Source organism: Haemaphysalis longicornis, unplaced genomic scaffold, assembly GCF_048455015.1.
Source record: "Haemaphysalis longicornis isolate Haplotype H1 unplaced genomic scaffold, Haemaphysalis longicornis Haplotype H1 scaffold_9, whole genome shotgun sequence".
Lineage (NCBI taxonomy): Eukaryota > Metazoa > Arthropoda > Arachnida > Ixodida > Ixodidae > Haemaphysalis > Haemaphysalis longicornis.
Window position 1 is genome coordinate 140,098,126 of NW_027526460.1, and position 72,089 is coordinate 140,170,214.

The 72,089-nt window shown below is 46.7% G+C and overlaps 1 protein-coding gene across 1 annotated transcript; it reads left to right on the forward strand.

Moving 5' to 3' along the window:
- Positions 1–9,947: 9,947 nt before the first annotated feature.
- Positions 9,948–48,513, forward strand: LOC144152815 (lanC-like protein 3). Its single transcript, XM_077684285.1, has 5 exons — positions 9,948–10,721; positions 16,101–16,227; positions 19,542–19,665; positions 20,880–21,095; positions 36,090–48,513. Exons 1-5 carry the CDS (start codon positions 10,300–10,302, stop codon positions 36,449–36,451), a joined length of 1,251 nt encoding a protein of 416 aa, XP_077540411.1. The 5' UTR covers positions 9,948–10,299; the 3' UTR covers positions 36,452–48,513.
- The last annotated feature ends 23,576 nt before the right edge of the window (positions 48,514–72,089 follow it).

Consider the following 72,089-nt stretch of genomic DNA (forward strand, 5'->3'; position numbering starts at 1 on the left):
CTTCCTCCATGTAAGTACCTGTCGTGGGTGCAAATAACAAACGTGAGCTCTCTGTATAATTTTACTGGATTCCAAATGTCAGAAAGCAGCGAGCGGCAGCTCAGGCGGGAACGGAAGCGCCACGTCGATGCATTTTACGCGTTAGTTGGCAGCGCGCAAATCGACTTTGTGCCCAAGCCGTCGACATCGCAACAACGTGGACTTTGTTTAGAAGCAACTTAATTAGATGCTAGCACCCGCTCGAGTTGTAGGCGTAATCCCAGTCTGAGCAACCACCAGCAGCAAAGTTCGTGACATACTGCTGTGTCTGTAATAAACCGCCGCCACATCGAGAGTCGCGTTGCGTTGCCCCTGTCCAGCGGAGATCACGAGTTGTCAGACCAGTTTTGTTAACGAAGACGATGGAGACACCACGTTGGCGTTTCGGCACAAACTGCAGGAGAGGGCGGTAAATTCTAAATCGACCCTTGCCGCAGTTACATCACTGCTTGGTGTGTTGCGCAGCCACACGTGTTTTTCATCACTGCCATCGTCTGGAAGAGCCCTGCTGCACACACCAAGGTCCAATGGTACTTCGCAACGTTCAGGGGGAAAGTACACTCGAAAGCTTTATACCGGGTGTTGCAACGATAATTGGAACACTTTAAAAATTTTTCTTGAGCGAACCGTCACTCGGTTCGCTCTCGAACTTCACACGAAGGTCGCATTTTGTGGTCTATTTTGTTTGACACCGTGAACAACGACGGTACTTACCTGTTTATCCTGAAAATAAATAAAAACGATTTTCACCTGTAAAAAAATGGCGCTGATTTGGACGTGCGAGCCCGAAAACAGGGTTTTCTGATCGTCTCCTAGTTCATTCCTAGTTGCATTTTCTGATCGTCTGCTGCTCCATTTGGCTCCTTCCTACCTTGAATCCCAAACGTGCGTTTCGCTCTGCATGCCCCCGGTGGTTCCGTCGTTCCAACATCAACTTGCGCTGGCTCGCACGTCCAAATCAGCCGCCAGTTTGCCGTAGGCTAAAATTGTTTTTATTTATTTTCAGAATACAAAGGTAAGTACCGTCGTTGTTCCCGGTATAATACAAAATAGACCACAAAATGCGACCTTCGTGGCAAGTTTCAGTGCGAACAGAGCGGTGGTTACCTCAGGAAAATTTTTTAAAGTGTTCCAATCATCGTCGCAACACCCTGTACAGTAAACACGGGAGCGTGTGTCGCTCAGTACATGCAGAGAGGTCTAGTGATGGGATGGCGAACTGTCGCAGCTCGTACATTTGGCGGATCCACCCCCTGGCAACGGTTGATTGCGCTGCTGCAGTAGCTACGTTAGATACCTGGGCATGATTCCAGAGAATACATGTGCCGATGAAGGGCTTTTTATCAAGCGCGAAACGGCGCGAATGGATTAAAACGTTTTCTTTTCGCTTCCTAATTGGGTGTTAAAAAATGTCATCCTCCGTGACTAACTGATGCAGCAGGCAGGCATGCGATAAGGCGTTTCAGGGAGTGCATCCGCCAATCGCGCAAACTGTGAGAGCACGCCATCCTCTCACCAGAGCGCTCTGCATGTATTGAGCGGCATTCGCTTCCGTGTTTACTGTAATAAAGCTTTCAACTGTACCAGCACTTCAGTGTAAAAGCAGGACTGTGCAAAATACTTCAGGATTGTCCAGAGCTCCCTGCAGAACTCAGCCTTTCCTTCAATATAGACGGCCTAGAAATATGTAAAAGCACGATAACGTATACCTTTTGGGTCACTCTTGGCCATGTGAACAATGTTGAGAAGGAGCTATTTGATGTGAGTGCTTCTTAGGCCATAGCAAGCCCAGTGACGCAAATGATTCGCTGTCAGGTTTTGTTGATGAAATGAAAGTGTTGTTTGGTGATGGCATAACTGTTAGATCACAAACCCCTTTTTATGATGCTGCATGCATTAGTATGTGATGCTCCTGCTAAAGCATTTGTTTTGTGCACAAAAGGCCATCCAGACTTCTTCTGCTGCTCAAAGTGCATTGTGAAAGGCAAACATGAGAACAGGGGATATCAGACAGGAATTACGCACAGATCAGAGCTTTCGTGACAAGGCACAGGAAGAACAGCACGCGGGTATACCTATAGACCTTATTGAGAACGTTCCCCTTGATTACATGCAACATGTTTGTCTTGGTGTTATGCGCAAACTACTTGCTCTGTGGTTTCAGGAGCCACGACAAAACCTGTGGACACTTGTAACCAATGAGGTTTCAGAAGGAAACTTTGAATTAGCCAAATTTGTTCCGTGTGACTTCAATAGGAGGCTACAAAGTCTTCCAGAACTGGATCACTCGAAAGCTGCTGAACTACGCTTTGTTTGCTGTACGAAGGGCCTGTAGTCCTTTCCACAGCATTACCTGAAAACTTGTACCAGAACTTTCTCACTTTCCATGTGGTTATCCTAATCCTTACAACATCTTGTATGCCGGCATGCGATGTGCTGTATGCAAATAGACTTTTGAGGTATTTTGTTAAGGGCTTTGCTGCTGCCTATGGTGAGCACAATGTCACGCACAGTGGGCATGGATTGTGCAATTTGGCATCTGATGTTGAGCATTTGGGCCCCTTGGACGCATGGAGTGCGTTTCCATTTGAGAACCATGTCGACACTAAAGAGGGTGGTGCGTAAGCCCCAGTATCCCCTAGTGCAACTGTGCTGTAGGTTGGCGGAAAAGGATATAAATCTGAAAAACCTCAAAAGCCTACAAGGTGCCCTTGTTTGTCCATTGCACATGATTCTGGACCACTTGTTGCTCCCTATCAGGACCCACAGTTTAAGAAAGTGATGGGTCCCGGAATTGTGGTTTTTGGAGTTGTTGCAAGGAACAGCTGCTGCCTGCTCAGTGATGGGTTTTCATGCTACCGGTTTTCAATGTGTTTCATGCTACCTGAAGCTTCTAAAATGTTATTGTAATACACTTCACGGTCAGTATCGACTTTTTGCTTAACAGGTTCAGGAATAGCGATCCACTTAAATTTAAATTTAGCCCACCTGTGATTTGCGAGTATGTTGATAAATCTAACTGGCATGGAGGATGGTGTGAGGGAAAGGGCACTGTCAATACCTTGGGAAGAAAATAGCTTAAAATTTCAGAGAAACATTTGGAGCGTGGTCTATGCATTCTGCATTCTAAGCTAATTGGGTAAAGGTAATTAAATAATGGCTACTACTCATTCAGCACATCTTGGAAGGCACTGCACCATGAACGGCAATACTTCTCCTTTAGAACTTTGAAAATATAGCCGTGCAGCTGGGTGAGCAAATTTTTTAGCATTTTAGTCAGGTTGTCAAAGTCTGTAATAATGCAACGAAGTTGCAATGGTCTCATTTTTTTATAGACAAGAATTTTGCCGGGTTAGCCATTTTCTGGCGACCGATGCACCACCTGGCGAGCATTTCTTGGGGACTGCGGGGCCAACAGACGACGCCGCAGTCACACACACTGTTGGGCCGTACTGTGCGTGGTTATCAGACGTCCCAGCAGCATGGAAAATCAGTAAGTGTCACTTATTCGGTTTGTTAGCAGCGTGAAGTTTAACAGTGCCTAAAGGGGGACGTTTGAAGCGTTGGACAGATATCAGCTTTGCCCATTAATTACGTTCTCAACCCACTAAGCTAGCGTGCCCCCCTACGCGCGCTTTGTCCTGATGGGGGTTGCCTGTGAGGCTACATTTCGCCGCACCAGCAGGTCGTACACCCGACCTTTTATCACCAATTGATATTTATTTTTTCTTCATTCAGGGCAGGTTGCAGTCATTGCCTTTACTTGGAAATGTACAGAAGCTATCCGTCTGAGCGTCATTATGCCATTGTTGGCTGCACCAACAATCCGCGTAAGCGCAAAGTGCTCATACAAGAAACGTGTGAATTGCACCACAGCAAAGAAAGTGTCGGCGTGTGGGGAGTCTATTTGCTGCACAAATTTCCTGCACCCCTCGAGTCCCGCCACGAATGGGTCGTTGTGCTGAAGCGGAAGGACTTCAAAAGTAGCAAATTTGTGAGAGTAAATACCGTCGTACTCTACTTTGGGAGCACTGTTTATTCACCCTCATGCTAAACACTTCTTGCACGTTTAAAGAGGTTTTGCGTTTTAGCGATTTATTGAAACGACCGGGCATGCTTCGCCACCGCGACACTCCTAATTCGGTTTCAGCTCGCGGTTTTCGCGTACCCTAGCTGCAGCAAAGGTGTAGGGTTGATTTTTACCACTTTCCCGTGGATGAAATGAACAGAGAATACCTCCAGAGCACAGACACATGCGATAAGGATTTAGCATGACAGTAAATAAACAGTGCTTACAAAGCAGCGTAGGACCGTACCTTCTCTCACAAATTTGCTAGGTTCGAACACTTTCCGATTCAGCACGGCGGCTCTCGAGGGATGCAGGAAATTTGTGAAATGAATAGACTCCACACATGCAGACACTTCTTTTGTCGTGATGCACTTAACACGTTTCTTGTGTGAGCACTTTGCGCTTATGCCGATAGTTTGTTCAGCGAACAACGGCGTAATGACGCCCGGACGGGTGGCTGCTGTGCATTGCCAAGTTAAGTCAATGACGGAAACCTGCCCACAATGAAGAAAGTAAACGTCAATTGGTGATAAAACGTTGGGCATTCGTCCTGCTGGCACAGCAAAACATATCCTCACAGGCAACCCCCATCACGACAGCACACGTAGGGTGCACGCTTGCCACCTTAGCGGGTTGAGAACGGAATTAATGGGCAAAGCTGGCTGCTCCCCGTCGCTTTAAACGTTCCCCTTAAGCACTGTTAAAGTTCACGCTGTTGACATACGGGTCATTCCACGCGAAACGTCCCAGCCCAAAAATCGACCATCGCCAATTTCATTGAAAAAATTTGTGCTAGGTGCCGATGAAGTGTAGAAGGTCGGCACGGAGTATTTCCCTTGAAAAAAAATTTTCGGTCGCGGGAGCGCTCCTTGAAATTTCTGCAAACACGCGAAATGTGGTTGGAGATAATAAATTTTAAATAAATAGTGAAACTATGTGTAATGACAAATATTAACTTGGATCATTCCCCTTGCATTGTTTTTTGATGTGGGACTGTGTCTGAAGCTGTGTAAGTATTTTTGGCGTTGTATTGGCTAAGTAAAAACACAAAAAATGGCACGTTTTTAGGAATTTTTTGCAAAGGCACCGTGAAAGTGTCACCCAAAATATTTCTATCGTGCATTGATGTGGCCTTTGAGTGTCGCGCAAAAATAATTTAAGCCGATTACAGAGCGTACTGTTCAAGCGAATTGCTTACAAAGATGTAAGAAAATGAGTTTTTGCCGAACTTCACACCTAAAAAAAGCCCCAAGGCCCTCGAGGTAAAATTACATGAGATGGCTCATTATACGCACCAGCACCTTGCCTTTTAATTTAGAAAATTTGATTCGGGTAAATTTTGTTTGAGGCGAGAAAAAAATTTTTAAAGTTCACAATCAGCTGCACTTGTGTCCACTATGCAACTGCGCCCCCAACTCGGAACGCGTTCGTGCCGCCACCCCTTTTTGTGGCAGGCATGTGCACACGTGGCTCGATACTGAATGAACATTGGTTGTGTCGCTTGACAACACAAAAAATACACCGTAAACAACATACTCCACTCTGCCACTTTTGTGGCGGGAGCTACACTACACTATCTCGGCAAGTCTTCGCGGGATGACCAGTTTTGACATTGAGCGCTAGAGGTCAATCCTCTTCCGCAAGTGCCCGGCACGGAGCAGCGGCCTTAGGGTAGGGACAGATAGACGGCAGGGGAGAGATAGGCGAGGAGGGAACGGGAATGTGCAAGCAAGCCGCCGCCGCCGCAGTGATAAGCGCGCAGCACGAATGGAGGCCAGGAGGCCACGTGCGGCGCAGAGCCGTGTGCGATGAAGGAAGATGAATATCCAGCTGTGGTCACTCATAAACTGGTGAGGCTTAAACGACGCCGTGAGGTGGAAAAGAGGAAACAGCTGCTGTTGCGTACAGCTTCGCTACTTTCAAGTCTTGCGTGTTAGTGTGAGCTTCCGTCATTTTTATTTTTGGGTATTCGTACAGTGAACACAGCAAGTGAGTGTTTTGTAGTGGCAGTTATCAGCGAGCTGGACCTAATCTGTCTGATGCGGAGGAAGAACGATCGCAGAGTCATTTTGCCTGCGCAACACACTTCACATAGCCCCAGAAAATTCAACGCACAATATTTTTCACTGCAAACATACCATTTCTTTCCACTTGTTTCTTTTGCCTACGGTTTTTTTTTGTTGTTTACAGATATTCAACGCTTCACCAGGTGAATAATCACCGTCAACGAAGTCTGCCTTGTTCTTCTTTTTTTACCTTAATTTCTTTCTAGCTTGATTAGAATGCAATGGTAAAAAAAAGTGTTGAAAGAGTAGGTGGTCTGAAGTGATGAAATTGTCGCGCTCCTTTGACTGGGATTGCATTGGCGAATGTTGAACCAAGTTGTGCCCTTGTGTCTTGTATTTTAGAACTTGGAACCATTACTCCTTTTATATTGTTTTAGCCCAGGCATACAGGTCCTTTCGGGTCTCAATCTGATCTTGAGAAGGTGTCTGGAGAAATGCGCTTTCCGTCAGACGTTTAAGTGCGCCGCCAACGCCGTGACGTCCACTTTTGCCGTGTAAAGTGGCAAAGAAATTCTATTATTCCGACAGTTTATGGCCATCCTTGTGTAGAAGAGACTCACGAAGTTAGTTTTTTTTCTTGTATTGCGAAGAAGCTCCGTCAAAGAAATAATGAATTTCTTCTTTTAGTTGAGGCTGATTTTGTTTCTGTATTCCGAGCACTGCGCTCTTAAATATGTAAACTGCAATGATGGGAAGTGACTGGGCAAAGACTTTAAAATAAAAAAGTGGCAGAGTGGAGTATGTTGTTTACGGTGTATTTTTTGTGTTGTCAAGCGACACAACCAATGTTCATTCAGTATCGAGCCACGTGTGCACATGCCTGCCACAAAAAGGGGTGGCGGCACGAACGCGTTCTGATTTGGGGGCGCAGTTAGTTGCATAGTGGACACAAGTGCAGCTGATTGTGAACTTTAAAAATTTTTTTCTCGCCTCAAACAAAATTTACCCGAATCAAATTTTCTAAATTAAAAGGCAAGGTGCTGGTTCGTATAATGAGCCATCTCATGTAATTTTACCTCGAGGGCCTTGGGGCTTTTTTTAGGTGTGAAGTTCGGCAAAAACTCATTTTCTTGCATCTTTGTAAGCAATTTGCTTGAAAAGTACGCTCTGTAATCGGCTTAAATTATTTTTGCGCGACACTCAAAGGCCACATCAATGCACGATAGAAATATTTTGGGTGACACTTTCACGGTGCCTTTGCAAAAAATTCCTAAAAACGTGCCATTTTTTGTGTTTTTACTTAGCCAATACAACGCCAAAAATACTTACACAGCTTCAGACACAGTCCCACATCAAAGAACAATGCAAGGGGAATGATTCAAGTCAATATTTGGCATTACACATAGTTTCACTATTTATTTAAAATTTATTATCTCCAACCACATTTTGCGTGTTTGCAGAAATTTCAAGGAGCGCTCCCGCGACCGAAAAATTTTTTTCAAGGGAAATACTCCGTGCCGACCTTCTACACTTCATCAGCACCTAGCACAAATTTTTTCAATGAAATTGGCGATGGTCGATTTTTTGGCTGGGACGTTTCGCTTGGAATGACCCATACCGAATAAGTGACACCGAGTTTCGATGCCGCTGGGATGTCTGATAACCAAGGACGCCACAGCGCAACAGGGTGTGATTGCGCTATCGTCTGCTCGCCCCATAGTCCCCAAGAAATGCCCAGAAGCTGGATCATCATTAATTACAAAATGGTGGGGTCCAGTTCAGAGAAAATTCTTGTGTATATGCTTTGCTAATTTGTTCTGCTTGTATCATTTTTCTAGGGTCGTTGGGGCAGTTGGACTCCAGTGACTACTAGGCTCTCCAGTGGATTCCGGTGACGATTCACAGCATGTGTCGCCTCACATTGCACTACGATGCATTTGCTTGTGCAATAAATCATTATCTCCAGCATATTTTGCATACTTGTGTCATAACGAGGAGGCTTGGGCAGTACTGGTTTTAGATTAATGCTACACATAAAGGATGTACCCAGTGGAGATTCCAGGGGTACACAAAATGACATACCTTGGCAAAGAGTCAATTGCACAAATACCTCGGGGATGGCAGTATCAAGCCCAGGCCCCTCCTTTCTCGAACACCCTGTGCATAACACCTAGCAAAAAAAGCATGACTAGAAAGTAGTCCTCAAAATGTCCTGACGTCATACAGTAGTCCTGCGAATGTACTGTAATCATCCTTGGCTGCATCTTGAGGATGTTCTGAGGATGTGCTGAGGCCGGACAATAGGACCTTTTCAGTACCAATTGAGTATCAGAAGAGGACATACTGAGGACATCATGATGTCCTCAATAGAACGTCCTCGGGATGTGCTCAGGATGTGTTTGTGTTGTCTGGGCACGCTCATTGAATGAACGAAAAAAATGCACGAGTTTTATGGTGAATTAGGCTACAAAACTTTTTTTTTTTAAATTCGCTAATAATTCAGTTCTGAACGGGTTCGGGAGCCGGTTCGAGCTTGCGAACCGGAATTTTTTTCTGTTCGACACACACACACAGAACAAATATATATAACGATATATACATATATATATATTGAGAGGCAATGCTAGGAGACTTGGAGAACGACGTTTATTCGACGAGCTGTACCCTGGCCAGAACAGGGTCAACCACGATGGCGATGATGATGGCGCGTCCGAGAAAGACGACGAACGATGAGATGATGATGGACGCACCCAATGCAGCGACGACGACGAAACACGAAGGCGGTATTGGCCAGTCATAATACTGAGATATGGCCTGATGACGGGACATTTAAGATTCGCGCTTACAATATATATATTATAAGGGGGATTATAGCTGGTGACCAGCAAGACGCTTGGAAAGAGGCAGAGACCAGAGACGGGCAAGGAAGCGCAGACCGATGTCTCGGTGCGTTCTCTTACAGCGAGCCACTCGCGATGCTGACCGTCCCTCTTCTTCTCTCGCCCAGCGCCTTGCGCCTGCCACCATCATGCGGCACATAGCAGTCCTTCCTCCGCCACATACCCCGTCGGTTGCACAGTGGAGCCAGTATATATATATATATATATATATATATATATATATATATATATATATATATATATATATATAGCAAAGTCATGTAACTTTATTCTGATGAAGGCAAGTCCCGTTGCCGCTACGTAAGTAAACATTGTTTGTTATTGTTCTTGCTGTGTATCCGACTCTTTACTTATACTATTTCTGCGCGCTTTGTGAGTTTATCTTTCTTTCTCTCTCTCTCTCTCTCTATATATATATATATATATATATATATATATATTATATATATATATATATATAATGATAGTGAGGCGGCCCTGTCCTGCAGCTGGCGGTGCATGATCGAGAAGTGGGATTTGCAGAAATGCGTGGGCGGGGTGTGCGCCGCACGGCTCGCCTGAACACTGCAGTGATGTTTAACCAAGTAAAGTGTCCGCAAGAAACAACAGCGCTCGGAACACGGCGGTACTCAAGTAGCTTCGTTGTAAAATCGTCACCGTCACGTCAAAATATGTTCCTAGTTCAAAAACACCCTGATCGGCGGAATGGCATTTGCAGGAATATATGTGTGCGTGTGATATACAGCAGACAAATACGTCTCGGTTTTCTCGGCGCGCCGACTTCACGCCTCCAGGCAGACGTAACGCGCATGTGCCCCGGCACTGCCGTTTCGGTTTCGTATTTCATACCAATCGATAGACGCAGATCGGCGCCGAGCGAGCTTCCGAGCCAAGCCAAGTCGGAGCGCTCAGAGCGAGAAGCGAAAGCAGGTGGCGAAAGCGCAGTCGGCGCTGATTGCTGTTCGCGCAGTGGGAGACAGCGGGTGTCGAGGAGCAAAGAGGCCTTAGCGAACACGGTATTCGGTCGCTTGTCGAGCTCGCTCGGCGCAGGGCCGGTAACGAGAAAGTTGATCGTCACGACCATAGCGGCGCGCGGCGACTCTCAGTCGGGCGAAAAGTGGCCGCGGTCCTGCCGCGACTGCTGCGCGGTCCCTTGTTGCGCGTCTCGAGTGGGACAGCAGCGGATCGCCGGCGCTGGCCGTGCGTGGCCGCAGGTCTGGGTAACCTCCTGGTGAGCGGCCGCTGGCAGAGCGACGACGGAGGCGGCGGAGAAGACGACGAGACCATGTCGTCCAAGTCTAAGCGCTACTTCGTCAACACGCTGCCCGACTACGACGGCTCGCCGATCCCGCTGGAGCGCGAGCTGTGGATCGAGCGCTGCCGCGACACGGTGCAGCGCGTCTTCACGCACCAGGGCACCAGCTTCAGCGACTGCGATGGCGGCCTGTACGTCGGCGTCGCGGGGGTCGCCTTCATGGCCCACCGCGTGGCCCAGAGCCCGCACTTCGGCGCCGACCGCGCGCGGCTGCTGACCAAGGCGCAGACGTACCTGGGGCACGCGCTCAGCTACGCCGACCAACCGCAGGTGCGCGCCGACCGGGCCATGCAGTCCGCTTTCCTGCTCGGCAGCGCGGGCGTCTGGGCGCTCGCCGCCGTGGTCGCCGCCGAGGTCGGACGACACGACGACTGCGACAACTTCCTGGCCAGGTGCGTGAGGGAAGACTCCCTATTGCCGTTCCTCGCCCCTTTGCCTCCTTCACGTTCTCCTCCCTGTTGACTGCAGGCCGCGGCTGCGACGTGACTCGCGTGTAGCAGCGCCGAAACAGCGGCGGTGCGCGATTGAGGTTGTTTATGCGGTATAATTAATCGCGCTCGCTCGTTCTCGCAGTCTGTAAACAAGATAAAAGCGACGCGGCGACTCGAAGGCGTACGACTGATAGGCAGCCTGAATAGCGACAAAACACTGCTCTTGCGCGTATTCCTTTCCCTGCTTTGTCCGTCGTCTTGTGCTTGCGAGCGATTTATCACTTCGCGCGAAGTTGCGTGAAAAAAAAAAAAAAAAAGCATACGAAGTGAAACCGCTTTCAAGTGTGAATGAAGACAGCACGTAGCTCTCAGTGAGAACCTTTTTTAGCTGGAACGGAGTTTAGCTCCTCCAGTGCTGGAAAACAGAACAGTAACCTGTAGATAGTGCAAGCGGTTGCATGGCAGCAGCAGAATGGGGTAGGCAAGTTGGGTAGTTGTGCTTTTTCATTGCAGAAAGTGTTTCGTCAACGTTTTTCTTCACATTGGCATTGATACCTGCAGTTAGGTCTCAGAGACCTGGTTAACGCGAACGACATTTCTCCAGCTTTGCCGTCATGTGCTCCACAAATTAATGTTACTGTCTTGTTTAAAACATTTTTGGCTGCTTGCTGCATATACTTCGTATATTGATCACTTAGACATAATAAAAGAAAAACTGTTTAGCTTATAATTTGTACTGTCGTCAGTTGCCCGATACATAACTATAAAATTCTTCCCGGTTGCCATAACTGTGCAGTTGCAGAAAAATTACATGCTTGAAGTATTGATCTTGAAATTTTGAGGTGAGTCAAGCCAGAAGGAGGAAACATGGCCATCGATTTGTGAGTTTCTCTGTAGACATGGGTTTTTAGCATTTTCTCTCCACCATTTGTGATTGTTACTCGCGTAATGAATGCACTTTTCTTCGAAAAAATTGATTCAAATTTAGGGGTGCATTCATTACGCGCGGGCAAATTTATCACGAAAAATTTTTGAGCACAAAAAATGCAACTAAGTTGTGGGTCCAAATTTTTACGGTAGGTCTCACGAACATAATTCAAGTAACAAATAAAAACATAATGAAAATTGCAAAGTGACGAAAATGCGGTGTTTTCATGAATTGCGGAACACGCCGGAACGAGTTTGCTGCGAGGTGACAACAGTTCGACTAAGAAGTTGCTGCCACTCTCACAGTGCAGAACAGACATGGCTCCCTACGCAGCGACCCGAGCGCGTTTTTTTCTTTGTCTTGTGAGTACATTATGTGCATTTAGTGAGTTTATTCCTCATTAATATTGAACATGTGCTTGTTGATATCGCTAATATCGGCAAGTCTGCCGCAATAACGTAGCCATGTCCTCTTTGACAGGGAAGGAAAACGGGTGCGCACGACCATTATCAGCCAGACTTGGCACCCATACGACATATTGCTGCACCTAGTTCAGGGGGTGCTCATGGCGCGGGAAAATAAATAAAATTCAACTTTGACGACAAACTTCAGGGGTGCGATTATTATGCGAGTAAATACGGTATTTCAACAGGACGTTTTTTTTTTTTCTTTTTTAAACCCGAGTGGAAACGTGAAATAACCTGTGCCAATTTTACTTTTCATTCGTGGCTCAGCATTATTCACCGACAGTGCATTATATTCGCATGCCTCGTGGCTGTCAAATGTTGCCTGGTGGTGTGTGTAACGTAAATAGAACAAATAAATATAAAACTTGCTATGTAAAAACAGCTCAAAAGTTGCTGCAGTTTCATGTGAACAAACAATGGCTCGAGTTGCAAAATGCCTTGCCTAGAGGTTCATGATGGCCAGCACAGACGAAAGACAAGAAGAGAAAGGACGACACAAGTGCTGTCTAGCCGCTGAACTTGTATTAGAAAAACGCGTGCTATATGAGCAAAAAAAAACTGGGATGAAAAAAAAACACGCAAAAATCAAAACGGCTCAAAAATTTTGCAACCAGTTTACGCACCCGACTTGTCTTGGAAGACTACCTCATCATCTGTTAGCGAAATTGAAAGTTGGCTCATGCACATGTCTCCGCTTTTGAAAATCTCATAAGCTTCGGCAATTTCCCTCGTGTGCTGGCTCTTGTTCCCATCATCACGACTGTCCGATTGAACTGCGGAGCACAGCTACATTCCTTGTCGGCACAAAATATACATTCCTGATCACACCGACGTAAAAATCTTGTTGAGTGCTGACCGTCATGAACGTAGTCAAACTCACCCAATTCACTACGTTACTGCCTAGAGGTGTTTACATTGTAGCTTGGGTGAGACATAATTGACAGAGGTTGTCTTGGACGTGAACTGTGGGCGCGGAAAAACGTGAGATTCAGTGTCCAAGAACATCTGCTAGCTCATCTCTTCTGTTTATCCTTTATAATTTATTGCCGTACGGCACTTGGCAGTTTATTCTGCTTCTGTCCATGCTACCTGTTTGGCTCACCCTTGCTTTCTTTGTTTTTTCTTCTAAATTTATTTCCACTTTATTGGTGACTTCGGGACGGTTTGTTTTGCGATGAGATCAATAGCCAGCGCCTTTAAATCTCATTCCTAATTAGCTTAAAGTTGAACAACTGTATTTCATGTTAAAGCTTCGTAAATTCTTGCTGGGGCTCAAACAGCTGCCCAAGCAGCAACTGGAAGTCTTTGATGACAGGTTTGTAAGCAACGAAGTTGTATTCGTTGGAGTGATGGCTTTAGAAATGTTTCAAAATATATAAAAAGTGTGGGATCATTTATTCTTAAACACAGCCTCATTTGTATTTGTTCCTGCCATTTTAGGACTCTAAATGAACAAATGTTGCACGTCTTCCTAGCGGTCAGTCTTGAAAGGTTTTGTTTAATGGTAAACGCCTTGCAAAGCAGTGTGCAGTAAAGACATATCGTTTGGCCTTCTTTTGCAAGTCAGCTGTGGACTCCTTTGTGGCGCCGTGTTGTCATATTTTGTCCTCTCCCTTCACGTCTTAAGTGATGAAAAAAGCCTTGCTGCAGTATGCATGTAGGCGCCCTGTGTTTGTGTGCTTACCATAGGCATAGCTTTTGTGGCTGCACACCAAATGGGAAGAAGCAGACCGTTTCTCAGTAGCATAGCTGTCTTGTAGCCATTGCTGGTACCATGATGGCTAGTACCATGAATCCCCACCGTTTCCGTCTTAAGAGTGGCTTGCTGATCAAGTCATGCGTATGCAGCGTAAAAAGGTCTGCTATACTACGCAGACTTTTGAATTATGAAGTGGGGGGGACGTGGCAAGTAAAACTATTCTTGTTGTTTATTGACCAAATAAACATCAGTTTCACCAATATCAGTTTCACCAAGCATCAGTTTCACCAATAAGAAAGCTCCTTTACATTTTCAGTATAAAATTCAGGATACTGAAGTGGTCAAGGTTGGCCAGGTAAAGTATTTAGGTGTCACCTTTTCTAGTAATTTATCCTGAGAAAGCCATATTGACAACATATGTAGTAAAGCACTAGGCAAGCTAAACTTCTTAAGAAGGCGCCTATGCCAGGCACCCTTAAATCCAAGGCACCCTTAATGCCTATAAATCTCTGATTAAGCCAACTCTAGAGTGCGCCGACATTATATGGAGCCCCCACCAAAAATAGTTAGTATACAAACCTGAACACGTCCAAAGAAAGATACTATATATTTCATACAATGGCAAGGGCTGCTTACATAGGTGAAGTTGCTGCTTCATACTTTGAAGCAACAGTTTTCAAAAAACAACAGTAGGACCATAGGGGTGCTACACCTAGGCAATGATTGCACGCTTCATTCAGTCTTGACAGACAAGAACAGATCTCAACAGAAAAATGGCTGCATATCTGCTCCTTCTGTTGCAAATGTCGACGGAAGACGATAGTCGACTGGCGCCCCAACGAAATAAATGCCTCCCTTCTCTTTTTGCTCACCTCTCATGCTGTTCCTCCCAAGGTAACATGGTAGAGTTTCCTCAATTCAGTTTAAATTTACCGCGTTCTACTGCTCCAAGTCAGGTGCCTCGATGCCAGCACTGCTGTACGGCGGAGACGCGCGTGAATTGAGGCACCCTACTAGAACGTTTATAGAACCATGTTGCCCTACTCTACGGACGTTTCAAGCAGAATGTGGAACCTATTCAGTGGAACCTTTCGCTGCTGTTGCCATTTGATTTCTTAAATGCCGCCAGGAGCTATGGTAGCACGGGTAACAGCAGGTGACGCTTTTCTGCTCTTGATGTAGTATTTCACTTGCTGTCGCAAATACCAGGCATCCATCAATTTTTTCATAAAGGAACACTGCAAATATCACTCACGTATTGATTTTCTGCCTTATATTTGTATAATGTCCTGTTTTGGTATAAACACTGACACCAGACTTGCACATTTAGATTTAGCTGTAGGTCTATAAGGCTATTGCACAGCTTCTGTTTTGCTTTGGCTGGGTGGTTGAATCGAGTCACAGACAGACAGACAGACCAAAATTTCTACGTCTAAGTAGCCTGAGAAAGACTATCGTCCTTAAAACTGGGCTTAAGCCAGGCTATTGGCCATATGTTTATGCTTTTGTCTGCTTCACTTCACTCTTCTCGCAATTCTTATTCATTACTGCACCTTGGTATGCATGTAAAGAAAAGGATGATGCTGGTTCCCTTTCTCCCTCTCCCTTGCACTGTGCACTGCACAGATAGTGCTTCATTTGCAGTGGCTTCAGCTTACTGCAGCCTACATCAGGCGGTTATTGCAATTGTGTATTATTTCGGTCTAGCAGGTCGGGCCTGCAGCAGAGGTTGAGAGAGTATCGAACTGCTTTGAATATTGACAACACTTCAACGTTCAGTGTTTTGAATTCGTGCATTCAAATGTACTTGGAATTTTGTGGAGTCATTGTCGGAGACTCGAGTGTTCACAGGTCCCCACTTAAAATGCATCAGCGCTTGGGGTGTGGCTACCAATCTGCAGCCTCTGGCAACAGGAAGGAAACGGCATGGTTAGGGCTGCAGGCCAGCTTGACCATGCATGGAGAAATGTTCCTTGTTTGACCGCGAGAAAGGAAACTGCTGTGTTTTCAGTCCTCTTTTTCGAGCATTGTCAGCTGGGACTCCAGTAGCACAGCTTGTGCTTTGGGGAACGTGCTCCACTTTCGATACCGGTGAAGCGTTTGTGTGTTTTTCAAAATTGCTGTTGCCGACAGTGGGGTGTAGACTTGGGCACGCGAAACTGTCGAAGCAACTTGCTGTCTGCCTTTGGTGTCATCCTTCTTGGGATCGCCAAAGCTAGCTGAGACCCACCGCTGGTGTCTTGCAGGTATGCGGCGGTGGCTGATGTCTGCACGCCCGTCAAGTTCCTGGACTGCGGCAGTGATGAGCTGTTTGTGGGTCGAGCAGGGTATCTCACTGGCCTTCTCTACCTACGCTCAAGACTGGGCAGAGAGGTGAGCACTGTGATGGGGGGCTTCAAACAGCATGGATGCCGGAAACTTTACCCTCTTCCTGCCTGTTAGTTGGCTGGGGAGGCAATTCAAGCATCATTCATTTACGAAGCAAAGAGCTCATTCTTGTTCCATGTCATCCGTGGTCATATTTTGTTCAAGGGCAGCTGAAAGAAGTTACCGCACACGGTTATCCTGGTCAGTGTTGTTTATAGGCTTAACAGTGCACATAGGCAAGGCACTGCTTTTGTCACGCTGCATGCACAACTAAGCAGGAAATTTTAACAGGGCACACGCGTGGAGCCACGTGTGGAATATATGTTACATGTTTTTAAGGCTGTGCGTCGATAAATCTTTAATTTATTACCAGATTTTAATCAAGTAAATAATTGAATAAGGCTCACTGGTCCAGCTATTAGTATCAAGCTTACTTGGCTAGACATTACTAAAGATCTGCTACATGTGGTTGTGGGATAAGAGGGCTTTACACTTAAACCGGCCATGAAGATAAAACACAAGTTTGGTTCATTTGAAAGATTGCCTCGTTAGAATCATACTGACAACATTTCTAATGCAAACTTCACTCAAATAAGCTACATAATTCGGAAAAAAGGGAATGGCCATGCAACCCACTAGCTCATTTCCCGGAACAGAACCTATGATGTCATAAGGCCTGCTGTGCAATCGGCTGAGACCGGCAAAAGCAAACGCAAATTAGGCAGGGCTTACAAGCTTGCCATATGAGCTATTTGCGCTTAAATGTAGGGCACATTCTTTTGATGGCAGTAAGAATTGTGGGGTGCACAATTAAAGTTACGAATGCACACGTAAACACCGAAGCAGTTAGTGCGGCATTGTGCTGGCTGACCGCTAACACAGCCGTCGGACGCGCTGGACTTGTCTGAAACAATACTGACCAACGTACACAAGCGGCACGGTCGCTTACGTGACCATGTTTGTCGAGTCATAGCTTGAGTTTTAGGAATAGATGAGTATGAACTGCAATGAAAATACGGCAGGTGTAGAAGTCCGGCCAGAAGGAAAGTGCAAACACTGGCACTTCAGCAGTATTGCAGCGCCGTCTATGAAAGTGGGTGATAAACAAGATAATTAATCGGGTGCCTCGGTGATGGGAGCAGCCCTGGTGAGCAGGCTATATTTAGTTTCAAGGCCCTGCTCTTAATACATCATTGTTGACGACACGAAAACACACGATTTAGCGGGAAAATTGAAATTTTGGGCTAAATTGTTTAATTTTTCAGTGAAAAAGCAACTTCCATTGGTTGCCCCACCATTCTTACTGCTATAAAATGAATATGCATTACATTTAGGCGAAAATGGCTCATTCTGCAAGCTTATAAGCCCTGCCTAACTTGCGTTTGCTTTTTCCAGCCTCAGCCAATAATATGTCATAGGTTTTAGTGTCGGAAAGGAGCTTGTGGGTTGCATGGCTATTCTGTTTTTAACTAATTATATAAGTTATTTGAGTGAATTTTGAGGGCCAATGTTATTCTAATGAGGTAATATTTCAAATAAGCGAAACCTGCATTTTGTCTTCATGGCCTCTTTAAAGGAGCCATGAAGACAAAATACAAGTTGGGTTTATTAGAAAGACTGCTTAGTCCCGATAACAATGATACTAATATCATCGCAATCTTCGAACAAATAACGGAAATATTAAAGAAAACGTGTGAAGCAGTCGCGACCCCCTAGCCGATTTCCCGCAACTTTTCTATGACGTCACGGAACCTTGTTTGTGCGATTGGCGGCTGCCTAACTGACCTTTCGCGACGATACATGACTGGACGCCTGTAATGGGGCCTCTAGTTCCATTTGACCGCATCACTTGAATGCTAACGTGCAGTTAACGCACTAAAAATTATGTTTTATTGTTGGCCCGTGTGACGTCATTCTTGCTCATAACACGTCACTGTGGTGCAAAATTTGAAAGTGTTTAAATACTTCTTGCTTTTTTTTTCGTTAAAAAAAGCATCTTTTGTGGCTGTAATGGAGCTAAGTAAGATACTGAATCCTAGTTCTTTCAAATTAAACGAAGTTGTACGTATTTTCTCTTCATGGCTCCTTTAAGCAGCTGTCTGAGTACAAAGCTTATGCTTTTGCTGCTTATTCTGAAGGAAAGAAAAACAGGTTGCAAAAATGCAAAAACCTTTGTCAGAAGGGCAGTTGGATTGCTTGAAAGGCTGTGAGGAAAAATGCCTAGAAGTACAGCATTACCCACAACCATAATTCTAAATGTACAGTCATGAAAGGGGAAAAAAAATACCTTTGAGCTAGATATTTTTAATTTGTGTAAAATTTATAGGTTAAAACATTGTGAGCCCCAAATGCTTTTTTTTTTTCTGTCTCACAGAAATTGTTTTACACGCATGGGAGTCTGGAATGGGGATTACTGGTTTTGTCTAAATATTGCTACTAGGCTGCTTCGGTGCTTTTTTTTTAGCAAGTAAAGAAAGTGGGTAATCCGGATGTGCATTTTCACTGATTGTTTAAGAGACTTGACTGCTAACCATTGTATTAATGAAATGATAGCTAGATTGTTAGCCAATCAATTTCACAGCATTTGTATTGAACTGTTTTACTGGGAGTAGATTGCTCAAAAGCCTTCTTTTGATTGGCAGCTTCGAAATATTTGGCCTCAAGTTTTATGCTGAAGAACACTAAATAAAAAATGGTGGCAGCATTATCCCTGAGAATTTGCAATTTATTTAGCATTCTCTGCAGACCAGGCAGTGCGCGACTACAGTCGAACACGGATATATCAAACTCCAAAGGGATCACGAAATAGTTCGATATATGAAAAATTCGATATAAAAAACATGGGCTGTGAGACCTCACCTGTGGCGGAGGACTACTTACCGATCGGCGCGTTCAAGAATGACAACTAATTCCGCACTAACGACGCAACAGGATGCTTTATTTGCGTGAAAAGAAATCGCTGATCTTGGCCTGCTTCTTCGTCCTGTACATGGAATTAAAGACGCTGGTCTCGATCTTCTCGAGGCTATCCAGGTGTGACAGCCCAGTTCTTCCCATGTCGCCGTAACTACGTAGAATTAAGCTGAACGCAGCCGCCAGTTCACCGGCGGAGTACGATCGTGTAGCCGCATCCTTGTCCGGACGATCTTCGCCACTCGAGCTATCAGCCTGGGTTCTGGCTGGCCCATGCTCTGGAATACCTTGGTAAATGCGAGGTAGAATTAGGTAATGGCTGTATCGTGGTCTATGAGAAGTGTGTGGCTCATGGGGAGATTTCTGTTCCACGATGTGGCGCCAACTCGGTTGTCATGTCCGGACAGGTGGTGCCTGACGAGAAGATCGCCATGCTGCTGCACGCCATGGTGCAGTCTGGCCGGGAGTATGCCAAGAAGCACCGCTGCCCCTGCCCGCTCATGTACGCCTACTATGACGTTGAGTACCTGGGTGAGCTCTCTCTCGCTCTCTCCCCCTCTCGGCCGGCTGTGCTTGTAGACTGGGCAACCACTGGTGTGTCTGAGTGGCTGATGTGTCAGTTGATTTCGGGTCCTTTGCTTTCTTCACACCCATCTCACACATTCGTTGTTGCCTGTGTTTAACAGTGCGCGCTACCTTGCCTTTGTTTCATTAAGACCACGTAATCATGCTTGATTGACCGTCTCTCTGTTGCTGTCAAAGGTTTGCGGGTTGAACACCCCATTGGGGCAGCCATAAACCTAGCAGCCTCGCTTTCCTAATGTGTCGCACGCTTGTTGTATCTCTATCTCTTCGTTAGACCTGTGGCCTGTGCATTGCAAGTGAGTGAGATAGCAGGAACGGTTGCTAGTTCAAGAATTTATCTGGCAACTACGAAAAAAAGAAGGGTGTGTTTTGGAAAATGGATGTGTTTTGCACTGCAGAAGTTGTAGCAGAACTAAGCTTAACTGCCTGGAAAACACCTCAAAAAGGAACATATCAATGTAGTCCCTTGAAAGGTGTATGCGATCGCAATAGTGTATTGGCACAGTAGATATTTTTTTTTTTAGGTGATGGCAATGGAAGACTGTTAATTCAGTATTACTTCAATATTAATTTTGTTGTGAGAAAAAAAAAACTACTGTGGTAGGAAATCTGGCAATCTTATCCTGGAGTCCATGTACTGGATTGTCTGCCTCGTGCCCCGATCGCTTCTGTTAAATGGCAGTCCAGCTGAAGCTGAAGAACTTTTAGTTTTCCACCTCAGCTACCATGTTTCTGCTGGAGGGGAACCTATCGTGTATCAACTCATATAGTAATGACACTTCATTTTTCAAAACGTTTATGCAAATACACTGGCTACTAAAAATTTGGTTATACTTAAGAGGCTAAAAACTAAACATAAGCAGTACCATATTTTCTCAAGTCTGACAATGCCTCCACATGTTTTTTATTGTTGGAAGGGTTATTTTAAAATGAACCATATTTAAAACAAAACATGCACACTTTCAACTTGGCCCTGCAGTTTTTGTGCTGTCATGACTCCGACACACATCGTCGAGCCAGCTTTCTTTGTTTTTTGTTTTGTTTTTTGCTGCGTTTTCTCATTCTTGTGCAATGTGAACATCAAGCTCACTGTTGCACAGCATGTTCCTCAGCGTCACACGCATGCCATCCCTTCCCCTGACCTCTCTGTGCATCTGCAGGGGCGGCCCATGGCCTGTCGTCGATCCTGCTGACCCTGCTGCACTTCCCCTGGTTTGTGGCGGGTGACCCAACGGTGGAGCGTGACGTCCGGGCCTCGGTGGACTTCCTGCTGCACGTTCAGACGCCCCGCGGCAACTTCCCCTGCGACCTGGAGGACATCACCAAGCCCCGCCGCTCGCAGGACGAGCTCGTCCACTGGTGCCACGGAGCCCCCGGTGAGCGAGGGGGACAGTCTCTCTTCTTCTCCTCCCCCTCTCTCCTCTATTAGTGCGACCGAGGACCTCGACTGGTTACCGCTGTTATGATGATGATGATGATGTTTGGGTTTTTATTGCGCAAGGCCGACTGAGGGCAAAGAGCGCCGCTGGTCCTCGGCTGGGCACCGTTGTGAGGCCTACTTCTCGGGTTAATTTCACTGAGCCTTACGACGTGCGAATTCACTTTTAACTCATTATGTCAAGCTATCTATGCCAGTTGAAGACATTGGAGCTAAAAGCATAACGCTAGGCTTAATGTCAGTCCCCCTATGAGGCTGTTTTTTTCTCTCTCTGTTATTGTAACAGCTAGCACCTCTGCTGGTTGTCCCTGTTAGGCCCACATCTAGGCTTAACGTTGCTGAGCTATACGACGTGCCAATCCACATCAAACTCGTTGCTTGTCAAGCAGTGGGCCCCGGTTGACAACGTTAGAGCTCAAAAGCTAATCAGGCCTAATGTTAGGTCTAAATGGCTTAGGATTAGGCCATCAATGGATTAGGCCATCAGGCCTAATGTTAGGCCTAAAATTAGGCCAACACATACCTGCATTCACGCTGTTTACACAATCTGTTGGGGCAATGCCGTACAATCACAGGCTTCAGCAGATGGTGCACGAGGGTGTTAGTAGTAGAGGAACGGCGTGTTATACCTGTGTTCGCATAGCCAAGCAAGCACAGCATTTAACATGCTTTGCTACTCTCCTAATTGCTACTTCTGTAGTTAGCATGCTCAAATGACTGGAATAGAGTTGGAAGGCCACAGCACATTCAGTAGGCCCTCCTTTGCCAGTGGCTTTACAAAGGCCAAGGGTTTCATTACCATACAGACCTAAATTTGCCAAATCTTATTTTCAACTTAATGACATTACTCTTAATCTCTTAGCGCCATCAGCCAGTTTGTCTGCCATCTTTCAGTTTACAATGCCGATGCCACTGAATTCCCAGTGACCCGGTACGGTTGAAAGTGTGGGCTTGTGCACTATTCCCAGAAAAGATTGGGAGCTCATTCCTTGTGACTATGTTTGCGTAAAGCACTTCTCGGAGAGTGACATAGAGAGGTGGCGGTATTATGGTGAGCTTGGTGGCGAAGTCCTTCTATTAGACAAACCTAAACGGCCTGTCCTGTTACCAGACCCCGTGCCGTCAATATTTCTGAGCTGTCCCACCTACTTGTCTTCTGTTCGCAAAAAGAGAAAGCCAACTGGACCCATTGTGACGGGCGCGAAGCATGCCAAGATGAAGACATTGGTGGTTGAAGATGCCAACATGCACGCTACTGGAGACGGTGAGGAAAATGAGGTGGTGTGTCCTGTCACCTTCTACATTGTTCATGAGCCGGCGATCCGCAGTGCTAGCACCAATGCTCCGAACTGTGAGGAAACAAGCAACGGCATCTCCGCTGTTGGAAGCGACGATAACAGACTCTGTGCCGTTATTTATGGTGTCGCTTACGTGCATACGCAAATCGAGACTCCGAAATTGAAGTCGCCTGAGACGTGCTTGTTAGATAGGTAAGTTGGTAGGAGAGCTTGTTAGATAAGTTAGTAGGAGAACAAGAAATCATCATGCCTGGCGTTGCTTGGAGCCAACAAGACGTTGTAAAAGGAGCAGTCAGCATCTGCTTTGTCAAGATCAAGAAGCCATCACCAATGATCCGGTTGTTCGTAAACAAAAGTCTCGAATTCACTGTTTGCAAGGGGAGCGTAAATGTGATGGAGTACGTCCGGAGTACAGCGTGAGGTTAACAGCATGGTAGTGAACGTTCCCACAGGTACCCACCATGCTATTGCTGTTGCGCAAATTTTCGAGACTTTCCACAAGAAACATGTATGTCGCAGTGGTCTGGCACAGCAAAAATTTCCCGGGATCAAACTCGAATGTGGCTCCATGATGCGACTGGATTTTGGCAGCGTAGAAGGTAGTTTGTTCCTCCTCCTCCTCATTGATAGCCTAGAAGATCAATGCAGTGCGTGCAAGATGTTGTCTAACACATTATGGGTCCACAAAATTTGAAAGGAAAAGTGCAAGAAGGAGACACGAGTACGAACCCGCCGCGGTGGCTCAGTGGCTAAGGCGTTGCGCTGCTGAGCACGAGGTCGCGAATTCGATTCCCGGCCACGGCGGCCGCTTTTCTGATGGAGGCGAAAATCAAAAACGCCCGTGTGTACGAGATTTCGGCGCACGTTAAAGATCCCCAGGTGGTCAAAATTAATCCGGAGCCCTCCACTACGGCGCGCCTCATAGCCTGCGTTGCGTCGGCGCGTTAAACCCTACAATCATATCAATCAGAGACACGAGTACGACTTCCCTTCAGTCCAGCAAAAAAAAAAAAAATTAAGGTTGAAGCCTTGGGAAGGCAGCATACTGTTTGCTACCACTCTAAGAAACGACTTTTGGAGAGGAAAAAGCACTCGAGGCTGACCTTGTAAAATGCAAAGAGCAGCTGAAGGAATTGAGAGAACAGCTTGGACGAGTTCAAGCAAAAGGCATGCTTTCTAGAGACTCACAGTTTGCTCCTGAAGGAATATGTAAAAGCTGCTAAAACTTTGTCGAAACGAGGAATATAATCAAGACTGCGCTATAATCAAGACTGGCTATTGCTCTGCCTACCTGGTTGTTGCTCTGCCTGCCTCTACACATTCAACAGTCCTCTGGCTACAGATTTCTGTGCGACAATAACATTCTGTCTTTGCCATGCGTGAAAACAATCAGAAAGTGTCTTTTCATGGTGTGAATGAAATGGGGTTTTGATGCCAGTTTTTTTTTTTAAGCATTATTAACCAAACTGGATTCGAAAGCTGAGTTCAGGAGACATGGCATTCTTCTGTTAGATGAAACCCTGGTGAGAGAGCAGAAAAGTGTCGACTCCGAAACGCTAACGTTTCGGAGGTGACACGAAACACGTCTCGTGGACTATGGCGAGGAAGATAAGCAATGCTCCGAGCTGGCAAATCATGCACTATTCTTTATGTTTTGCCCCTTTGGGGACAGTTATGTGCGACCGATTGGTGCATTTGCATCAAAGGGAGCAACTAACGCCACAGTACCAAGCCGGTTGGTTCTTGAAGGCGACTGTCATGCTTGAAAACACTGGCGCACAAGTTGATGGCATTGTCTGTGACGAAGTGGCAACTAATAGGAAAATGTGGATGCACCTGGGCGTCAGTCGAAAACTCGATGAGGCAAAGAATTTTATCGAGCACCCCTTAAATGGGGAGCGTGAGGTATTCGTCTTTTCTGATGTGCTGCATCTGTTGAAGTGCATCAGGAGCAGATTACTTAGTAAGCAGCGCCTTCTCAAGGTGAACGGCCAGTGGGCAAAGTGGTCTTTGTACATGGCCGTGTATAAGGAAGACTGCAAGAACAGGGGGTGCTTAAATGTTTGCCCAAAGATTATGGGACACCACATATACCCGTCAAAAATGGAGCTCATGCGCATGAAACTGGCAACGGAAGTCTTCAGCCGGTCCATTCTTCGGGTCTCAAATTCTACACCGACCAAAAAGTTATAGATTCCCATGATGCCGCGGGAACAATAGCTTTCACGGAAAAGATGACCGATCTTTTTGATGCTATGAACAGACGGCATCCAACAGAACTTCGGGTCTCAAATTCTACGCTGATCAAAAAGTTATAAATTCCCATGATGCCGTGGGAAGAATAGCTTTCACGGAAAGGATGACCGACCTTTTTGATGCTATGAACAGATGGCATCCAACAGAAGGAGTGTGAAATAGCAGCCCTGACCCCGCTGTGTTTAAAGACTCAGTTCAGTGTCTTGACAACTGGGAATGGGAACTTAATCAGGCGCCATTATGAAGGCAAGTTTTCTCACTCAAACAACTGCAGAAGGCCTTCATGTCACAATGCTTTCTACCCTTGCGCTAACAGAGTATCTATTAGGTAAGTGCAATTTCAAATACGTCCTGACGGCGAAATTCAATCAGGACCCCCTTGGGAGATTCTTTGGAAAGGCAAGACAAGCAGCTTGTGACAGCGACCATTCCGACATGCCAACATTCCTGCAGTTGTACCGCATGCTTTCTGTCTACTGCCTGCTGAAACCACCCAAATTCGAGAACTGAGAAGTGATTGAAGAAAATCCAGCCCTTGACCTCTCAGAATTCCGCAAAATCTTCCAGAAAGCCGATACTGACCCTTCACATCTCGAACAGCTGAAGGCAAAGTTGATTGATTGTGGGGTTTAACGCGCCGACGCAACGCAGGCGATGAGGCGCGCCGTAGTGGAGGGCTCCGGATTAATTTTGACCACCTGTGGATCTTTATCGTGCGCCGAAATCTCGTACACACGGGCGTTTTTGCTTTTCGCCTCTATCAGAAAAGCGGCCGCCGCGGCCGGGAATCGAACCCACGACTTCGTGCTCAGCAGCGCAACGCCTTAGCCACTGAGCCACCGCAGCGGGTCTGAAGGCAAAGTTAGATGGGCTTGTTGAAACAGGAGACTGGGACTGGTATGACACTATCGAGGATAACCTAACCAGTACCGAAGTCGCCGATGCGGTTCTGTATTATATCACACGGTTCCTCTCAAGGGGGATGAAAACAATGCTGCCCTGTAAACTCTGCAGGGAGTCACTTTCTTCCGTGGCACCAAAATTACCCCAAGCATCTCTAACACTACACAAATCAAGAGGGGGGTTGACTCCTCCCACCACACAGCTGTACAACCTGATTCGTTGTGCGGAAGACTTCTTCTCCAAGAACATGGGTAACTACGACGTCTTCTGGGGAACCGTTGATCATGTCCTGCAAAATTTCGGTCTAACGTTTCCATGCCGGGAGCGCAAAAATGATGCCGTAGCAAAAATCCTTCACTACTACGTGGGAATGCGCATGAGACAGCATTGCGCAAGTGAAGCGCGAAACAAGAAGAAATCATCCCAGCAGAAGATGAAGATGTCGAGGCTAGCAAGTGACTGATGCTTGTGCTAGAAAATGTGGTTTTGCGAAGCTTTGCAAGCATGGTTCCTTTTTTGTGTTTCTTTTCTCTTGCTTACTATAGCACCACGAAACAACAACAAAACGTACATTTTTCTCGTTCAGCCTCCTGTATAGACTTCATCCATACATTAAAAAACAGTTGGAAGTTCAGCACTTCCTTGCGCCTTTTTCGGCGGCACGTGTTCATTAACCTTTGATTTGGTGCTTGAATTCCTCGCACGGAACACGGGCTTCTGAAATAAACTATGGAGCCGTTACCAAAAGGATCAGCAATGGTTTAGTACTGGGATATCACAGACTTCGAAAAACAGGGTCTTAAATGTTGAATTGGGACATACCGGCAAACTTGCTGCCTTCTCGCAGTATATATAATACGACAGCAGCAGCAGCAAAAAAGAAATTGAGTCGTTGTCTTTGGAAATTGACGGACAGGGCACAGAAGTAGGTGTAGTGCATGCCATGCACTTTTTTTTACCACCGTCCACGCAGCAAGAATACTTTCTCCAGCGCCCCACGAATCGTCAAGACACCAAAGTGTTACTATCGCAGCAATGATCATACTCGATGCCTTCAATCATAGGAGGCAGGGCGGGGAAATTAGGGCAGCCGAAATATGAGCTAATGGCATGTAGGATAAGAACCATCATTCACTGGAACTAATCATGCGTAGCTTCTCAACCACGTTTTTTTTTTTTAAATTCTGGTAGGTTTCGCATTCTAAAAAAATCAAAGCCCCTTAGTCTGTTGACAAAGATTTTGAAACGCGATTTCTTCCACTGCAAACCGACTCAATGAAAGGCCAGTCGCGGGAGGAATTCGTCGGTGTCATCTGCCCATGACGGCAGCCGGCTCACTAACTGACCTTGAAACGGCGAGCCTTTTCAGAAAGCGCGCCGCGCGCGTCTTTCCTTTGACGCCTCGCGTCAGAGGGTGCGTCGGTGCTGTGCCCGGCGCCGTGACTTTATCGCGCTTCCAGACCAAGCCCTGTTGCGCCTGCTCAATAGTTTTTGCTCCATGTCCCGGAGGACACAGGGTTCGCACAGGTCCTTGAAAACCCTTGAATTTGGAAGTGTCAATTTCAAGGCCTTGAAAGTCCTGGAATTTTTTACCAGTCCTTGAAAACCCTTAATTTTTATGGGTGATTATCAGTGGATCTGTCTTTTCACAAGGACTTAAAGTGTTTATCTTGGATTGTAAGTTTTAAATAACGCAAAAAATATTGTAACAATCCAGTCTCAGTGTTATCGCACAAAGTTACAACACATTTAGCGAACTTTTTTGACAACGGGGCAATATTAGGAGGAGGAACTTGTGAATTCAACCCGCCCTGATACAATCTGCCATGATATTTTTGGTCCGCTCAGCGGGAGATATAGAAATGCGACTTGCGTCGTCTTGCTTGTTGAATGCACTAATTTTGACTTATATCGAAACAAATAAATGTTCCAAAATGTTGAATCTCAAAAAAAGAGCACCTCGTGAAAAAAAAAGCAGACAAAAAGTCGTATTCTCGAAGAGGAGATTGACAACGTGAGGGCAACAGTTGCTTATTTAATATCTTAGCTGACACCCTTGCTGACAAAGCGTGTGATACAAGCAACATTGCATGCATTGTGAAATAAAACCACCGGAGAAAAACAGGAAAAACAAAGAAAAGAACTACTTCTAAACACCAACCAAAAAAAAATAAAGCTGGGGTGCTTTCAACAACTCGTTAGTGCTTATTTGAACTAATGTTCTTAGGTATTGTGCAATAAACAACTTTTGCATTGTGTTGGAAAAGTTATATTATAAATAATCCCAGATAAACCATTAGATGGGGTCCTTGAAAATGTACTTATTGGTCCTTAAACGTCCTTGAAAATCCTTGAATTTTTGACTTTGAAGCGTGTACGATCCTTGGGACGTTTGCATTGCCTGTCAGCATTACAGTGACAAGTATCATGAGGGATCATTTCTGGAGTGTTCTGCATTCACTGTACGGTGTGGTGAACTGCCTGCAGTTGAAGCACAAGGATCAAAGGTGTCGTCGCGAGCTGGTGTCCCTGACTGCTGCTGTTGCCTGTTTCACTTCTGGCTGCCACTGCTGCCACATTATTGGCTGGGTTCCAGGCTGTGTTAGTTGCAATTTGGAATCGCGGCCCCTCAGTATCAGCCGGGTAGCTTAATGCAGACACCAAAGTGAAGCCACGACCAACTATACTTCGGACCTGCCCAGCAAGCACTGCCCCAGCACCGCCGTCGCAAGGATAATTTTCGCCGCTGATAGTGGAGTGGCGCTACTTACGCCCTGTCGTTCCTCGCTGCCGCGGCCACCGCACGCGTGGGCGCAGCCATGGAGAACGCGCTATTGCAGACGCGGCGTGGAGCGTAAGTTGCGTCTGCTGTATGTAAAGCACGAAGTTTCAGATGAAAAATACAGCTTATTCAGTCCTCTGAAGCGAGTTTTTCTTTTGAAGGAGCACGATGGTATACTGTTTCGTACCGTATTGTAGATCTGAAGAAGGTAAGGTGAGAAATGTTTCCTTTCACGAGTTCCCCGTCACCGAAGTTTGAGACAAATGGATAAAGACAATCTCAAGAAAAGATGAGAACACCCTTCGTTTTATTTTTATTTTTTCCCCTTCGCAATTGTGTTTGATTTTTGTGATTATGCGCTTTATCGCTCAACCGATCACGACAAATTGAAGCTTGCATGCTTCGCTGCGCATAGTTATTGTATTTTAATTAGGTCGATTGGTGCTAAAAAGCAACGAGCAGCGGTGCGCTGTCTTTACATCCGAGCGTACCTCTCATGTTCCCACCAAATTTATTGGTGTGTTTTTTAGGTTATCCAGTTCCAAGCAACAAGGCCAGCACACTGGGCCTTATTGCGGGCTTTCGTAAGAGAACCGTCGAGGAACACATTAAGTGCTCACTCTGCGTGGAGCGGCTTAAGGCGCCTCGCTCATCTGGACCTGCCACTGCGGTGATCTTCAATTTGGACGGGGTGGGCTATCTTATCCGAGGCTTCAGTTCCTGGAATTTGTCTGTGCACTGAAAAGAGCGGGCAAAGCATTCTCAAAACTTGCGATATCCTACAAAAACACCGATGCCACTGTTTTTGAGGACAATGCTACCAGCTGCACTGAAAAACAAGCTTTTCAGCCACGACGGCTCAACAGATAGTCATACGAGGGCAGTGGTTGAGCCCTTGCTGGAGAACATCAGCCGACCTTTTTTCACAAATTTTTTTGCGGAGAAAACGGCCAAGAGTGGCAAAGGAAAAAGGATTGCGGAAAAACCAGACTCCAGAATAGTGCTGAAAATGTGACTACTGTGCTCCATTGTTCAAGTGAAGTGTATGGTTGTGACCGAAAATGAACTTTAAAAAAAAATGCCAAAGTGAAAAGGATTGTGCAATACTAGCGTTCATTAATGTTCTGAAAACCTCATTAATGTTCTGTGGCATTGTGTGCTTAAACCGGTGTGCCTAAGCCAGTTCGGTTGTCAGTACGTGAGAAAATGTTATTTCTTTTCGGCATCACTTCAGATCCGACCACGAAACTAAATGCGTCGCGTCCACCGTAACGCATCTCACAACGGGAAAGAGGCCCCGCCCCGCCCTAACACGCTGAATCAGAAAAAAACATTCATTCAGCGATGGTCACAGTAAAACTGCTACTCATTCATTCGGAATTACCGAAATCAATTAACTGAAGTGTGATTAAACACGAATTCCCGCGCCAGACGGCTGCTACTAGCGCTCTAGCATGCACTGCCAGCGTAGCCGCTGTAGCCGCCGCCGTAGCCGCCCTAGCGGCCTGGCGCAAAACGAGACTTGGCGCAAGTGCTCCCGTAGAGCGCCGTTGGCTGGGCAGGTCCGAAGTAAAGTTGGTCGTGAGTGAAGCTGCAGACCGCAGTTCTTGGATTTGGTCTTCTGTAGTATGGGGCATCCGTCAGTAACACAAAAATCATACCATAGCAGAATGCGTGGCACAGTGCTCATCAACGAAGAAGTAATTGAACCAGGATCATCAGTGCACAAAACGCATTGCCCTTTACGCGATAGTAGATTCCATTCTTAGGCCATTCCTTTGTGCGCCTTAATGATGGCATTGAGGGAAAGCAGTCGCAAGTATTGGTAGAGTTCTTCAATCTATCAAGTTTTATCGACTGAAGTGTGCATGCCCATGTGCTTCAACTTTTCATTCACGACATCCAGAACTGCAGCAAAAGAACTGCACCGGTGTCTTTCTGCTCCTCGTCTCCTCCCCTGAACTGTTAAATGTGATATCATCCAAGAACTTTTTGAGGCCCCTGTACTTCCCTGAATGTAGTGGTATGCTCATTGGTCTCAGCCCAGGTTGACATGTTGTTGGTGTACATAATGAAATGTCTGCCTTTGACTTCCTGTAGCATCCACTCAAGTCCAGTCATAACGATGTTAAACAGGACCGGCGATAAAACAGCCCCTTGGGGTACGCCTGCACTGTTGGCGAAGACCTTAGTATCATGTCAGGCAGATTTAATTTCAAACGTCCAGTGTTGAAGAGAGCTCTTGGTAACGGTAATCATATGCTTACCTGAGTAGTCTTTCATAGGCCATTAATAATGATCTCATGAATTACCATATCAAACTCCTTTCTTAAATCCACTGCGACAAGGATACTGGTAGCCGTCCACCAGCGTTGTCAAGTTGCGAGAAGTGTTTGCATGAGGAAAAGACAGTCTTGGGTGCATAAATAGCATTTGAAGCCGTTCTGACAAGGGTCAGATAAATAGTGATTGATCCTGTTTACACAAAGATGCTCGAGGAGCTTGCAGAGAGTCGATGTCAGTGACACTCACATACTGTCTAGGCAGGCAGAAAAGAGTGGACTCGGGAGACGTTGGTTAGTTGAACAAACCACATTTATCAAAGGCTAGAAAATACCCATACGAACATCAGTAATGAAGAACACCACAAAGCCAAACTAACAACAAAACTGACAAGTACTAATAACAGAACCTAACAAAACCCGAACTAAGCATTCCAGTTCAAATACATTTTATAAATTGCTGCGGAGTCCTTACTCAGTCTTCTATAGCTGCTACATCTGCTGTCACTGTGCCGTTGATCTGGTGTGGCGGGCCCATAATGGCTTTAGCTTAGCCAAGCTTGTGCAGACGTGGCGTGGACAAACCACTGAAGGTGTACCTTTATGGGGTTGGAGCTCGGGGACTACTACGGTTGTAGCTGCATGCCTGGTTCCGAAAGCGTCGCCGCTGTGGAGACTGTCAAGCTGTGTGTCGACGGTGTGATGGCGTTATGCATAGACACTCGTCTGTCGCCACTGGGGCTGCCAAACACCTGTTGGCGGAGCGTCGCGGTAGCCGGAATCGCTGCGCTATGAGTCCGCTCCTGCCCAGTCTTGGGTTGCAACATCGGTGTCCCATTAGCATCACCCCTGACCTGCTCGTCCAGGACCTTGCCAGGACCTTGTCTGGCGCTTCTTCCTCCTCTCCCACCTTCCACCTTCAGCTGCTGGCTTAAGTTCCCACCGGATGCCGTGGCAGCCCTAGCAGATTTCGAATTTTTGTCTTCAGTGGTCGCATCCTTCTTCCATTGGAGGTTGAGCTGGGTACAACATGATTTGTCCTTTGTTTGGGCGCTAGATTCAAATTTGAGGTCTTCGTCTTTTTCTAAAGGGGCTTAGCACCTCCCCTCTAAGGGTATTGACCTTGGCTCATGAGACACAGGGCAAAAGTTTGGTACAATATTTGGTGTTTTCACAGCTCTTGGTATAAAGGTCATGGCTTGAAAATGCATGCTTTCAATTTTCCCTCAAACAAACTATGCACTGTACACAACACAAAGCCTTCGGTGGACATTTTATACGACCACACTTGTCGGACTTGCTGACCTTTTGCTGGGAGGCACTCTGTCCGGTTAGCAGGCATGGAGCCTGTAGGCATCGCATTTGCTACATTGATAATTTAGAAGGGCGTTGTGATTAGTGCTTTTTTTCGTTTTGAAGTGAGTAACAGTTTTGTTCGAATAGTTGGGAAGCGAAGCGAATATTTTCAAATCGAGTGGAATATTTAGCGTTTCCATGCCAGAAAACTGGAATATAAAATTTCTTAAGCATGCCTTGGTAGCTATAGCCTGTAGAAAAATGAAAGGCCCATCAAAAGGATTTGCAGAATTTTTCTATGGCATAAAACAAGCACACAGAAGCTATCCTGCTGCTTCTTGCTTTATGGTACTGTATCTTATGTAGGGCAACTTTCATTTCGTGTGGTGACCTCAACCACAACTCATTAGGTATTAATGTAGTTAGGGTATATATTCTGGAGATTAACACATTTCTCTTTTTAAACACGTAAAAGGCAGTTTTAACGCACTCTTTCATGACAGCTTTAGGAAGAAAATTTGGTGTGCAGGGCAGCAGAAGGCATAAAACAATAACCTATGCCTTCATAGCATAGTGGTATCGTCTCGGTTGCACTTTATAGCAGGTCCCTTTCCTAGTGCAACAACGCATGAACTCGATTTTTCAAAAGCACTTGTACCGCGGACAAGAATCTTAAATAGCGCTGGAAGGGAACGTAACAGAGGTTCCCTGCAAGTCCCGTCAGCGAGTGTGGTGGTTTCATCTCCTCCTTGTAAAGGAAGCTTCATTTTGGTGTCCAGGATCTCGAAGCTAGACAGTTTCACCGTTTTTTTTTTCCTGTTTAATATAGGAAAAAAAGCAACATTTCGACTTTAACAAGGTCAACTTTGGGCACCATTGCACATATTGATATGCGCATAACTTTGCGCATAACGATATGCAGCTTGGCACTGTTATCTAGAGAGTGTCTGCCAAGGCCTCTTCAGCATGGACACATTATCAGGGTACCAAAAGAGAAGCACATAAAGAGGGGGGGGGGGGGGGCAGAGTTGGCTCAGTACCAATGAGCTGCTTCCCCCCTTTCGATGTTGCACCGCATGTCACCAGAGCAGTGCGGGATAACTTGTTGCCACTAGTGGAGATTGCCAGTGCGTGCTTTCGAACTTTTGAAGTTAATCCAAATTTTTCGAATAGTGCTGTTTGATTTGAGGCAGAATCAGATATTGTGTATTTTCTTGTGTATTTGAAAGTTTTGAATATTCACTCACGTCTAATGATTTGCGACATTGGGCGGCCCACTTCACCACTTACGCTTTATCAGGAGCCCATTTTACTGCTTGTGATTTTGAAAACCTGCTTTGAGAGCCAAAAGTAGTTTTTTGGCACGTGGGTCTTTAACGGAGCCCCGTAAACTGTGGCATGCATACGCTTGAAGTTACATAAAGTTTATTTGTTTTGTTAATCAGGGAATTTGTTACTTTGAAGTTTGACCGTATAGGACATAAAGGAGGATGACAAACTTGTCCAGCTTCTTATGTGGCACTGAGTTAACTCTTTCTTGACAAGAAGGCATTGCCTACATGGCACTGATGAACACATTTGCCGACTACACACGCATATTACCACGGCTTGTGCTAATTGTGATCTGAATGCTTCTTTATTCTATTAGGCATGAGGTGCCCTTACCTGAATGTTCGTTTAGGATTTAGTAACCCATATTCGAAAGTGTGGAGGGTGGTCAGCGGCATACAAAACAGCCCCGTTTGTGCGTCTTGTTTTGCAGAACCAGCATAAGCGCATTTGCCTACTATAACCGGTCATTTTTTAGTTGGGTGATTCACAGATATTCCAGTTTTATCCACAAGGGCACACGTGCGGGCTGAAACAGAAGGAAAAGCAGAGTTAGTGGGTCGAGAGGCATCATGCTGTGCTTGCGCTCCTGTTTCTGGGATACACAAAGGCAGCAATCAGTTTTTCAGTTGCAGTGATGCTGTTTCCAGAGCCAGCTTGGCTGTATGCAAGTGCTTAACTGTTTGTTTGCTACACTTCAGCCCATGCTGAAGTGAAGCTGAAGGGCAGGCCTCGACGGCCTCCAACAAAGAGTCATGTTGCACCAGTCGGTTCATGCCAAAGTTTTAACAGACAAAGCAACCGCCCTTGTGTTGTAAGTGTTTTTCCTCTGGACAAAGAAAGGCCAGTGGCAATGTGGTGGAGCTCTTTTACTCCAAAGTTCATTTCCCACATGTTTGAAAGGTGCTTGTAGCTACACCCGCCGTGGTGGTGCAGTGGCTAAGGCATTGTGCTGCTGAGCCCAGGGACGCGACTTTGATTCTGGCTGCGGCGACCGCTTTTCTAATGGAGGCAGAAAGCAAAAACGCCTGTGTGTTAAGATTTTGGCACACGTCAAAGTTCCCTAGGTAATCTAAGTTGATCTGGAGCCCTCCACTACAGCTTCCTTTAATTTTTCAGTAATCTCTTTGAAATTTGTCAGTTTTGCCGCTTTTTTCCCACTGATTTGAAATATGCCAGTATTTTTTGAGTCAGTCAATTAGTTACCCGAGATAATTAGAGATAATTAGTCATTTTTGGAGGAAAAATGGGCAAAACAATGTTGGTCATAAAACTGTAACCTTTATATTTTGCAATACTTCGAACCCTGGTGAGTGCAATATGAGGATTGGTTTTTTGATGCACCGCTCGGAACTAATTTTGCAGCTCATTAAACCTTGCTGGCACCAGTGGCAAGCAACCATTTCGAATGCCCATTTCAAACACGAAAGTTTAATGAGCTGTAAAATTAGTTCCGCTTGGTGGAAACAAAAGCGCTCAAAAAACAGGGACGAAGGAAGACGTAGACAGCACGGCGCTTACTCGCAACTACTCGTTTATTGGAAAACATACACATATACTATACCATCCAGAGTACACGTGGTCGGGTTCCCCTCCCCCATTATACAAACCATTACAAGGCCTAACAGCGGCCGAGGCACATGCTGCAGAAAAAGATAAAACACACGCCAAACATATGGTACCCAAACACCTGATAAAAATGCCACAACCCTACATAAACCAAAGCATTAGTTCTGCAACGTGTGACACAAATAGGAGTATTCCTTTCGGTCAAGGTGAGGGAGGAGGCGCTGACACATCTTTCACCACACCTTTTAATGTGGAATGATTCTATAACTTCTCTGGTGGTTTTGTCTCAATATTTTTATAAAACTGAAGTTTCGCAAAAAATTGGTGAACAACCACACGCAGAACAATGTTTCGCCAGGTTAGAGCCATTTTTCAACTTTAATGAACTTCGCTGCTCTTGTAGGCGTATATTCAAACATCGGCCAGTCTGGTCCACGTAGATGTGGCCACTATTCAACGGTAAGCAATAAACAACACACGTTGCACAACGGACAAAGGGGGGGTTTGTGTCACACATTGCGGAACTAATGCTTTGGTTTATGTAGGGTTGTGGCGTTTTTATCAGGTTTTTGGGTACCGTATGTTTGGCGTGTTTTATCTTTTTCTGCAGCATGTGCCTCGGCCGCTGTTAGGCCTTGTAATGGTTTGTATAATGGGGGAGGGGAACCCGACCACGTGTACTCTGGATGGTATAGTATATGTGTATGTTTTTCAATAAACGAGTAGTTGCGAGTAAGCGCCGTGCTGTCTACGTCTTCCTTCGTCCCTGTTTTTTGAGCGCTTTTGTTTCCACCTTTTGTTTCCGCTTTTGTTTTTGAGCGCTTTTGTTTGTTTGATGAACACCTACCAACTAGCCCAGCTTTCCGTTCTTCTGCAGTAAATTAGTTCTGAGCAATGCATCAAAAAACCGATTCTAATATTGCACTCACCACGGTTCATAGTACTGGAAAATACAAAGATTACAGTTTTATGTTTAACACTGTTTTGTCTATTGTTCCTCCAAAAATGACTATCTCTAATTGTATTCGTTAACTAACTGACTTACTCGAAAAATAATGACATATTTGAAATCATTGGGAAAACAGCAGCAAGACGGACAAGTTTCACAGAGTTTACTTAAGAAAGAGCCATGTCCCCACTTAAATGCCACAGTCAATCAATCAGTTTAGTGCGAAGCTGGCTGATGGTGTCGTGCGTGCCCCTCTCCCGCTGTGCAGGCGTGATGCAGCTGATGGCCAAGGCGTACCTGACGTGGCAGGACCCCCGGTACCTGGACTCGTGCCTGCGGTCGGGCCAGCTGGTCTGGGAGTGCGGGCTCCTGCGCAAGGGGCCCGGCATCTGCCACGGCATCGGCGGCAGCGGCTACGCCCTCCTCCTGCTCTACCGGCTGACGGCCGACCTGCGCTGGCTGCACCGCGCCCGCCAGTTCGCCGAGTTCATGTTCACCGACGAGTTCAAGCAGGCACGCACCCCCGACTGCCCCTACAGCCTCTTCGAGGGGCTGGCCGGCACCGCCTGCTTCCTCGCGGACCTGCTGGAGCCGCGCGGGGCCGTCTTCCCCCTCGTGGACCCCTTCTGAGGAGGAGGAGGAAGGGAAAGAGGAGAGGCGAGGGGGGGACTGTTCTCGTTTGTTATTTCAGTGGGGTGCGTTACACAGGGGCTTAGAGGCCGTGGGGAAGTCGCCTACATATACTCCTGGGAAGTCATTTGTCGAAAGAAAAAGCTATATTGGGTTCATTACATTACTCGGCACTAAGTGAAGGCCTACAGTTCGAGGGATAATTACCGTATTTATTCGAATATAAGGCGAGGTTTTTTCCAAAATCCGCTGTTTTAATGTCATTCCCCATATATAAGTAAAGACAGACACAGGAGAAAAACATTAAAAAGTAAAAGTTTACTGACGTTTCAGGAAGAGGACTTACTCTGAAGAAAGGAAGTCCTCTTCCTGAAACATCAGTAAACTTTTATATTGTAATGTTTTTCTCCTGTGTCTCTGTCTGTACTTACCTTATTTTTTCGCGCTCGTTGTTTTTTGTTGTATGTATATATGGCGATTTTTACTCCCCAATCTGCACCTTTACCTTATAATCATGACCGCCTTATATTTGACTAAATATGATACCCTCAGTTTATGCAGGGGTGCAAAGGCCATGGGTGAGACTTGGGGAGTCGTTCGTTCGAACAAAAAACTGTATGGGTTGCGTAACATTTCTTGGCATTAACTAGTCTGCGCTTTTTTTTTTTGGTCTGGCAACTTGCCTTAGGCAAGAAGCCATTGGTGCACACAGGCCTCGAGAAACTAGGTAGAAGTTTTCGTTTCCATGGCACTTGATCGTGCATGTGGTTGAGCTTCTGCACTGAACTGCTCAAAAGACGGGGGGGGGGGCGGAGAGAAAAACCAGCAGGCAGTAGCGGCTATCCCGGTCACATCCGTTCCTTGCGCTCCTGTCTGTTTTGAACTAGTTTGTATATATTAGTTACGAGGTACAGTTATCACCAACTGTTTGAAAAGTACCAGAGCGTGTTGTCTGGAATACAGTGGGTACGACCACACTCCCACTCGCAGGAGTTGTTGTAAGTTGGGAGGGTGCGATCGTGGGTTAGTTGCACTCGGTCGTTGAAACTGCAGCGCCATTTTTGCCTGGTTGTTGTTCACTGACAAGTTGAGGCGTGGCCACACCTCCCACAACCTGCTTAAGAGGCTGGTGGGTGCCGCATGCTCCCTCTCCCTTGTTCTGCCTCACCAACCCGCCTCACCAAGAGGGGAGCAGGCATTGGCAAGACGGTTGACCACATCAGGCTCTACGTGCTCATAGTGTCGTAAAAGGGTTCATGGGAGCTCGGGATACAAGCCACAAGAGAAGGTTCCTCACTGTTCGAAGGTACGGGATTTGAAAACAACACACACGAGCGAATCGTTGTAAACAAATGTCTCAATAGGACACTTGTTTTGTGCTGGTGGTGCTGCAAAACTTAACAGGGAGCATATTGGATGACCCTTCGATTGTACACTTCCAACATAGAGTCTGCAGGACGAACGCTAAGAGCACACAGCCTAATCTCCTTCACCTTAGATTCTGCCCCAACGGCAAAGTAGGCAAGGCATTCGGCTGTGCTAATTGCAGTGATGGCTCCCGACTTCTTTTTCTGTTGAAGAAAAGTCAGCAGTACTACCAATTTCACCGTCAGTGGAAATTAATTATCCGTTGGCTGATTGGTTGATTAAAATCATAGTAAGCTGCTTTGCTTTCGTGGTAAATTCTCCCTTAGCATTGTTGGTGTGGACTTGAGAAACACGTTTTCGGTGCAAAAAAAAAAAAAGAAGGCAAATCGGCATAGTGCATCGTTGATTAGAAAACGGGGGACTGCGCGAGTACGCAGCTAGGCTTGTTTTGTTATCTAGGGAGTGTTCAGCAAGGTAGTTCAAAAGGAACATCACGAGGGCCCACAAAAGCACTTTCTTTTGCCATTTGGCCACAGGTCACTGGTGCATCGCGGGAAAGCCGGTCAATGCTTGCTGCGGTTGGAAATAAGCACTCAAAGTGCAATACGTCTGCCGCCCAACCAGTTACACCAATTGCAAGTAACGTATTTTGTACGTGTTTTAGCAAAGCTTTTCTTGTTTTCAACTAACCATAATTTCGTGTATCCAAATTTACAAACCAACAGTAATTCCTCGTTAACTTAAAGTCGTAAAAATGCGGTGAAAATTTCGAGATAAGCGAAATTTTAAGTTAAGTGAAATGCTGAAAATTTGTGGCCAGGTCACTGATATCAAAGCTATTGCTGGTAACCAAAGGACCTCTGCACAGAGGAGCCTTTATGATAAAAGCAAAATAATTCGCGGGAGAAACTTTTTTTTTACTAACGAACTGCGTCATGCTCGCCTGTTGCGCGTTCGCATCTGGTCCCAAAAAGGTGTTCTTGAGCTGCTCAATGCATCGCACCAATCGTAGGTCGCCACCGCCACACTCTATTTTGTTGCAAAACAGGCGAAGCATGTTTTCTGCCGTTCTAGGCACTTCTCGAGGCTTCTTGTCATCTGCACGATCAGCTGCATCGTCCGCACCTCTTTCAAAGCTGTAGCCATCAGATGGAATTCCGGTAACAGGGAATCATACAGCACCTACTCTGTGTAAATTTGCTGTTCACGACTGCAGTCGGCGAGTTGTGGGAGCAAAGTGTTTGAATGGAGACCTTATCAGTTGCCTTGTGTCCTTCTGCCAACGTTTCAAGATATCCATGGTCCCTCGAAGAAACATTTTGAGATGAAGGGGGACAAATACATAGCGCCTATCGGAGGTAAATGCACGGCGAGAAAAAGTTTTGGCTTAACTAATATTACGAGATACAGTAAAACCTCATTACTGAAGACTTTGTTACAAAAGACACTGGGTTATAAGTGACATTTGAATGAAAACAGTTTGGTTGGTTTCCCTATGTTCACTATGTGACCAACATCGCATACAAGAGACAGTGGTTACATGTTTCCCGGTCCCTTGGGTGTCTTTTGTAACGAGTTTTTACTGTGTCTGTTTGAGCTAACGAGGGATTAGTGTACCCATTTGCATTTGGTAACTTTGAAGAGCAGCGGCATTTAATTCAAACCTATATCGAATATTGTGTTATTTGATTCGATAGTGGAAAATATTGAATATTCACACTCCCATAGTTACAGCGTTTATGGGCAGACGCAAGATTTACCGCACTAATCTCTTGTGGCCTTATGCGTTGCAACTTTGGTCCTCGTGCTGTATCACACAAGTTGGTACTGTGAGAAACATTAAAGACATGAAAATAGAAATTGCAACACAAGAGTGTGTATCGAGAACCAATGTTAAAAAAAAATCGCAGCTTGTCGCTAGTTAAATGCACGAAAGAAGCACATGTAAAGGAATTGGTGTGGCCTTGGGGAAACTAGCTATTTCATATGGGGAAAAAAAAAAAAAATTGGGAATAGGGCACAAGCCTGTGTACGAAACCATGCTTCGCAGCTTAGTCTTTTCACTGAGCTTTACGAGACCTACTCAGATCTGATGTAACATTTAGATTCAAGTTTTGTAACTGCACTTATGAAACCTCAAAGTGTTAGAAGACATTATTGCCCACTACATAACCTTCTCGGCAGGGGCTATTTTCTTACAAATGTAAAATCGCTCATCGAAGTCTATTTTCTCCATGTCCTGATATTTTTGTCAGTCCTAAGAACTTTGCGGTGGCTTAATAGGGTGCATGTAGGTGAAGTACACAAAGCAAAATATGATTGCACTGGAAGGCGGTACGGCAGATATAGTTAGGAGCACGGTTATGCAGTCTGCAGAACAGTGTAGAATTTGCCATCATTTGCAAATGATTGCAAATTTTCCATATCGCAGAACTAGGCACACATACAGCATATTTATTTTTGCTGTAGAAATGTTATCGTAAGCAGTGACCGCAAGATAAAGCCTTTTCATGCAGCTTCATTTACTAAGCAGGCTGTTTAACTCTTTCGCTACCGCGCCTATCAAAATCGATCAATTTGATCGATACTTTTGGGAGCGCCTTTTCATAGCGTTCCAGGCGTTTCTCGAACAAGTAAAGCTGTTAGGAGTTAGATCAGAAAATGGCCTTTCAAAATCAGTTTTGTTTTCATTTTTGTAACGGAAACGTGATTTTTGACACGCTTTTGAATCACCTGGTTGTGGAAAAGGGGCATGGTCATCGCGCCTCAAGGCTACCAACGAAGAATGCGTGCAACTCGTAATTACTCTGCACCAGCGCTTGTTTTTTGCTATCAGGGCGTGAATGGGGAACTAGCAAACGATTTTCAATCGTCAGGTTCACGCTCTGACAGTAATAATCCCAGAAATTGGCTGAAAATGTCAAGCAGTGCCTGGTTGTAAAGCTACTTTATTATTTTAGGCAGTTTTATTGCCTTTGCGCAAGTTGTCCTAAGTACTCTGGTACTTCTACTTACCCCAGGACCATTCCCAAACAGTTTACAACAGTTTCGGTTTCGTTTCTGCATCGCGAAATTCATATTTAGCGCAACTACGCAGTTACCCAACTTCAAGGCTAACTGCCATGGCGCCTGAAGCGTCCGCGACTGATCCTCGAACAAAGCACGCCGCTCCTCATTTCCCCCCACCCTAACCTGATTTCTGCGATAAGAACTTCAGATGCAAGTCAAAAGGTCACACCCAGTCGCCAGATATCTGTTCCGCCGAGGACAGCGCTTCAAACCGGCCTTACACTGCCAGCTGTTCGCCTTCCAGTTTTGTTTTCATGCGAGGGTATATCCGGGTGTATAATGTTGCTGCTTAGTTGAACTGTCTATTCGGACGGAGTCTCTGATAAGTTTTTGTACTGTTTCATTTGAAAAATGTTAGGTGGCGCTGCAATGGAGGAGGCTCGTTGTGCTGATCTTTTTTAGCGCGCGACTGCTACTCGGCCAAAGATCGCAGGGGACGATTCTAGCTCATCGTACCTCATTTTTGCGAGCAAGGCTACAATTGCGAGTAAGAAGATGATAATAAAGCTCAGCTTTATGTTTTGAGAGATAACTGACCGTGAACGACAACAAACATCAGCCACGGCGTTCCGTTTTCAACTTCATGCATGTTTTTTTCTGCATCGCGTGCTTGTCCCAAATATTGTGCTCGCTGTAAATGCAAAGTCAGCCATTGACAAGATGTTTTTACGTTATGTGGGGGCAAATTGGTGCCTCTGATAACGTCAAACCGCCAGATTTATTCCAAGGAACCACCCAAAATTGCACAGTTTGAATTAGAGGTTGGGCTTCACCGCATGACACGAGCACCGTGCGTGCTAACATTTTTTTTTTATATCTGAAAAACTGTTCCGCCCAAGTCAACATTTTTTTTAGGGTGTATTTTTGAAATGTTTCCCTGCAAAATGTATATTCTAATTTTTTTCTACTACCGGTGGTTTGATATACACAACTCCTTTTTTCTCATTTTTTTCGACAACTTGACAAAACTTTTGATTTTGATATTTTTTTTCACAACTATGATATATGAAAACCTTTAAAAAACTGGTGTTATTGGAAAGGCCGTTAAATAATCTGCATTTTGTGCCCCTGCAATTAGTGCCTAAATAATTTTTTAGCAGAAAAAAAAATGTTTTCTTGGACCCCCCAAAATTGGTCAATTTTCTGCGGTAGCGAAAGAGTTAAATGTCCATCTCTAGTGACCCTATAACAATGCTCAAGGCCCTGTTTATTGCACATTGCATCACAACGTGGATGCTTGGGACAGCGACAGCTGTACGTAGACAGTGCAGTCTAAGTGCATTTCCTTGAGCTTGAAAACAGCCTTAGTGCCTGGCACCCATAGTTCCTGCGCTTTTAAAACCTGTCCAGTTCATTCGTTGGGATTGTGAGTACTTGTCGCTTACTGCCCTGCCGGCTGCAGGGTACTTGATTTCACTGCCAAGTTTTTTGTATAGCTGGTCCTTACCCCCTGCTGCGTTTCTTTTTTGAGGTTTGTTTGGCGAAAATTTCAGGCTCGTAATAATGCACTATGCGGTTCTGCAGGACATGTCGACTTTATTTAGGATGAACTGATCCAACTAAAAAGTTCTACAGAATACAAAGAAATTAACGCTTAAATAATTACAAAAATTATTGCCAAATTAGGATGTATAGGTGTTCGGAAAACTTCTTGGTTAGATATTCCTCAAAACAACGCACCACACAAAGCAGCAGCTGGCAGCTAACATTCAGATAGCGAGACCTCCTTCGCTGCTTTGGTCGCACCTGACTCATCACGGCCAACGCAGCGGTTCTGCTGAGATGAGCCACAGCGGTGCAGATAAAAGAAACGTAGACACCATCTATTCTCTAAAATTTACCCGATACGATCTGTGTTTATAGGGCTTTTCAATTGATGTCGCGACACGTCCGCAATATTTTTTTTACACAAGTTTTCTTGGGAGGGTCAGAGAGTTCGCTAAACAGTCAACATGAGTATAATTGGGCGTGGCAGTGAAAGGGTTAAGGGATGCTGGTGTGAATTCGTCAAAACACCTCCCCGTGGTTTCGTTGAAGTATGAGACAAAATGGGTTTGTCCAGTGCCGTGGTGTTGCCAGCAACGCTGGTAATAAAACGGAACACTGTGCCCCTTTAGCAGCTGCAATACATAGTACTGTGGTGACGTCACATTTTTATTTATTTGTTACAGACACCATAGTGTCATGTGCCATTAAAGTGGGGGGTGGGAGTAATAGAATATAGAACAATCAGCACAACTCATTTCACAACAAATGTAAAGTAATACACAACATATCCTGACACAGCGTACACAGTCTCAAGGCACAACTTGAAAGTTATCCAATAGCGAGAAAAAAACTGCACTGTTACGCATGAACACATCGTTTTGCTCATTGCTTTTGTAGGCATTGTTTTTCATTGCCTTTTCATCACATCCTTCTCTTCAAAACAGTGATTTTCACGTGTTCCATGGCAAATATCATTTGTTCATGCATACATTTTAGGGTTTAAACATGGCTGCGATCATTAATTTATTAAATACGTTCGTTCTGCGACTCCATAACGTGCAGTTATAGCAGATGTCACAAACCAGCATGAGGGGTGGCAGGGGGGAAACAGCACTTCTAATGTGAAAATGTGTGTGAATCACCTAAGATGGTTCGGGACACTCAGCTTACGTACTCTAGCATCAGACGTAAGTAATCGGACAGCACTTGTAACTCTCATTTGGAGTCTGCTATCGTGTGCAGGCAAGAAACGCAGTTGTGCGCACTGCTGCGTCAACAATTCGTTGCTTCAACAAAGTGACACATTCTTTAAGCTCCAGTAGAACTGTGTCAGATTGGACTCCTAATATCCAAAGTATGGGACAAAGTATGCAAAATTTTTTTGCACAATCTTAAGGTGTAGCCCAAACAGCACCATACCAATAAAAAAGCCTTGTCTTAATCCTCATCTGCTACCTCAAGACCTTGACGTGTCGAAAGAGGGGTAGACACCTCAAGATCCACTGTTCCTGTAAACTCGCGTGATTAGGAAATTACAATTATGTATACACAGGGATGAAGTGTTGTTGTACGCATTTGCATTTATTTGCATTCAAATCAGGATCTACAAGCAAATATCAAAGCTCTTCATTAACCGAAAGAAATTGACAAGTTTCAATTTCTGCCTTGCTGAAAAGGCAGAACAGCATCGGATTACTAATATTGTTATTACTATTAGAAGGGGAAGCAAGTTGCAGTGCAGGCTGTGGGCAGTGTAAAAAGGAGGAGGTGTTTGTAAAATAGAATCCTCGAATATGGAGGCTTGGTGTCACGTGCGCCTGCGGCCGGGAGCAAAGTGTCTTAAGTTTGATGGGTTTGTTTTCGACCTCAGGTATCACTGGCAGTGTAATTTGCCTCTCGAGAATGGTTTGAGTGTGCTGCATAACGCCTCTGAGAGGTCACCTTTCCGAGTGACGGCTTTTCGAGATGAGCAGGTACATGCGCGGGGGAGTGTACAAGCCACGGTTTTCACTTGAAATGCCTTTCATTTTGTTAGCACACTCAGTTGACTGGAACAAAGTTGTACTGAATTGTGGTTCTCTTATATGCCATACACCTTGACCAAAGGGTGAAAGACACTTGTGGTCTGTCTGGGCTTCTCGCTTGGCTTTTCTCGGCTTCTTAGCTTTATCTTGGCTTCTCGCTGAGACCGTCAGTGTAAGCTTTTCACCACCGCTTCCACCCATTCCCCCCATTCTCGTGTGCCTGCCTCTTTCGGGTAGAATGGCACACCACCATAGCGTGCTGCCTTTTATGCTGCTGACGCCCCTGCCACAGCCCTAGGGAGACGCGTGTTATCTGAAGGGAAATGCGGTAGCCTGCCAGCCACTATTTCCTGCCTGCTTCACTTTGCACTGACTCGGGGAGGTCAGCAGAAGTGCTTAGAGAAAGATATATATGTATATTTTTTTCCCACTAGGTTGTGAACCGTGTCTGTAGGCTTGGGGCCACCTTACAAATACTAACACACAAACAGGAAAGGTTAGTGACACTGCTTTAAATGCATCATACATGCAGTGAGCTAGATCTAGGGCAAGTACCATTGTTTATCCATGACTCAGTGACCCCACCTACTGCGCCAGCCATCTGGAGGTGTATCAAGCCTGGGTGGTGCTAAGCACTAATTGCCTGTTAGCGTTCGTAGCACTGCTTTTGTTGTGGACGCCTTTTCGTTGTCTACAGGCAAGGGGTGTGTTCATGGTTGCACACAGCTGTTAGGACAGTGAATTGTTTTGTTGGAACGCTTAGCCACTACGGCGGCAGGAAGAAAACTTCGCAAGTTGTGGCACTGTGCGTGATTGGGCGAGAGATGGGCAAGCCTACTTTTTTCGTTCCATGTTGGAGAGTACAAGTGTAATAGAATGCCTCCCATTCTGCACCTTCCATGTAGGGCTGCAGCTTTCCGGCTTGTCGAAGTGGGGGTAACCGGTTTTTGTCTTTGCGTCCTTGGGTGCGGTACCAGCTTTGTCATGGAGCAAGTCTTTGTGCAGCGTAATGCTAGAATGGCTGCAGCATTCAACTGCTGGGTTCCACTGTGTGACAGTAAGAACACACTCGCTTGCAACTGCAAATGCTTGCATTTGCTGGGGTTCTAAAAAGCCCTATTGGAAAAATGTTTCCCCCATAAAAGAAGTCCCCTAGAATGGACACAATTACAGTGGAACACAGCTTTCTAGAATGTGTGTCTCATTAGTGTCCTTCCTTGTGGAGGGAGCAAAGAACAGTTTTTCTTTTTCAGCTGGTGAGGTGGAAGACCGTAGGTGGGTGAAGCATCATTTTAGAGGCCTTTTGATTTTTGGTGGCCATTCGGCTCACCGTGGTGGCAAGGTGGCCACTTGTTGTTGCTCACACTCTCTCCCTGAATGTTGTGTAAGAAGCACTGAGTGTCGTAAATGCACTCGTGTTTTTGTGATACATGTAGTTGCCCTTATACACGCACACACGTCTCGTGAAATGCACCGTCTTGCACAACAACCCCACAGTGTCTCACACTCTTTAATGCTCAAGCGATGGGGCTGGGCCCCTCCCCCGCTCCGTTCGTAAGTGTTGGTGTCGGTGTCATTGTGTTGACGGAACGAAACAAAACATCTGCACTAGCACATTGAGAGAAACAGCTACACTGGATGGTAGGTTGGACGGCAACCTTTTAGTAGTAGTATGTTTGTGTTTATTGGCGCAAGGGTATCTGACCAAAGAGCGCCAAGACTCTATTAGGTGGTCTTTCAATGTCAGGTTCAGGGCGTAAAATATGTTCATGATGAGTGTGGCCTACAATATGCATATATGGGTGTAGAGGGCCCATAGACTAAAACATGAAGATGCTCATAATGATGGGTAAAAGAAAGAGGATTGTGGTTGAGACGTGACATCGCCTGGAGCCTCACAGGGTGATGCGCTAGCGGAGCTCCTTGTGCACACAAAAGAATCATCAGGACCTCTCTCACGGATGAGAGGGTTTTAAGTCACACCCGGTACGATATGAGCTTCAAGAAGTTGATATCCGCAAGGTAGGTTAGAACACGTTTGTAAGTTAACATTGGTTCATCTCCTGGGAAAAGTGAAGGGTGTATGGAATGTTGTACAAGTAGATTTTAGAAAAGTGTCGTTTTCTTGCAGCATTGCAGGATGTGCAATGCTATTAACATTGGTTTTTGGCCCATCAAAACTGTTGCCAGCGGTGTCTAGGTAGAGGATATTCTAGTAACAGGGGACACTCAACAACTGTGTTCACAGATTGATGCGGGCTGACTATGCCTTTGTTCAATGTTGTCCTGTGTTTCAGGAAAGGCAAATTGTCGGAGTGCACTTTTTTAATGGAACTCGACGCACTGCCTATTCCTCTGTTACAAAACATCCAAAGTTTGGAAGCATCAAAGAGATATGGACATCTGAAAAAACAGGTCGCGGAAATGGCTAACGATGCGCAACTAGTGCAATCTTGCATTCTATGCTTTCCTATGGCTTGTGCAGTCTTGGCAGGTCGAGTAAAACCCTTGTTGAGAGATTGCGCGTCTTGAAAAGCAGCATTTCGCGCCCAGGCAGTAGGCAGTGTAGGGGCTTGTGCAAAGCACATTGTGGCCCAAGCTGGTAATGGGCACCGCGAAGTCTAATACTAGTAAAACCCGTAGACTAGCTCAACCGGGGAACTCGGGCCATCTTTTTCAAGTGTTAAGGACGGAGCCTGTAGATTGGGGACGGCCTTCAGATGTCACAATATCCTGCCGAATTACATTTTTGCTGTGGCGCTCACTACTTTTGTCATCTGTTCCGGGCACTAAGCTCGCTGATTTCATGGTTGGTTGTTCCTGTACCGCTGCCGATGAAGGTTGTACTGCTGGAGCGAAGTGGAAGCGTCCAAAGTATTTTGTGTCCCCATCCCCAAGCACTCTCAAATGTTGTCGACGCACTCGCGCACCAAGTTGTTCAAGGAAGTGCACCCTCGATGTCCTGTTGTGGCAGTGTGTTTCTTCCTCCTCACCCTGTTGGGAAAGCCATTGTAGGATCCAATGTGTCACGCACATTCACTGATATCAAGAGTTGAGGGGACTGTGTGCAGGCTGCTTGGTGCGATTTTACCTGACCGAGTTATTCTACAAGCAGGTAAACCCATGATTGTTAACAGTTCAGATATCTTATTTTTGGTTACTGTATAATTCTGATATAATTCAATAATTAACTACAATCAGTTAATTGATCACTGGCAACTGCACAAGTGTAGGGTGTCACACAAAATGACAAAGGCATCAGTTCTCATAAGATGTTGTTAGTAGTGAAAACTTTCCAAATGTGAATGACTTGTGTGGCTTTGTATGCTGTTGCACTGCACACGCTCGCTGTGTCGTAATCGCATTTGCAGACACAATGACATGCAATCTCGTGGTGTGTACTTTCTGAAATTTCTTGTCTTAAAAAATTTTTTTGCAACAAATTTGCTATCATCCATTAAAGCAACAAGTTAAAAAATGGATCCTAATTTGCACCTATATTTAGGTTACTTTTTTTTTCATTTTAATTTGTTGTTCAGGTTAAAATAGCCAACCGTTATATGTGCAGTTATCTCCACCTCTTTCTTTTTTGCATCATCAGCTCAACTTTACTTTTCACCAACACTGCCTTCACCAACAGTTGCACTTTTCCGGCACCACGCTGCAGAATGACATTCAAATCCGTCTCTAAGCCTAGTGACAAAGCTGCATACTGCTGGGGCTAGTGATTTTGTCGCCCCTGTAAAGCTTTTGGCGCTACAATATATTGGCCCTGCACAAGTTGTGATGCGTAGCTAGTAGTTGAGCAGCGCTCGCGATGGGAAGCGCCTGCCACAGTGGGTCCTGCGCTGGCTCTGCCAACTGAGCGTGGCCTTGTACCGTGTCGGTGTGATGCGTGCACGAGCTTCTTCGCCCCCCTGGTTTCGTGGAGGGGCAGCAGAGACCCGGCGTGGGAGCTCTCCCGCGCGTAGTGAACGGTTGTGATATCACTTCATCGTGCCTCGTGGTGCTCGTCGGTCCTGCCTCTGTTTTTATGCTTGTTTTCTGGTGCGGTCCCAGAAACGACCGAAGTTCCTGTCTCACTGCCCGAAATAAACGGAAATGCGAAAAGGATGTTGTCTTTGTTCACTTAAATGACCATGAGCAGCACAAATGTGTTGAGATGTTATGTCTGCGCAGTCAGTGCTGATGCACGCGGGCGTGGTTAAAAATACGGTTTATTCCAGCTCAAGAAATGAGCACTGCTTTTTTTGCGAGTGGGTCACAGCAGGATACCGAAGTATTTCTAGGCCTTGCTCAATTGTGCGAACAAGAGGCGCAACTGCAGCTGTTTAGCATTATTTTGCAAGGTCAGTTGGCCCATGCATGTGTGCCGAAGTCGCTTCAGCTAGAGAGAATTCATGTGTACTCAGTTTAAATTAACAAAGCGTTTAATACCAAGGCGTAGAATACATAAGCAGCGCGGTTGACACCTAACAAAGCTATACATAGGTGCTCGTAAAGTTGTCCTATATATACTAGATACTGCACGTCTCCCCCAATTTTATTTTGCATTTAGAGTAAAGTTATATCGTACCAATTTTATTTTGCATTTAGAGTAAAGTTATATTGTATATTCCCAGGTGATAACACATCATGAATTATTTTTCATGGTTTCTTTCTGCATCATGTTCAATATTGTGTGAAGTTCTCGATGTATTGTTAATTTGGATGCATCCCTGCCCCCTTGTGAAGGCCTTCAGGGACACCATCAACAATAAATCAATACCTTCCACTTATTGTAGTTTGAAAGGGCAGTTCTATACAGAGTGAGACACAAACTCAGTTTTGTACATCATCGGCGCTTTTTTTTTTTGTAAAGTGTCGTGGGATGGCCGAAGATAGACTATCGCATATGTGGATGTGCCATTAAGCATGTTACTGCATCTCAACTAGAGTGAACTAGAATATTCTAGTTACAAATGGCCCCGCCGAGCGCGGACACAGTCGGCCGCTGGCGGCGGCGGGACGAACCGTCGTCTGCGTCGTCTGCCCGACAGGCACGGGCAGGGTGCCTGAGAACCCGGGCATACACGGGTAGCTACAGGCAGCAGGATGAAACGTGTGCATGCTGCGGCAGTGATCGGGAAACTATAGAACATATTGTCAGGAGCTGCACAGAGATACGGCCACCGTGGGGTGAGGGGGAAACGACGTTGGCGGAGGCTTTGGGATTTGGGGCGAGGGGGAACCTCAACTTCAAGGCCATAGAGGTGACGAAGAGGCGACTGGAGTGGTGGTGGAGGAAAAGCAGGGAAGGGATGGGTAGGTACGCAGGTGGAGTAATCATGCGGACGAGAATTTAGAACAGCGAGGAGAGAAAAAAAAAGGGGGGGGGGGGGGGCGATGAGTTTAAAACAGAAAAGAGGGAGAAATGGGAGGGAGGAAGCAAATCTATAGGTTAACCTGGGAGTAGGGCATGTAAACGTAATAAAACAGGCAAGTCGATTGCTGACAACCGACGCCCCGATTCAAAGGGAAAGCCACTAATCATCATCATCATCATCATCTTGTTCAGGTTGCACGCGGCTAGGGTGGCTAGAATGGGAAGGTGTGATGACCGCGGCGCCTTTCCCGCAGAGCGGGTGTTCCCCCGGCGCGTGCCTGCCGCTAGGGCAAAACACAGCGCTGTCGTCAGGGGCGCCGTCAGCGTTTCCGCGGGGGAAAGCCAGTCCAGCGGCCAGCCTCTGTATCAGCGCCTGGGCGCGGACTAGTCGCTGATTGATTGTTGGGTTTAACGCGCCGACGCAACGAAGGCGATGAGGCGCGCCGTAGTGGAGGGCTCCGGATTAATTTTGACCACCTGGGGATCTTTAACGTGCGCCGAAATCTCGTACACACGGGCGTTTTTGCTTTTCGCCTCCATCAGAAAAGCGGCCGCAGCGGCGGGGAATCGAACCCGCGTCCTCGTGCTCAGCAGCACAGCGCCTTAGCCACTGAGCCACCGCGGCGGGTAGGACTAGTCCCTGTGTGTTTTGCTGCAGATTATTGCATGTTTCGTGTATAACTGCACTGCTGTGCGGTGGCGAATATGCCTTCTACTTCAAAGAAAAAACTCAGAGATGGTGCTTCGTGCTAGGGTGCGATTTCGGATACAAACCTTGTTCCGAAAAAGTGTCCCTCTTTTTTGCACCCGCGTGTCAAGACCTGATTTCGAAGTGGTCGCATGCTATTCCGAAGGCCGACAAGACGCTTCAGGACAAATGGGCTGTTTGCGCAAAGCACTTCGACGCGACTTGAGTAGTTCTGGCATGTCATACAGTTAAAACCCGATCTAACGCAGTCACCGAAAAGCGCGTATTTCGTTAAATCGGGAACTTCGTAAAATCAGGACTGCCATTTTACAAGCAGTTGATTTCATAAATTTCATGTCTAAAGGGAGTCGCATCGCAGCAGCTACCATGAGATTGTAATTGCGGCGGCTAGCTACGGCGCTCGCTTGACGATAATTAAGCGATGCACTAAAAGTGGACGGGGAAAATAATGAGCAAGCTGGGGCTTCTTGAAGTCATCGCACCCCAGCAGTCACGCGAAACACAGCGCTTTCTGTTGTACCACCTCCCCGCTGAGTGGACCATTCTTGGCTCTCATATCCTTGAACCACGTAAACAGGGCTTCCTCGAGTTTCTCGTGCAGGATATATGTGTCCTTGAGGGTATTTTTCTTCGACGCAATTCCAGAAAAATTGGCATGGATGGCGTCATTTCCCTTCAAGATTGTGGGAAGCGTGTTGGCCAGGACGCCATGCACCACGGGATTGTTGAGTAATAATTATCACGTAAAGTTCCGTGAAAACAAATGCCTCTTGACGTGGCGCAATCATCTTCGTGGTGTTCTGTCCGAACACATTCGAAATTTCTCATTATTAGATATGTCTGTTGCTCGAAATTCTTCATTAAACCGGGACGTGGCGGGGAATCTATTTCGTTGTTCGAGTTCGTAAAATCATTAATCAGAATTTGTTCGTTAGATCGAGTTTTGAATGTACTATTTTACCGCGACTAAATCTAGTACGTGGTACAACTAAAAACAATGCTGCTACACATCTGAAGCGGCAGCGCTCATTGTGTGCTACACATCGTTCATTTTTATTTGCATTTTGATTACAAAACAAACGAGAGCAAAGGCAAAAAAAAAGGCTTGCGTAACGTGAAAGAAGCAGCAGAACTGAACTGCATTCTGCTCCACGCAATAAATTTAGTTTGCTCGGCTAGGAACATGTTGCATCTTTTTGTTTGGTTTTCGAACTACATTAGGAATGCAATGACTCCAGGACGTTGCATTAACGTATGCCACAATTTCATGTTAATTTGGCTGGTGTAAACGAAGGTATCTATTTTCGTACGCAATACGCCCACCAACAGCAACAAAAAAAAATACGAGTGGCAAGAATAAACATGCCGCGTGATCCTAGCAATTATATAGCGCTCACCTCGACCTCGAAGAAAAAAAAACAATATTTCACATAAACCCTGCAAAAAAGCCCTGTACCACACATAAGCTCCCGCTCAGCGGCTTTAATGTGGCATTTCTCAAACGCCTGCTTGCTTTCTGGCAGCTTAAAACTCGGATGTATTTAGCCGTGTCGAAAACCCCATGTTAGCAGTAGCGCAACACAAGCCTTGCCTTGTCTAAGGAACTGCGGTATTAGCTCCAGAGCTCAGTAACGCGTCCCCGCCAGGTCGTGGCAGAGACGCGTAGCACGGAGAACGGCCAGAACGGCCGCGCGAGCTGACGGCGCCCCTGACGACAGCGCCGCCGCGCGGCATTCACGCGAACGGGGGCCAGCTTTTCCTGGCCGGTCATCACACCTTCCCATTCTAGCCACCCTAACGCGGCCAACGTTTTTAGATTAGGTCAGTTTGCAAACTGCGCCTCGAGAGGCGGTACCATTTTGTCGCCATTCCGAGAGGTGGCGCTGGCGTTGCGTTGAGATCTAGTTTGGGGAGCGAGGCTCGCCCCGGCCATGTATTTTCGCGGTGCTGTTGGCGCTCGCCTGTTCGTCACGTCTGTATTAACGTATTAGCTCTGTGCTGTCATCGTGCATACATATTTTAGTGGATCTCTGAAGTGTCGGTGCAGTTTGTTGACGTGCTGCGCGCCAGGCTGCCGTGCGGGGTATGCTTCGGAAGCGGCCAAGTCCGTGCAGCGGCATTTCTTCAAAGCGCCGGAGGGTCCTGACGGATTGAAGGCGTGGGAAATCGCGATTCCGCGGAAAAACTTCAAGGTTACGCCATAACATACGTTTGTGACATTCATTGTGAGCCTTCAGACGTCGTCAACTGTTACGAACACGCTGTGAACGGTCAAACTGTAAGGATACCGTAAGGCAGGTGGACTCTGAGGGGACGGCGCGGCGTCCTGTATTTTCCCTAACATACCTGAGCATCTGTCGCCACCAAATACGTCAAAGTCATGCCAAAAACCATCCAAATGGATGACAGTGGTTCCCACCTATGTTGCGTCCTGCCAAAATGATGGGTCTTTGCGCGAGGAAACTGGCGTAAGTGGCGCGAGTGGTGTAGAAAGCGCCGATGTCAGCACGTACGTTGGGAACTGCATGAGTTGTGGTTCGCAGTTATGCAGGAATTCAGCAAATGTCCGACATTTCAATCGTAGAATGTGAAGGCTTCGCCTAGCCAGGTTATTCTTCTACAAGCTCGAACATTCTGGGTGCAGTTGTGCTGATTGAGAAAGGTGCAGTAGTCGGGCAAAACTTGTCGGATGAAGTTAATTCAAGAGGTTTACTTGTACCGCCGTGTAGCTACAGCGATAAAAATGGGAATATTCACCCTCAGCTGACAAGGCAGGAGAATGTAGCAACATTTATTCGCTACATTGTTGCCTTAAAGATCAGCCCTTGGAACAAATGTTACCTGTTTCCAGACGTTTCATCCGCAACAACTGCCGTGAAAGGGCATGCAGTGTGTGTGGCACAACATATTCACGGTGCTGTCAGATCAGATCCCTACCCGGCGCGGTGGTATAAGGCGCCGTGCTTCTGGGCGCAAGGACTCGGGTTCGATTCCCGGCCACGGCGGCCGCTATTCTGATAGAGGCGGAAAGCGAAAACACCCGTATGTTCCAGATTTCAGCGCATGTTAAAGATACCCTACGTGGTCAAAATTAATCCGGAGCTTTCCACTACGGCACGCCTCATCGCCTGTGAAGCGTCGGCCCGTTAAACCTCTTATAAATTAATTAATCTGACTAGTCAAAACTGAGAAGTGTTGCAAGAAATGTAGATTGCAAAAAGAAACAAGCAGGAAAAATCAACGCAGAAGGCAGCATAAGCGATGGCTCAGCGGAAAAACTACCAGGCTAAACGCTTTAAAAAATCGGCATATCAGGGCCACAAGAAGATAAGTGAAGGCTAACGCTTTAAAAAATCGGCATATCTGGACTACAAGAAGATATATGAAAGTGTCTGTGACCCTAACAGATAGTCCATCAGATTTACGAACCAACAAAAAAGAATAGCAATACGACAAACATTCTCTTCCGAGAAAAAACGTTTATTTCTTTTAAAAAACCACATTTATACCTGTCAGAGAAATAAAAAAAAAACATTGGTTTAATAATTGGTTCAGTTTTCTTTGTTAACAGCGAAACTGTTTAACAAATAATAATTTTTCGTGTCCGCAGTTAAAATACCAAGAATTTGCTGAGCGCGTGCACTTGAGCGCGCACGTCAGCACTTGGTTTCCAATCGGCTCACTTGATCAGTTTTGTTGGGGTTGTAAACATGTTCTTGTGAAAACGTACCTACTGCATTTGCTTCCCCAGCCACGGCCGCTGGATCGTGCGCTCCCATCCAGCGGCCGTGCCACAGCATAAATAAAAATGTCGAGGCGCCTTTTCTTGATTCCAAGTAGATCGCTGACTATTGTAGGCTTTCCCGCATTCTCAGAAGTGTAAGACGTATTCGGGTATGCTTTAAACATTAATGAGCTATAAGGGATCCCGTACTGGGGAAAAAGAAATGAAAAAATAAATAAATGGAACGGGAAGCAGCCGAAGACAAGCGGACTGTGCAGTGTTTGCCTTGTCTTTTTTTTTTCTTAAGTACAGCTTGTTTCTCGTTATAATGTCGATAAAATTGTAAAGCTCTTGTCACTAAAGCGTAAGAGTAGCGCGAAGTTGGATTTCGCATGTCAAAGAAGAACATTAACGGTGTGCGGGGGTCGTTCACCGGCGCCTTTCCAAGCAAGGAGTAGCAGACGACGCGCCGAGACCGATCTCAACGCTACCGCAGCGCCACCGCCTGGTCGGCGACAGCACCGGCCCGCGCCGCGGTGCTTGGAAGGCCGCGCTCTTTGCCAACTGACCTAATCTAAAAACGTTGCACGCGGCGCTAGACGTGTGCTGCACACGACAAAACAACCAATATGCATGTGTACTCGTTTGACAGTAAGCAAGACGTAGTTACCTCTGCTTGCGCATTTCCTCTAGAAACGCAATAATCAGCGGCCTTGCGGGTTGATGTGCTGGTTTAATTCCACGAAACATCTTCGCCGTGGCCACCGCTTGAGTGTGAAACGTGTTGCAAACATTGCTTCCACACATTGCACTTTGCTTATTGTTGAGTGCAGCCGTCTGCCGTTTGGAGAACGTCGAAGGGTGCTTTTTGAAGGTGGCGTCGAAGGGTGCTTTTTGAAGGTGGCGTGGTGATTATTTAAAGGGTAAGAAGCGGCAAGACCTGTTCATACGCGTGCAAATTCCACGCCCTTGTAAAATTACGCTGTGTCCTGATGGAAAGAAGAAACAAACAAAAACATCTACACTGCCCACGACCTGTGCGCTATCGCCCATACATTACCGGACACGTATTTTACACCCGCAAACGCCTGTGTGATCGTGTTCTTTCCATTCCTTTTTAAAATAAATACCATTTTTGGACAGTCGTTTATCTGAGTTGCTAATTTTACGTATTACTTAAAATACGTTTCTATGGATGCGCAAGAGTATTTAGTGGGGATTTCTCGGTAAAATTAGGCAGTTGTGAGTTTGCGTCTGTCGTGTACGTGGCATTTCGTGTGTCATTTTCATATATATCGTTTTCAAATCCTGACATGAATCACCTTGTCCAGAAATGTGTCTCACTCAGCATGACCTAAGTTGAAAGAGAGAGGAAAAATCGAGTAATATAATGCACGTTGTTGCACACATGTGTGAGGGGTGTGTGCCATGACTCGCTGTTTTTTTTTAATTTTTTTCCCTCAATGCTTGCTTTCAATAGAATTTTGAAAAAGGCGAGCCACAATTCCTGGACAATCTCGGACCAAATGGTCCGAGATTGTCCAGGAATTGTGGCTCGCCCTTTTTTATTTTAAAAACTATTTAAACACGCATTTTAAAAACTGATTAACCCCCCTTTAAAGGGGGGGTTAATGAGTTTTTAAAATACGTGTTGAAGTACTGCTTTTTCACCGCTACAGACGCCTAGCGTACTTTCGATTGTAAGTAATACTGATAACCAACGTTTGGCTTTTCGCGTTACATGCGTTCTCTTCTCGCTGCTAGTTCTTGCAACGTTGACAGACCCCCCTCCCCTCCCGAAAAAAAAAAACGAAATGCACAGAAAACTTTTATCCTTGCATTTTTTTAACCAATCCTCAAGAATTAAATGCCAAGACAGAGGCGATGTTCAGTTTACAAAACAAAGTAGTTACCGGGAACCCGTTGCGCTTATTCGCAACGAGAAATAAAAAGGAAACCTTTTTATACATCTGCAACAGCGCAACAATTAATTTGCCATCTTTAGGGTTCGTAAGCGACCTTATACGCAAAAGAATGCAAACACATCTCGCTGTTGCAGGCACTTGTTTAGATTTTAAAAGGAACGCAAATGGTCAACACAGCAGCCGTAACAGAAAATTTGTGCTCACTGTGAGGTCCCAGAAGCTTGGTTTGCACACTGTAAACCTGCTTGTCACTTTGCGAAAACCTAGCGAAACATGAGATGTTGATTGTACTGCGTGCGTTGACAATTCAATTCGCTAGTTCACTTGCGACGAAAGCCGTAAATAAGTGGTCCGACACCATTATTCATCAAACATTCCTTCAGAGTCGCGAAAATTTCATTTAAACCCGTTAGAGCGGTTACATTTACATCTCTGCGCTGATCAAAATTCAGTAATTTTATGTTGCCTTTTGAACACACAAAAAATATCGTAAGCTCTTAGAAAGAATGTCGGGGCAGTTAAGTAGTGTTACCATTACAGGGCCCATGCAAGAATGCGTCATGCTACCAGTGAAAGCGATTGAAACTGCTGTAAACTGAATTCCCGAGATCGAGGCTTCCTGATCTGTTTCTATTTGCGCTTTTATTGGAGGCTTTTATCAGACTATGCCTTTTGTAAAAGCCATAGTCTGGAAAGAATTGCTCCCCGCACGGGGCACCTTGAGCAATCTTGGTGACGGTACTGGCGATACCGCGGACCCCGAGCCCCCATACTCACGCTGTATCCTACCGTGGCTAGGAGTTTTAAGGTGAAGGGTAGAAACCACAAACGGTGGCTGTCGGAGCCGTGGTCAAGCTCCGGCGGATGGGCTCCCTGTCTGTTTACCAGGCAGGGAGCTCCGGGACCTCTCTCGGCATCAGGGTAAACCGAGCGAAGGAAGTACCCCCGTTCCCTGCTTTTTTTCCATGCTGCATGGTTCTTTCAAAATTTTCTAAACCCACTGATCGGCCCCCCAAAAGGGGCCGCACCGAAGCGAACTTTCCCCCATTGCCTGCCCTATCATTCCAAATACCTGACAACTTTCCCCGGTTCTTGATCATTGCATCCGAAGACAATACAAAGCCAGTAACATCTACATCCGTTTTCTTAATAGCTAAGTGCATTGAACGTGTTGTGGGAAAACACTACAAAGCCAAGAAACTGACCTCTGGGGAGATCCTTGTAGAAGTAAACAACCCGGCACAATCAAAAAAGCTTCTTGAACAAACCCTCATTGGCGACCTGAAAGTCAAAGTCACTCCCCACCGAACGCTAAATACATCCCAAGGTGTGATATCCGAATCTGATCTCTGCAATGAAACTGACTCTGACATCCTCGAGGGCCTGCGCGACCAGGGCGTCATTGCAGTAAGGAGGATCACTATGCGTCGAGAAAATCAGGAAATCAAAACCAAACATGTTGTCCTCACCTTTGACCGCAGTACCTTACCCGAATTTGTGAATGCAGGCTTTCTTCGATGTACCGTCCGACCATATATCCCCAACCCGCGTCGGTGCTTTAAGTGCCAACGTTATGGGCACAGTACTAACAACTGCCGTGGGCGTTTAACGTGTGCAAAGTGCTCAGAGCACGACCACGCCAAAGAGAATTGCAACGGCACTTTGATTAAGTGTCCGAACTGCAGTGGGCCGCACACAGCTTACTCAAGGACGTGTGAAACATTCAAACTTGAGAAGAAAATACTCAATCTTAAAGTCTGCGAGAACATCTCTTACTTAGAAGCGCGGAAAAGGCTCAGCGCCTTTGCTTCTGCGAAGTATGCCGACGCAGCTCGCCGGGGGGCGGAGCGGCGTCTTGTCACTGCGGCCACCCAGTACTGCGAAGCAGACTTGGTGCCGCCCCAGCCCCCCAAGGTGCTGCCTAAGGCAGCCCAACCAGCTGACGCAACACCTGTGGCACCCGCAAGTGTTGCGTCGGCCACGAACGCCAGGAGTGACGGCTCTGCCGTTGGTCCCCTTCTTCCGGCTACCAGACCTCAGGTGGCCATGGATGTAGATGTGGCGGGTCCTTCGACCGCCTCTGCGTCCAACACGCAACAAACGATGGTGGGAGGAAATCCTTCCACCACTTCGAACATATTCCGTGTCGGAGGCCGCAAGGACTCCATCTCGTCGCTGTCTCAGCACTCAGACGAGGACATGGACATGACACCGTCTCGGCCAGCACCAAAGGCGGTGAAAGAACAGCGCTCCATGGCGGGGCGGGGAAAAAAGCCAGCAGCCCCCCGTGTCACTGGCCCAGATCATACCTGAGTGTGGTAGGTGATACATCCATCCCTAGTCTTCACCAGCCAAAATCTTCTTTAAACATTTATGGTATCACAAATAGTTACGCAGTGGAACTGTAGAGGATTAATTAAAAACCTAGATGATATATATGAAATCCTACACAAAACTCAAACAACTTTCCTGTGTTTACAAGAGACTCACTTGAACTCTAAGCATACCAACTTCCTAAACCAATACTCAGTATTTAGAAAAGACAGAGACAGCTGCTCGCACTGCTCTGGTGGTGTGGCAATAGTTATACAAAAAGCTGTCCCTTGTCAATCTATCCATTTGCGCACCGGCCTAGAAGCGGTTGCTGTTCGGGCAATTATATTCAATAAGTTAACAACAATTTGCTCACTGTACATTCCCCCTGAATATCGTCTGTCCAGTTACGAATTTGAGTCCCTTATAGATCAACTGCCAGAACCGTTTTTACTAGTTGGTGACCTTAATGCGCACAGCCCACTATGGGGATCGGAACGCACAGATTCCCGGGGCCGGTTGATAGAAAACTTTCTCTTGTCATCCGGAGCTTGTCTCTTTAACAAAAAGCAGCCGACATACTACAATATAGCACACCACACATATTCACACATTGATCTTGCTATAGGCTCCCCCGTTCTTTTTCCATCCATCGAATTGGAAGTGGGTACGAATCTCTACGGGAGCGACCACTTCCCAGTCACCCTCAGATATTTAGAAAAATGCCCCTACAGTTACACTTCACATGAAAAGTTTAAAGAAGCTGGTGCCGACTGGGCAACGTTTAAAGAGATGTCGAAACTTACTTACACATCAATAACACACTTAGGTATTGATGACGCGTGCTTCTTTATCACAACACATATACTTGATGCTGCTAGCGTTTCTATTCCCCAGACCTCCGGTACCACACGTAATCTTCAGAGGCCCTGGTGGAATGACGATTGCAAGAAGGCCAGAAATGCTCAGAAAAAGGCCTGGGGGGTCCTCCGCAGGTATCCTACTACAGAAAACCTAATTTCCTTCAAGCGCGCAAAAGCCATGGGACGGCGAATCCGACGTCAGGCAAAAACAGATAGTTGGAGGTCTTTTCTATCATCAATAAATTCCTATACAGATGCGCGCAAAGTTTGGAACAGGATACGGAAACTGCAGGGGCAGAAAACATATGTCACACCTCTTGTCAGCACCACTGGCAATACACTTGAAGACCAAGCAAACACCCTGGGACAGCACTTTGAACATATTTCCAGCTCCTCCCACTACACTGAGACATGCCTGCGATACAAAGAATCTATTGAAAGAAAGCGTATTCGTGACAACAAGAAATCTAATGATGGGTATAACTCTCCTTTTTCGCTGCAGGAACTTATGGTAGCCCTCAACACATGCCGTGCTTCGGCGCCAGGAGCTGATAAAATAACATACACAATGATTCAGCACCTGCACATAGATACCCTCAATACTCTTCTCTTCTTGTACAACAAGATATGGTGTGCTGGGTACTTTCCTCATGCTTGGAAAGAGGCAATTGTGTTGGCTATATTGAAAGAGGGGAAAGATGCCTCTTCTGTGACAAGCTATCGCCCTATTGCTTTGACAAGCTGCTTGAGCAAGCTCTTTGAAAAGATGATCAATAGACGGCTTATCTATTTCTTGGAATATCATGGTGTCCTTGATAGCTGCCAGGCAGGCTTTCGCTTGGGCAGGTCAACAACTGACAATCTTATAGCTGTTGAATCTTATGTTAAAGAAGATTTTGCCCATAAGCAGCACTGTATATCTGTATTTTTTGACATCGAAAAGGCCTATGACACCACTTGGCGGTATGGCATCCTGCATGACCTTAAATCTTTCGGCATTTGTGGAAACATGTTGAACACACTGGAAAGCTACTTATCAGATAGAACATTCCGGGTACGAGTTGGTGCAGCATTATCCAGGACGTATACACAAGAAAATGGCGTTCCCCAGGGTGGAGTACTTAGCTGCACACTTTTCATTGTAAAAATGAATACGTTAGGGAGAGCACTGCCACCCACCATTTTTTATTCAATCTATGTAGACGATGTTCACATCAGCTTCAGGTCATGCAACTCCTCTATCTGTGAACGGCAGATCCAAGTTGCTGTGAACAGACTAGCCAAGTGGGCAGACAAAAATGGTTTTATCCTAAATCCGCAGAAAAGCACTTGTGTTCTCTTTTCCAGGAAGCGTGGGATCCATCTGCAACCAACCATACAACTTAAGGGAGTTGACATACCCGTAAAAAGAGAACACAAGTTTCTTGGAGTAGTTTTAGATGATAAACTTACATTCATCCCACACATTAAACAACTTAAAATGAAATGCATGAAGACTATGAACATCTTAAAAGTCCTTTCCCGCCAGTCATACGGTGCAGATACAACATGCCTTTTACGTGTTTTTAACAGTCTTGTCAGGTCCCGTATAGACTATGGAAGTGTAGTGTATGGGTCTGCTTCAAAAACAGCTCTAAAAATGCTGGACGCAGTGCTGCACTTGGGGCTCCGCCTGGCGTCCGGGGCTTTCCGGACGAGTCCTATTGAAAGCCTCTATGCAGAAACGGATCAGTGGTGCTTAGAGCACCAGCGTACATACATGGCACTTTTGTACTGCGTAAGGGCAACATCCTTAAATAGTCATCCGCTAAATGCTATTCTTGAAAACAAAGCGTCCGAAAGGCTGTTTTTGAGCCGTCCGTCGCTTCCTCTGCCTTTCTCTATCCGAGTGAAGGTGGATGCGGAGGAACTTGGGGTTATTTTATCAGAATCTTACAAAGCTGACTTCGTTGAGTTCATGCCGCCTTGGCAACTGCGCCCTGTCACCTGTGACATGTCGTTCAAGGAAATTTACAAAAAACATTCACCCGCACAACTCATCCGACAACACTTCCTGCACTTGCAAAACAAATTCCCGTACACTGCCTTTTACACAGATGCCTCCAAAACTGCCACTGCTGTGGCATGTGCTGCACACGGTCCCAACTTTGCCAGCACAAGGACACTAAACAGAAACACAAGTATATTTACGGCTGAGGCACATGCTATATTAATTACGCTAGAACACATAATACAAACAAAGACACAACAATCCATTATATACACAGACTCATTGAGTGTTGTGACAGCACTGCATTATGGAAAACCAAGTAGGAACATTGTGCTGAATAGGTTAGTTAAAGAGATAATGGCAGCCTACGCTTTAAAACAGGTCATAGTCGTGTGTTGGGTGCCTGGACACAGTGGCATTCCTGGTAATGAACTCGCAGACCAGAGCGCCGCTGCGGCAGCACTTCGCTGCAGCGTCGACGTTCAGCAGCTTCCCTATCTTGACTGGAAACCATTCATTCGAAAGGCAATCCGACAACGCTGGCAGCAACACTGGGACACTCAGACAGATAACAAACTCCACACTATAAAACCCCAATTAGGCAGCTACTACACAGAAAAACACAACAGAACAACGGAAGTATACATGTGCAGATTACGAATAGGTCATACATACGCTACTCACTCGCACCTTCTGCAGGGCAAACCACCGCCACAATGCGACAGGTGCGGACATCGCCTATCCGTCAGCCATGTCTTAGTTGAGTGTGGGTACTTCCACAAGGCAAGGAAAAAGCACTTCCGGGAACTCTACACTCACATGATTCCTCTTCATCCCTCGATGTTTTTAGCTGATCAACCCTTAATTCCAAGTAAACGCCTTTTTGCTTACCTGGGAGACATTGGCTTTTTAAACCGCATATCATACCATGTGTAACCTCGGGGCCCCTCAGAGTGGGAGGACGCTATGAGTGTCTATTTATTTTTTACATTCTTACCCTGCCATTCCCATTTCCCCAATTTTATTGCTGTTTTAAATGAGGGGCTGTATACACCCCCCACACTAACCTCTCTTAAAATCGTCACATTTACAGCACCATTTTATTAAAACATCATTCAAAATGATCAACCATTGCATTGGCGCTCTTTGGCCATCGTTGCCCTTGCGCCATAAAACAAACAGATACTACTACTACTGGAAAGAATTGCTACGAGCCGCGGTGTACAAGTTAATTGTAACTATTACGGCCATTCTGAGATTCTCGATGGGTCGCCGCTTTTTTGGCGAATTAATGACTTACTGCGCTTCCATTCTATACATTGGATTTAAGTTTAGAAAAACCAGCTGAACATGGAAACAGAGGACTAAATGTTCACAAAAACTGACAGGGACAATGGAACAAATCCTTGTGTATACATTGAACGTTGAGGAACCGAACTACAGCATAACACCCTTGTTTGCGCCTTTCGTGCGCACATACGGCGGGAAAAAGGCACGAAGCGCGCCCACAGTGTGCATTCTTACGGGCCGCTCAGCGGAGCATCCACGAGATTGACATGTAGGTCGCGACGCTGTCGCCACCTACATGTCGATCTCGCGTCGAATAGCTGAAGCATAAAAGTGACGTCAGAAGAAGAGGGGGAGAAAATCGTGGCTGGTGACGGAAGAGCATGGAATTCAAGAGAGCAAGGCTTCTGAAGGAGACTTCCGCTTTGCAGTAACCGGGATCTACCGAGGCCATTGGGACGAGGCTTGGAGCTTCAGCCTGGCTGCCATGCCTGCCAGGCGTGCGTAGTAGGTGACCGCGCATTCAATCGCCGGCATCGGCTGTCCGAAGTGGTGCACCCCGGGACACCTGCCGAGAGGGCGCCGACAATCACTGGCTTTCAACGCCTCAGCATCGACTTCGCCACGTGAGACATAATCTGAACTGGGAACTGTTATTCCTTTTACGCCTTTAAGAGCTTGGTGTTTTTAGAATTGACTTTAATATCGCAGTCTGCTTGTAATCGTAACGTCTGTTTCATCAATCGTCTAGCCCAGATAAATGTTAGTCCCCGTCCTTTACGCCCGTCTCAAGCTCCTGTCTCTCTTCTGTGACGCGACTCTCAAAGTCTCGCCGCCCAGACCACCACAAGTGGCGTCCGCGACAGGACCTCTTCGCTGATATCTGGAAGAGGGAAAACTAGAACTTGGGATCAACGAAGCACAAGTTAGACATGGAGCTTGAGAAGATAATGACAGTCGGAAATCAGCTAGGACTAAAAGATGCGGAACTGCGCGCGGGAATTTGTTAGATCCGAACAGAATTCGTTTGAGAGAGGAAAGGGCGGCTGAGCGCGAGGCAACCAAAGCGGCGGACGAACGCAAACAGGCGAGTCTGAAACGCGAACACGCGAATCTTTCCTTAAAACTGAGACTTCAGGAAGAGTCCAGGAATAATCCGCAAGGGGAAGGATCCGCGTTAACAGCACAAGTGCTTCAGAATCATTGACGCCGATATGCCCGCACCAGTTTATCCCTACATTTGGTGTTCGCAGAGAGTATCTGGATGCCTACCTATTGCGATTCGAAAGGGTTGCCCTTGCGCAGCGCAGGCCTCAAGACAAATGGGCAGTTGGACTGAGCATGTGCTTGACTGGAGAAGCGCTCACTCCAATCGGTAGGATGACTCCTGATTTTGATTTGATTGATTGTAGGGTTTATCGCGCCGACGCAACGCAGGCGATGAGGCGCGCCGCAATGGAGGGCTCCGGATTAATTTTGACCACCTGGGGATCTCTAACGCGCGCCGAAATCTCGTACACACGGGCGTTTTGGCTTTTCGCCTCTATCAGAAAAGCGGCCGCCGCGGCCGGGAATCCAACCCGCGACCTCGTGCTCAGCAGTGCAGCGCCTTAGCCACTGAGCCACCGCGGCGGGTAGGATGACTCCTGAGGACTTCCTCGATTATCAGAAGGTTAAGTTAGCCCTCCTTTGCCGTTTCCGGTTCACAGCCCAAAGATACAACGATAAGATTAGAAATACTAAGACCGAAGATGAAGAAACTGGAATGCAGTTCATTTCCCGCTTTTCCGGTTACTTTGATCGGTGGATAGAAACAGCAGGGGTACCGAAGACGTTTGAAGGACGCCGCGACAAAATGATCGCAGAACAGTTTTCGAAATGCTGCCACTCAAAGCGTTTAGTATTTCTCAAGGAACGTGGCGTTAAAACCACAAGTGATATGGCAGATGTATGCGACCGTTACCTGGAAGCTCAGTCAATGGAGAACTTGAGTCCAGATATGGAAGGCGGCAAAAAAAACCCGCCCGCATCTTCCCACGGGGGGAACTCGAGTAAATGCGTCGCAGAGTGGGGGGGGGTATCGCGTGAATGTTGCGTAATTGGGTATGGTTTGAGAATGGTTAATTGTTATTCGTCTTTATTATTCTTATCTGTTGGATGAAGGAGAAGCGAAGGCAAGAAGTGTAAAGTTAAAGTCTGTCTTTATTGTTCGGTGCCGTCAAGCAAAGCGTCAAGTCAAGCGAAAGCCAAGCAAAGACGCCCTTGACTGAATTCCGAACGCGCGCTCCGCCGCTTATATACACACCGCCCGCGTTCGAGGGAGAGGAGTACGGGGGAGAGACGCGCAGGCGCACACTTCCGTGCACAAGCGCGCGAACTTTCCACGCACCCACCACGCCGTTATCACGTGTACACGCCCTGCCGCCGTTACTGTTGAGCGCGACGCAGCGCACGGGTAGCTACGACGCATGCGCGCACAGACGCGCTCCCCCCGCACCGCCGCAGCTGTTGTTGAGAGCGACGGAGCGCACGGGGTACACGCGCTCCTCCCGCACCGCCGCACCTGTTGTTGAGAGCGAGGAGGGTACGGGGGAGAGACGCGCACCTGCGCCTCGACGCGACGCGCATGCGCAGTGAGCGTGTGGACGGCGCCGACAACATCGACGAGTGACATCGCGAGCCTAAGAAATGCTCCGCATTAAAAAAAAAAATCAGGGCGGAACGAGCACTTGGGGCCTGCCAAAAAAGCTCCCACATGCTTCATATGCCATCGGATATTGGACACCGTGCGCCTTGCTGGCGCATGTGGGCCCCTAAAATTCAATGCTTTGTATGTTGCAAGCCCAGCCATAATGCTGAAAACTGTCGATCAAAGGAATCCGTAGAGCAAGTAAACCGACTTACGGCACAGGCAAGTAGCCTGTGCCGTAAATGTAAACCGAGCGCGGCGGATCCACTTCGCTCCTTCTATCTTACATTTTCGCGAAGATCCGGCAACCATTCAGCTTGAAAGCCCCCAGAAAAAAGCGAAAACACTTATCTTGGCTAATGATTTTCCAGTCGTAGTTGGAGAGTTCGCCGGTATACCAATATCAGTTCTGCGAGATTCTGGCAGCAACACTGTTGTAAAAATTAAAGCCGTTGCACTCAATGTGGAAGCTGTCGGAAGTGCAGAGCAGTGATTCGCCATAATGGGCTGTACCACCGTTATCCGCTTACTGCTACCACCCCATGCAATCCAAATTTCCCGCCTTCGCAGTGCTCACGCGCCCCCTGCCTGATTGATTGATTGAAGACACGTTTATTCCATTTTCTTGCGCTTGAGCGCTGCTATGGATAGATGGGTCGGTAGGGGATTGGTAGGGAAGGGGAAAGTGGGAAAGGATAATGCCGCCATTCACTGCGTCAGCGGCCTGGACGCAACACTATGGTCGCCTGGAGTCATAGCCACCGTACTGTCTTGCGCGTCGCCACAAAGCCGGTCGCCAACGACTGGTGCTGCGGGGTCCAACAGAAAAAGCAGCAGGGCGCGCCACAAGCTAGTAACGTACCCAGCAGGAGCTTTTGGTGGCGGACAGGACCAGGACTGGAGAGACGTGGGCCAGTTTCCAAGTCGCACGTTGGTGAGGGCACGGTACCGAGGAATACTGTAGCGGGGGCAGTCCACACTAGATGTTGTAGGTCTGCCCTGGTATGGCAAGTGTTGCAGGTGCTCGGGACTCTGGGAGCGGCCCCACGGCGATGAAAACGGTGGAGCAAAAACGGTGTGAGCAGTGTTCCCGTCTGAATCCGTCGGATGATCACAGTTTCTCGCCGTGAGAACTCACGGGAAGGAACTGCAGGGATCTGGAGGGGGTTGGCCATGGCTACGAGGTAAGCTGTCCGGCGCGTTTGACTAAGCTGCCGTAAAGCCGTGGGATAGGCTTTTTCTTGAGGGACGGGCAAGGACGCCGTAGCCACGAGTGGGGAGGGGCTCCTGTGCGCGTGCTAGTCGGTGCACTTTCTCATTTCCAGGGATGCCGCAGTGTACTGGAACCCAGTGAAATGTGAAGCCGTTGCCCGATGCCCGGAGTTTCAGAACGTTGCGGCGAATGACTTCGGTGACGGGGCTGGTGAACTGCACATTGGCACAGGCTGGATACGCTGCCTGTGAGTCTGTGTACACATGGTAATGTACAGGGGAGCTTGTTAGGTCTTCCTGGAGAGCTGCGTCGAGATAGTCACAGATAGCTTGCAGATCAGCTTGTGTGCTGTGGGCCGGAGTGACACCGACGTGGTGACGGCGACCTTGAAGTCCAGTAGTCTCGTCGAACCAGGCCGTGGCGTACACAATGTGCGAGTCTACCGTAGTGGGCATGGCCACATCCGTGTAGATGGCACGCTCGTGCCTGAATGCCGCCTGTGTGGAGCGGGCGTGACGTTTCGCATGGGCTGCTCTTCGACCGCCGTGGTGAGGTCCCATGTGGGCGGGTAGTGGCTTGCCATCTGTAATGGTAATGTACTCCCACGGAGGTGTGCGTCGCGGGAGTAATGGTAGGCCACTACTGTTATAGCCCAGACGGCGAAGGGTGTCACGGCCAGCATCTGTCGAACGAAGCCGAACTTCTTGCTTGTGCCGGTGCGTGTCTGTAATCGATGATCGTTGGATGTTTATGGCGCAAGGCCAACTGGGGCAAAGAGCGCCAAAACAATAGTCGATGATAGGGGTGAAACCTTAAATACCAAGTAAAATCAGCAAAAACAAAAGTAAAGTCACAAAACTACAATGAGCATGGCTGGTGTATAGGGCCAGATTTCATGATGCGCGATAGGAAATGAGGTTTAAAAACTTGACTTCTGACAAATACTCAAACACACGTTTCACGGAAACAATGGCTTCGTTACCTAGAAAAAACGATGGATGTAGGGGAATATGTTGTCTGTAAAGTTCTCTGAAGTGTTTGTGTCGTGTTGTGTGAAGTGCCTTGCATGTGATTAGTATGTGCACTACGGATAGGGCCTCTCCGCACCTGCTGCACTGGGGTCTAGAAGATCCCGTCAGCAGATACGAGTGCGTCGCATGCGTGTGCCCTATCCGCAGCCTACCCAAGGCGACTTCCGTGTGTCTGTTGTGTGAGTCAGATGTGTACCGTCCCAAGTGTGGCTTTATTACATGTAGTTTGTTGTCTGTCTGTTCATCCCAGTGTGTTTGCCATGTTCTACGCAAGTGTTGTCTTACGTGTGGCTTGAGGTCTGTATATGGTACGGTTGTTATGTCTACAGTGTTCCTGAGTGCAGCAGCAGCTGCCCTCTCGTCTGCCAACTCGTTTCCAGCGATCCCAGCGTGTCCTGGGACCCAGCAGAGGAGCAGCTGATGCTTCTGCGCATACACAGACATGATAGATTTAAATACAAGATTAACTATGTGGTTTTTGGGGGGTGTATGCGATGACAGTGCGCGAACAACACTCAAGGAATCTGTGTAGATGATAGACTTTGGAATTTGATTTTCAAGTATGTGTCGTACAATCAATAAAATTCCATATGCTTCTGCTGAGAAAATTGTTGTGTGGACGCTCATGGTTCTGGCTGCACTGAAATTCGGACCATGAGCAGCGCAGGAGACCATGGTGGAGGTTTTAGACGCGTCACTGTAAAATTCTGCAAGTGGGTATTTAAACTGCAGAGACAGAAAGTGCTGCAGTATAGCAGCTCGCGGTAGCCGATTTTTGTCAAGTTTCATAAAAGAAAGGTCGGAGGAAACAGGACGAACTTTCCAAGGAGGTAAAATGTCTGAAAAGGATGATCTGTACACGTCTAAAAACGAAGCGCTCAGATCCGAGGCTCGCTCTCTCACTCGAAGTGAAAAGGGCAGAGGAACGGATGGGCGATTTACAAAAAGCACAGATGTGGATGTGTCGTTAAAGACAGGATAAAAAGGATGGTTATTCAGCGATGAAATTTTAAAAGCATAAAGTAAGTCCATGTACGTCCGTTGGTTCTCAAGGCTCCACGTATTACACTCGGCATACAGACTCTCAACAGGGCTAGTACGAAAAGCACCCGACGCAAGCCGTAGCCCCAAGTGTAGCACTGGGTCAAGCATTCGCAACGCTGTTTTAGACGCCGACCCATATACCACACTACCATAGTCTAAACGAGACCCAACCAAAGCAGTATAGAGCCGTAGTAGGAGTTGTTTGTCGGAACCATACGATTGATGGGAGAGAACCTTAAGTATATTCATTGTTTTCAGACATTTATGTTTAAGTTTCTTGATGTGTGGAATGAATGTGAGTTTCTGGTCAAACACAACACCTAAGAACTTGTGCTCCTTGTTCACAGGAAGCGACACGCCATTCAGAGTAATGTCTGGGTCCGGATGGACCCCGCGCTTCCTGGAGAACACAACGCAGGAGCTTTTTGCAGGATTCAATTTAAACCCATTCTTGTCTGCCCAGCCGGCAAGCTTCTTGACACCAAGCTGGACTTGACGTTCGCATATTGACATATTACATGATTTAAAAGATATTTGCACGTCGTCTACATACATAGAATAAGAGATTGTTGGTGGCAGTGCCTTTCCAAGAGAGTTCATCTTTACGATAAAGAGAGTGCAACTCAACACGCCACCTTGTGGCACGCCATTTTCTTGGACGTGAACCTTTGAAAGTGCACAACCAACTCTTACTCTGAACGCTCTCTCCGACAAATAACTAACAAGGGTGTTCAACATATTACCCGAAACACCGAATGACCTGAGGTCACTAAGTATCCCATAACGCCAAGCGGTGTCGTAGGCCTTCTCGAGGTCGAAAAAGACAGTTAAGCAGTACTGCTTATGCACGAAGGCATCGTTGATGTATGAGTCAAGTGCAACCAGTTGATCGTTCGTCGATCGCCCCACCCTAAAGCCTGCCTGGCAGCTCTCGAGAAGACCATTGTACTCGAGGAAGTACACAAGCCTGCGATTGATCATCTTCTCGAAGAGCTTGCACAGGCAGCTGGTCAGGGCTATTGGACGGTAACTTGAGGGGAACGACGGGTCCTTTCCCTCCTTCAAGAAAGCCACTACAATGGCCTCCCTCCAAGAGTGTGGAATGTGCCCCGAAAGCCATATTTTATTATATAGATGTAGAAGTGCTTCAAGTGTGTCTGCGTGTAGATGTTGTATCATTGTGTATGTAATGTTGTCTGGGCCTGGAGCTGAGGGTTTACACGTGCTCAGAGCAGCCCTCAGCTCATGTAGTGAAAACAAGGAGTTGTAAGAAATCTGTGATTTGTTGTTGTCGTGTAGGGACTTCTTTTCACAAGAGGCTTTATACTTCAGGAAAGTGTTCGTGTAGTGTGCTGAACTGGACACGTGTTGGAAGTGTTGTGCGAGTGTGTCAGCCTGGTCTTCGAGTGTGTCCCCTGCAGTGCTGACCAGAGGCAGGCTGTGAGTTTGTTGTCCTTTGAGTTTGCGTATTCTCGTCCATACTTTCCGTGTGTCTGTGTAGGAGTTGATGGATGTTATGAAGGAACGCCAACTCTCTCGTTTTGACTCACGGCGCACACGTTTTCCTAACGCCTTGGCCCGTTGGAGCAAAATGAGGTTACCCGACGTGGGGTACCGACGGAGGACACCCCACGCCTTGTTCTGGGCCTCTCGCGCTCGCCTACAGTCCTCATTCCACCACGGCCTCCGCTGGTTGCGCGGGGCACCAGAGGCGTGGGGAATGGACTTTTCGGCGGCGTCGAGGATGTGCGCCGTGAGCAGTTGGGTAGCTTCTTCAATGTGTAGGTGTCCTATGGATGTGTGGTGTAGTTGGGACGTCTCTGTAAATGTATTCCAGGTAGCTCTTGCTTCATTAAACCTTTTATGGGAAGATGGACTGCTCGGGCCTGTACCTATGTACGTTAATGAAGTAGGGAAATGGTCACTACCATATGGGTCCGTGGCCACACCCCACTCAAGACATGGAAAGAGAATTGCCGAACCAATAGCCAAGTCAAGACATGAGTATGTGTTGTGTCCTATGTTATGATATGTAGGCTGTTTATTGTTGAAAAGGCATGCTCCAGAGGATGTAAGAAACCTCTCTATCAGGCGACCCCGGGCATCCGTACGAGAAGAGCCCCAAAGAGAATTGTGAGCATTAAGGTCGCCTGTTAGAATGTACGGTTCGGGCAGCTGGTCAACCAGCGCCTCGAAGTCAGAGTTCAAAAGAGTAACATCAGGAGGAATGTAGATGGAGCATACCGTTATCAACCTATTAAATATTATTAAGCGTATTGCTACAGCCTCAAGGACGCTTTTCAAGGTGACAGGGTGGCATGCTAAGGATTTTCGGGCGATTATGGCCACACCGCCAGAAGAGTGTGTGCAGCCATCCCTGTCTTTCCTGTATACCAGGTAACTATTCAAGAAATTTGTGTGTTTGGAATTCAGATGTGTTTCCTGGACACACATTAAACTTGGCTGGTTGGCATGCAGAATCTCATGCACGTCGTCAAGATTATTCAGAAGGCCTCTGCAGTTCCATTGAACTATGTTTTCTCTTCCCATTATGATGTGATAGAGCTACTGGAGAGTGATTATGTAGGGTCTTTCGGGGCTTGCACTCTTGGGAGGGGCTTTCTGGCCTTCTCTACTGACCTGGACGTCGCAGCCCGTTCCTTCCGCTGCGATGAAAGCCGGAAGGGCTCGACGTCCATGTCGTCATCTGATGGCAAGTGGGTGCCCAGCGGACTGGGCCCCCTTGACGTGGTACCCTTTCGGGCGTTCTTTGACTGCGCTGCCAGTGCCGAAGGCGTGGGGAGCACGACAGATGGCACAGGCAGTGAGGCAGGGGCGGGGGTCGCTGCGACTGCCTCCGTCTCCATCTCGTCCGGGCCCTTGCGTGTGCTTCGGGCCGGTGGATAGGAGGAAACGGTGGGTGCAGCAGCATCCCCACCGGACGTGGATGCCACCACAGCCGCTGCTGGCTCAGCGAGCGGTGCGGAGGCGGGTTGGGCTGCAAGAGGCAACCCAGGGGGGGGGCGGGGGCGGGACCAAGTCCGACTCTCGGTACTGGGTCCCCGCCGAAACAAGACGCCGCTCCGCCCCCCGGCGAGCTGCGTCGGCGTACCTCCCCAGGGGAAAAGAGGCGAACCTCTTCCGCGCCTCTGGGAAGGTGATGTTTTCAGTGATTTTGAGATTTATTATTTTCTTTTCCATCTGGAACCTTTCACACGTGCGGGAGTACGCAGCATGAGGTCCATGACAGTTGCTGCACATTAATTGTTGAGCCTGGCAGTTATCTGTATCATGATCTTGGGATAAACATTTTGCACACGTTGTTTTGCCGCGACAGGAGGTGGTGCCATGCCCGAACCGTTGGCACTTGAAACAGCGCCGCGGGTTCGGGATGTAAGGCCGGACAGAACAGTGAATGAAACCTGCTTTGATGGATTCGGGGAGTGTGGAACGGTCAAATGTCAAGATTATATGCTTTGTCATGATTTGCTTATCATCTCGCCGCATGGTGATGCGCCTCACTGCCGTCACGCCCT

What these genes read in the sequence shown, in the direction of transcription:
- LOC144152815 (XM_077684285.1), top strand. Translation starts at nt 10,300, where the DNA reads ATGTCGTCCAAGTCTAAGCGCTACTTCGTCAACACGCTGCCCGACTAC. An exon ending in CTATGACGTTGAGTACCTGG is followed by an intron (nt 19,666 to 20,879) that starts GTGAGCTCTCTC and finishes GTGCATCTGCAG; the next exon opens with GGGCGGCCCATGGCCTGTCG. An exon ending in CTGGTGCCACGGAGCCCCCG is followed by an intron (nt 21,096 to 36,089) that starts GTGAGCGAGGGG and finishes CCCGCTGTGCAG; the next exon opens with GCGTGATGCAGCTGATGGCC.